This window comes from Salvia splendens, chromosome 15, assembly GCF_004379255.2.
Source record: "Salvia splendens isolate huo1 chromosome 15, SspV2, whole genome shotgun sequence".
NCBI classification, from domain to species: Eukaryota; Viridiplantae; Streptophyta; class Magnoliopsida; order Lamiales; family Lamiaceae; genus Salvia; species Salvia splendens.
Window position 1 is genome coordinate 16,996,990 of NC_056046.1, and position 70,371 is coordinate 17,067,360.

General features: G+C 40.2%; 7 protein-coding genes across 10 annotated transcripts; 5 read left to right on the plus strand and 2 right to left on the minus strand.

Annotated features, from left to right (window-relative positions):
• The first annotated feature begins 9,398 nt into the window (after positions 1-9,398).
• Positions 9,399-10,936, plus strand: LOC121767260 (molybdate transporter 1-like). Its single transcript, XM_042163495.1, has one exon. It carries the CDS (start codon positions 9,521-9,523, stop codon positions 10,775-10,777), a length of 1,257 nt encoding a protein of 418 aa, XP_042019429.1. The 5' UTR covers positions 9,399-9,520; the 3' UTR covers positions 10,778-10,936.
• Positions 10,937-12,245: 1,309 nt separating this feature from the next.
• On the minus strand, positions 12,246-15,199 carry LOC121769294 (protein cornichon homolog 1-like). Of its 2 annotated transcripts, none has more exons than XM_042166052.1 (4): positions 15,078-15,199; positions 13,623-13,804; positions 13,227-13,349; positions 12,246-12,938 (listed from the first exon to the last, which is right to left on the minus strand). In XM_042166052.1, exons 1-4 carry the CDS (start codon positions 15,150-15,152, stop codon positions 12,932-12,934), a joined length of 387 nt encoding a protein of 128 aa, XP_042021986.1. In that variant the 5' UTR covers positions 15,153-15,199; the 3' UTR covers positions 12,246-12,931. The 2 variants fall into 2 exon arrangements, with proteins under 2 accessions (XP_042021986.1, XP_042021985.1); XM_042166051.1 differs by lacking the exon at positions 12,246-12,938 and adding an exon at positions 12,949-13,138.
• A 15,959-nt stretch (positions 15,200-31,158) lies between these two features.
• LOC121767728 (receptor protein kinase-like protein ZAR1) lies at positions 31,159-33,266 on the plus strand. The gene is made up of 2 exons (XM_042164055.1): positions 31,159-32,648; positions 32,731-33,266. The coding sequence occupies exons 1-2, from the start codon at positions 31,448-31,450 to the stop codon at positions 33,237-33,239; spliced, it is 1,710 nt and encodes a 569-aa protein (XP_042019989.1). The 5' UTR covers positions 31,159-31,447; the 3' UTR covers positions 33,240-33,266.
• Positions 33,267-33,307: 41 nt separating this feature from the next.
• Positions 33,308-34,879, plus strand: LOC121767729 (ras-related protein RABA4d-like). Its single transcript, XM_042164057.1, has 2 exons — positions 33,308-33,960; positions 34,342-34,879. Exons 1-2 carry the CDS (start codon positions 33,734-33,736, stop codon positions 34,769-34,771), a joined length of 657 nt encoding a protein of 218 aa, XP_042019991.1. The 5' UTR covers positions 33,308-33,733; the 3' UTR covers positions 34,772-34,879.
• A 6,432-nt stretch (positions 34,880-41,311) lies between these two features.
• On the plus strand, positions 41,312-42,963 carry LOC121767704 (protein POLYCHOME-like). Its single transcript, XM_042164030.1, has 3 exons — positions 41,312-41,444; positions 41,774-42,175; positions 42,302-42,963. The coding sequence occupies exons 2-3, from the start codon at positions 41,786-41,788 to the stop codon at positions 42,650-42,652; spliced, it is 741 nt and encodes a 246-aa protein (XP_042019964.1). The 5' UTR covers positions 41,312-41,444; positions 41,774-41,785; the 3' UTR covers positions 42,653-42,963.
• Positions 42,964-45,671: 2,708 nt separating this feature from the next.
• LOC121767891 (protein ABHD18-like) lies at positions 45,672-48,696 on the plus strand. 3 transcript variants are annotated; one of them, XR_006043232.1, is made up of 4 exons: positions 45,672-46,228; positions 47,159-47,242; positions 47,323-47,657; positions 48,613-48,696. XR_006043232.1 is itself a non-coding variant. In XM_042164226.1 (4 exons), exons 1-4 carry the CDS (start codon positions 46,209-46,211, stop codon positions 47,561-47,563), a joined length of 225 nt encoding a protein of 74 aa, XP_042020160.1. In that variant the 5' UTR covers positions 45,672-46,208; the 3' UTR covers positions 47,564-47,845. The 3 variants fall into 3 exon arrangements, 2 of the variants coding, with proteins under 2 accessions (XP_042020160.1, XP_042020159.1); XM_042164226.1 differs by lacking the exon at positions 48,613-48,696 and having other exon boundaries at positions 47,323-47,439; positions 47,560-47,845; XM_042164225.1 differs by lacking the exon at positions 48,613-48,696 and having other exon boundaries at positions 47,323-47,845.
• LOC121767890 (bZIP transcription factor TGA10-like) lies at positions 47,959-52,620 on the minus strand. The gene is made up of 11 exons (XM_042164224.1): positions 52,254-52,620; positions 52,095-52,180; positions 51,645-51,724; positions 51,454-51,534; positions 51,214-51,282; positions 51,072-51,131; positions 50,909-50,986; positions 50,769-50,838; positions 50,403-50,674; positions 50,029-50,268; positions 47,959-48,788 (listed from the first exon to the last, which is right to left on the minus strand). Exons 1-11 carry the CDS (start codon positions 52,418-52,420, stop codon positions 48,639-48,641), a joined length of 1,353 nt encoding a protein of 450 aa, XP_042020158.1. The 5' UTR covers positions 52,421-52,620; the 3' UTR covers positions 47,959-48,638.
• Positions 52,621-70,371: the final 17,751 nt, after the last annotated feature.

A 70,371-nucleotide genomic window follows, 5' to 3' on the forward strand; every position in this document is an offset into this window, starting at 1 on the left:
ATGCTCTGCTTATACTATAGGATTTTATCATATAAAATATCATACATACACAGTTGACTATACTATATACTAAGAATATGTTGTATATCATATGTTAGCATCTCATATGTGCATTAATGCATGTTTCATGTCGTTTATTTTTTTTAATATAATTAGGAAGTATTTTTGTTATTTTATTTATTTATTTGAATTTATAGAGAAAACGAATAAATTAAATTTTGATTTTTATGAATTTTATAAGATTAAAAATACTATTGACATTTTTAGTGTATTAGTTAGAATCAAGTTAAATATTTTTTGTGATTTGTCTTATTATAAATGAACAATTTTCATTTTTGGCAAAAAAACAATACATTTACTCGCTCATATTTTATTCTCACTTCATTTAACTCAATAAACATCATTTTTCTTAAATTTCGTGTTTAAATCAATTACAATGGGACTAATGGAGTACTACTATTTGTTTACTACTAATATTCATAATATTTGTAATTACTAAAATGTCATTTTATGGCTAGTCTTATTGATTTATTTATCTTATACACCCCCGTGCATGAAAAATAGACAAGATTGTGAGTGATACGAGTTTTAATGTATAATTGTTAAAAGTGAGAGGGAGAGAGAGATAGGAAAAGTAAGAGAGATGGAGGAAAAGGGTAGTGAAATGAGTGTTAGTGGATTGTGGGGTCCACATTTAGAATGATGTAGGGTTAGTATTAGTTGAAAACTTTCTTTTTTGAACTTAGTCTATTTTTTGTGGATGGTGAGAGTATTTTTTATTTCCAAAAAATTGCAAAAAGTAGTAAAGTACTCCCTCCGTCCCAACTTAATTGTCACACTTGGAGCGGGCCGGGTTTTAAGAAATGTAAAGAAAAGTTAGTTGGAAAAATTATTGGAATGTGGGAGCCATTTTTTTATATTGGTTTTATAATTAAATGTGAGTTAAGTGAGTTAGTGGAATGTGAGACTTATTTACCATTTATGGTAAAAATGAAGTGTGACAATTAAATTGGGACAGACTGAAATGGAAAAGAGTGACAATTAAGTTGGGACGGAGGGAGTATTTAATACTCCCTCCGTTCTCTCATAGTTGAGTCATTTTTACATTTCGGAAAGTTCTCCCGTAGTTGAGTCATTTACAATATTATCCGTATGAAAAATGAGAGCAAAAGAAAAAATCATTTCAAATAAAAGAGTGAGAATAAACAGAAAAAGAAAATAAGTATTCACTTTATGAAAAAATTGGAGTTAATTTTGTTCAAATGCGTGAATTTGCAACAGTTTTGTGTTTTTCTATTTTTGTTTGGCATTTTTTCACTTTAGGATAACTTTTTTTTTATTTAAACCCTCACAATCACTATTAAATTCAATTTTACTATATATGAATTCTAATTGCAGTATTAGAAATCGTCCCTAAAATAATATGATCAGCTTTGATTATTTTAAAAATACAAAATAATTTTAAAAACAGAATAAAAATATTAAACAAATAAAGAAAGCATACAAACATTATATATATAGTAAATATAATTTATAAGTATTTTATTTTTTAAATTAGTTAGATTTATAGTATTTTTGAGTACACAGAAAAAATATTCAAAATAAATGTCAAACAGAAAACTACAAGAAAAACATTTATTCTCGCTATGATACTGCTAGTCTACTACATTCATTTTGTTGAATCATAGTCTACTACATCCATTTTATTGAATCATATAGGAGATGTTTTGATATGGTAGATATGGTTTAATAGTTAATTTCAGGACGATGCCATGTAAAAATTGGCATTCTTCTATAACAAAATTAATCTTAATTAAGTTATAAAATCTCGAATCATTTCAATTTCAAATAATCTAAGAATATGTTAATCTTGAGCAATCAAACCGTTAGAAGGAAAGATCCTACACGGTCAAGATTGGAAGAATAATTAGTAATTGATTGATATCTTTTCATACCATACCTTATGTATAGCATTAGTGGCTTACCATATATGGTGAATATTGAGGCCTATATATGAGGCGTGTAAATCAGTGTCTTTCAGCAACCAATAATGAAATCAATTCCCTCAAAACCTACTTTTATCATGGCTTCAAAGCAGGTTATGAATTATGGCTCAGAAAAATTTCATCACCGCTCATACCAATCCCGACCAGAAACAAAGAAACAAGTGAGAAAAATACAAATCCTAAATCAGTCCCAAATGGCCGATGAAAAACCAACCATAGAATCATCAAGCAGCAAGATACGAGCAAGCAAGAATGTGACTGTTGCATTCAAACTCAACGGAGGAAATTACCCACTATGATCGCGTCTGATGAAAGTCGCGATCGGGAGTAGGGGAGGCTACTCCCACATAACTGGAAAACCAACCCCGCCACTGCTAGAAAGCGAGGAGTACGAGGATTGGGAGGAGACGAGTCTCATCGTCTTCTCCTAGATCGTGGATAACATCGAAACAAATATCATCGCGGATTTCGCCCATCACCAAACATCCCAGGCACTATGGAGAGAGTCTAGTTGTCACATATGAGAGTGAGGCAGACCTTTATCTCGTGTACGACCTGGAGGACAAGGCAAACACGACTAAACAGGGAGATATGGACCTGGAAACATATTATCGAAAGATCCATGGAATGTGGATCAACATCTATCGGTGTCAAAAGCAACCGATCGACTGCTGTGACAAAGGGGTAAGCTAATTCCGAGCGTACCCAAACACCAAACGAGTACTTCGGTTCCTCGCGGGACTGAACAGAGAGTATGAAGGTGTTCGTCGTGACATTCTCAAGGAGGTGTCACCACCCCCAATAAAAACCGCCTACAGCTGGGTGAAGAAGGAGGCGGCTCGACGCAGGATCGGACCGCCAAGTTCCTCCAATAACACCACCAAAGGCAGCCACGGCGACACTGATTCCACATCTGGGGGAATCGACCACGGCCTCGCAGAGCAAGGACAGAGGCAACCCCATCAGAGCGGAAACCCACGACTGACAACCACCGCCCACCGCCCGGGAAGCAAACCGGCGAACAAATTGAGATTGTGGTGCTCCCACTGCGGAATGCAAAAGCACACGCGGGAGACATGCTTCCAACTGGTAGGATACCCCGATTGGTGGGAGGAGAGGCAGACGACGATGGCCAAGATGGCAATCGGGCCAAGAATTGGAACGAAGGAGGAGGCGGCGCAGCAAATGGAGGTAAATGGTTGGGGATTCACAACCCTAACCCTAGCTTTTGTTATACTTTTCAAAATGAACCCAAAAATTTTCAAATATTATATATAACACCCCATGCTTTGCTAAAAGACCCCCCACTTTTGATGACTTGCATGATGACCCCCAACTTATGGATTACTGTGAAAAACCCCCTGATATCTCTAGAACTGCCCAAATTAGTCCTATTGACCTTAAAAATCAGTTTGAGCCCTTAGACCGAATTTCTGCTGCATATATTGTGAAACATGGAATTGAGGGAGAGAAAAAGGGATGGATTTTTTTATTGTAGGGCCACCGACACCATGACCCCAAATAAGGATGATTTTATTAGTTTTAGTAATAATACTAAGACATATATACAGACTGCTAGTGGGGAATTGATTACTGTAGCCGGGGCGGACACTATTGAAATATCCCCGACTTTGATACTTTCAAATTGCTTTTATGTCCCTACCTTGTCCCAGAGATTGATGTCTATAAGTCATGTGACGAAGGAGTTAAATTGTACCTTACTGATGCATCCCGACTTTTGTATTTTGCAGAATATTCGGACGAGGAGGATATTTGGGCGTAGCCCTGAGAGCTAAGGACTCTACTACGAGGACGAGATAGCTCAACAAGGAAGTGTGATGCTGGCTCACGGGTCCAAGAAAAGGGAGATTTAGCTTTGGCACCAACGACTGAGACACCCCTCCCCTGGTTATTTTAGTTTACTTTTTCCTAAACTCTCTATTCCGAAAGATTTTGCTTGTGAGACTTGTGTTTTGGCCAAAAGCCACAGACAATCGTTTAAACCTACAAATACTCATATGAATTCCATTTTTCCCTTGTTCATGCTGATGTTTGGGGTTCTGCACCCATTGTTGGTGGGAATGGTTTTAGATACTTTGTAATATTTGTAGACGATTGCACTAGGATGACATGGATATATTTTCTAAAGCACATATCCGAGGTACTTGATAAATTCATTATATTCTTTAAACTTTTTCAAACTCAACTCCAGACCACTATAAAAACCCTTCGATCTGACAATGGGAGAGAATTTGTTAACCAAAAAATGACTTTTTTTTTTACCGAAAAAGGCCTTATCCACCAAACTTCCTGCCCATATACACCCAAACAAAATGGGGTAGCCAAGAGAAAAACCAAACCATCCTTGAGATCACCTGAGCCTTAATGATTGAGTCCAAAGTCCCTAAATCTTTCTGGCCCGAAGCTGTTGCCACCTCGATTTTCCTTATTAAACGACTCCCCACAAAAATTCTGAACAAAAAAACACCTCTTGATATTTTGACCAAGCTCATCAAAATTCCCGAACATTTGAACCTTTAGCCCAGAGTTTTTGGATGTGCAGTGTATGTCCATATCCTAAAGCACGAGAGAACCAAATTATCACCTTGTGTCACCAAATGCGTCTTTGTAGGTTATGGGATTAATCAAAAGGGTATAGATGCTATGACCCAAGTACCCGAAAAGTAGTAACCACAATGAACTGCAATTTTTTGGAAACAAAATTCTTTTACCACACCAACTTTAGCAGTCATGGGGAGAGTGAGTCAGATAAAACATTTGACTACCTAAGTTGGTTTGTGCCTCGGTCAAATCTCTCCAACGAGGACTCAACAGAAAAGGTTAGCACGGCCACCGAGCATGTCTCTACCATAGAGTCCTCTCAACCACCACCGCCTGATGATCCTCCTCAACCGGTATCCGAGGCACATGAGGTAACTTCTGATCCTCCTCAAGAAAATATTCTTCCTAACCCGATTGATACAGAGACTTCTCTAGATGAGAGCACCGGGAGGTATATACTTCCACCACGGAGCACTCGGGGAATTCCACCAAAAAGATACTCCCCGAAGAAGATAGGAAGAAGGAGTCAGTATGCTGTAGCGAATTTTGCACATGCAAACTTAACCAAGATGGCGAGGGCCTTTGAGACTGCCCTCTATGAGGAGGAAGAAATTCCTTATACAGCAGAAGAGGCTTGGTAGAAAAAACATTGGAGGGATGCAATGCTTGTGGAGATGGATGCACTATTGAAAAATAAAACTTGGGAAGTCAGCAAACTACTCAAAGGAGCAGCAACTGTGGGGTTTAGATGGGTGTTCACTATCAAGAGGAGACCAAATGAGTCTATTGATCGATACAAGGCCAAGCTAGTAGCAAAAGGGTATACCCAAACTTACGGCATGGATTATGCTAAAACCTTCTCACCAGTAGCCAAAATCAACACAGTGAGGGTGCTATTTTCAATTGCAGCTAACCGAGAATGGCCTCTTCATCAATTTGATGTAACAAATGCATTCCTACACTGCGAATTGACCAAGCCTGTCTACATGGAACCTCCCCCAGGCTTCGAATGAGATTTTTTGAATGGGGATGTTTGCAAACTCAAGAAGACCTTGTATGGTTTGAAGCAATCTCCGAGAGTTTGGTTTGGAAGATTTACTGAAGTGATGAAAAAGTATGCATACCAACAAAGCAACTCGGACCACACCTTATTCCTCAAGAAGAGAAATGGTAAGATTACTTGTCTTATTATTTATGTTGATGACATGATTATTACCGGTGATGACGAAGAGGAGATAAGTCAGTTGAAGAAGAATTTATTCAAAAAATTTGAGATGAAAGACCTTGGTGCCTTGAAATACTTCTTGGGCATTGAGGTGAAGAGATCAAAACATGGTATCTTCATCAATCAAAGGAAGTATGTACTTGATATCCTCGCAGAAATAGGAATGATAAACTGTAAACCAGCGGACACTCCAATAGTTCAGAATCACGGATTACAAATCTGAGAATGAGCTAAACGGGCTGATCGAGGAAAATGTCAAAGATTAGTGGGAAAGCTCATTTATCTATCCCACACCAGGCCAGATTTGGCATATGCCGTAGGAGTGGTAAGCCAGTTCATGCATGCACCTCAGGAAGAACATTGGGAGGCTGTTTTGAGAATAGTACGATACTTGAAGGGCACACCAGGACATGGAGTGTTATTCAAGAAGCATAACCACTTAGAGGTACATGGATATACAAATGCAGATTGGGCAAGAAACCCGAATGATCGGAAGTCAATAGCCGGGTATTTCACCTTTGTAGGGGGCAATCTTGTGACATGGAGGAGCAAAAAGCAGAAAGTAGTAGCTCTGTCTAGTGCTGAGGCAGAATTTCGGGGAATCAAGAGTGGATTAACTGAAGTACTATGGCTTAGGAGACTCATGACTGAGTTGGAACTCAATTCGACCCAGCCATGTCTATTACTGTGTGATAACAAGGCCGCCATTAATATCTCTGAGAATCCGGTTCAACATGATCAAACTAAACCTATAGAAGTTGACAGACACTTTATAAAAGATACAATTGATGCAAAGATCGTGGAGCTACCATACGTCAAATCAAAAGATCAACTGGCAGATATCTTCACGAAAGCTGTGAACTCTCAATCTTTTCACAGAGTATTAGACAAGTTAAGCATCGGTAATCCCGTCCCTTAACTTGAGGGGGTGTTGGAAGGAAAGATCCTACACAATCAAGGGAAGATCCTATACAATCAAGATTGGAAGAATAATTAGTAATTGATTAATATCTTTTCATACCTTGTATAGAATTAGGTATAACATTAGTGGCTTACCATATATGGGGAATATTGAGGCCTATATGAGACGTATAAATAAGTATAATTCAGCAACCAATAATGAATCAATTCCCTCAAAACCTACCTTTATCACAAACTATCATTTTAACACACAGAAACCTACTTTTATCACAAACTATCATTTGAACAGAATATATACGTGGTGATATTGGAGTTTGCTATCAGTGGCGTGTGGTTTTGAAGTATAAGCATGATCATCAATAGTGGGTTAATTGTTCCAAAGAAAACATTATGCTCTATGCCTCATTAAGAGGCTATTACTCAAAATCTTTTCTTAAACGGCCCCTCAAACTTTTTAGGGATACTATATATATATATATGGGTGTGATAAAATACAAACTTTCTAAAATACAAACTATACAAACTTTAATCATACTCACTTAATACAATTAATCAACGGTTAATATAAGAGATTTTTCTAATGTCAACATTTTGACATCGAAAAATCAGAATTTGGACACCCCGTCGACAGAATTTGTACACTCCGTACATCCCCCCCGGTGACATAATTTGTACATTCCGTTGACATCGACCCCCGGTGACAGAATTTGTACAGTCCGTTGACAGAATTTGTACACTCCGGTGACATAGTTTGTATAGTTTGTATTTTAGAGAGTTTGTAATTGATCACACCTCTATATATATATATATATATATAAAACTCACATGTTGATGGAAGAATGAATGAAACGAAGAAGAGTCCATGCATGCTTTATTTTTTCACTTCTCTGCATTCACCTATTAATAATAGTTTTGGTTGTAATGGGAAGTTGTTGTGCAAATCAACACCATTGGATTAAAAGATCTAACGACCTCCGTTTGGCATTTGTTCTACGTTTAAGAATGGTTCTATCTTTATCACAATCCTATATATATATATATATATATATATTCGGCCCCTCTTAATTTTTCTATGCTGATTCTCCTACTTGCTCATATTTTTATGTCGTATTATTAAAATAGAAGTCAAAATGCACTTTTTTTTATTAACCTACAAACTCAAATTTGAACTGGTTGAGTTTGAACTGGCGTATAAGCATTCTACTATCAGATTTTATCATATAAAATATCATACATACACAGTTGACTATACTATATACTAAGAATATGTTGTATATCATATGTTAGCATCTCATATGTGCGTTAATGCAAGTTTCATGTCGTTTATTTTTTTATATAATTAGGAAGTATTTTTATTATTTTATTTATTTATTTGAATTTATAGAGAAAACAAATAAATTAAATTTTGATTTTTATGAATTTTATAAGATTAAAAATATTATTGACATTTTTAGTGTATTAGTTAGAATCAAATTAAATATTTTTTGTGATTTGTCTTATTATAAATGAACAATTTTCATTTTTGGCAAAAAAACAATACATTTACTCGCTCATATTTTATTCTCACTTCATTTAACTGAATAAACATCATTTTTCTTAAATTTCGTGTTTAAATCAATTACAATGGGACTAATGGAGTACTACTATTTATTTATTATTAATATTCATAACATCTATAATTACTAAAATGTCATTTTATAGCTAGTCTTATTGATTTATTTATTTTATACTCCTCGTCCATAAAAAATAGATAAGATTGTGAATGATACGGGTTTTAATGTATAATTGTTAAAATTAAGAGAGAGATAGGAAAAGTAAGAGAAAGGGAGGGAAAAGGTAGTGAAATGAGTGTTAGTGGATTGTGGGGTCCACATTTAGAATGATGTGTAGGGTTATAGTATTAGTTAAAAACTTTCCTTTTTGAACTTAGTCTATTTTTTGTGGATGGTGAGAGCATTTTTTTATTTCCAAAAAATTGCAAAAAGTAGTAAAGTACTCCCTCCGTCCCAACTTAATTGTCACTCTTGGAGCGGGCCGGGTTTAAGAAATGTAAAGCAAAGTTAGTTGGAAAAATTAGTGGAATGTGGGACCCACTTTTTTATATTGGTTTTATAATTAAATGTGAGTGAAGTGAGTTAGTGGAATGTGAGACCTACTTACCATTTATGGTAAAAATAAAGTGTGACAATTAAGTTGGGACAGACTGAAATGGAAAAGAGTGACAATTAAGTTGGGTTGGAGGGAGTACTTACTAGTCATTTTTCTATTTCTTACTTTACTCTCTCTTACTTTATTCACTTTTTTACTTTATTATCTCTATTTTTTTCTCTTTCTTACTTTTTTATCTATTTATTTAATATACTCAACATTCATTTCTTAAACTCCGTGTTGAAAGTTTCGTCTGAATTATGAGGGAACAGAGGGAGTACTAAAACAGTTAACATAAATACATAAAAAAGCTAAGAGAATTTTCGTTATTTTTACTTCTAATAATCTCGTACATAGTGCAATCTAGAAATTTTTATATTTTGGAGGAAAAAGACTTCTCATTAATGTCATTTTCGTACTAGTAGACAGTAGTATTAATTAATTTGATTTATTTACTATTTTGATTTTGTATTAATTTTTGTTTGTGTATATATAGACATTCAAGATGTCTGCATTTTCACTACAACTCACAACAATGGAGTCGCAGCCCAACAACTCATCTCCATCACCATCAGCATCCTCATCCCCTTCTCACATCGCGCAGAAGATTCGCCGCAACTTGGCATTCCCATCAAAATGGGGCGAGCTCAACGGCGCCATGGGCGACCTCGGCACCTACATCCCCATCATCCTAGCCCTAACCCTCTCCCAAAACCTCGACCTCGGCACCACCCTCATCTTCACCGGCGTCTACAACTTCCTCACCGGCGCCCTCTACGGCGTCCCCATGCCCGTCCAGCCAATGAAATCCATCGCCGCCGTCGCCATCTCCAACCATTCCTTCGGCATCCCCGAAATCATGGCCTCCGGCATCCTCACCTCCGCCGCCCTCCTCCTCCTCGGCGCCACCGGCCTCATGCGCCTCGCCTACAACCTCATCCCCATCGCCGTCGTCCGCGGCATCCAGCTCGCCCAGGGCCTCTCCTTCGCCATCACCGCCGTCAAATACATAAAATCCGAGCAAAACTTCGCCAAATCCAAATCCGCCGGCGACCGACCCTGGCTCGGCCTCGACGGCCTCATCCTCGCCTTCGCCTGCGCCTCCTTCATCCTCCTCATCAACGGCTCCGGCGACGAAACCGAAACAGAAACCAACCAAATAGACGGAATCGAAATCGATCGACCAAATCCAAGGAGAAGTAGAAAAATCCTAAAATTCATCACATCGATTCCATCCGCATTCCTAATATTTTTATTAGGGCTAATCCTCGCCATCGCGAGAGGACCTCAAGCAATCAATCACTTCAAATTCGGGCCGTCGAAAATCAATGTGATCAAAATCTCGAAGCATTCATGGAAGGAAGGGTTCATAAAAGGCACAATTCCACAGCTGCCGTTATCGATCCTCAACTCCGTCATCGCCGTTTGCAAGCTCTCCACCGATCTCTTCCCGGAAAAGGACGTCTCGGCGACGTCAGTGTCGATCACCGTCGGCCTAATGAACCTGATCGGGTGCTGGTTCGGGGCAATGCCGTGCTGCCACGGGGCGGGGGGGTTGGCCGGGCAGTATAAATTCGGAGGGCGGTCAGGGGGGTGCGTGGCGATGTTAGGGGTGGCTAAGTTGGTGTTGGGGTTGGCTCTGGGGGGCTCGTTGGTGAAGGTTTTGGTGCAGTTTCCTGTGGGAGTGTTGGGGGTTTTGTTGCTCTTTGCCGGGATAGAGCTTGCCATGTGTGCTAGGGATATGAGCACCAAGACCGAGGCGCTGGTGATGCTCGTCTGCACCGCGGTGTCGTTGGTCGGGTCGAGTGCAGCGCTAGGGTTCTTGTGTGGAATGGTGGTGCATTTGCTGCTCCGGGTGAGGAAGGCGGGGGAGGTGAAGTCGTGCTCCGAGTTCTGGCTTGATACTAAAGTTTAGAGGGTCACGATGAATTAAACTTACTCTTGTTACTACTTTTTTTAATTCATTTTAAGTGTGTGCGTCGTCAATGAAAATACGTGTGTACACTCTTGTTCATTGTATGAGTAATTAGTTTGAGTGATTGTGTTGTGAATGGAAAAATCGACTGTTGGAAAATTGTGAGACCATCTTCAAAGAGATGCTATATCATCTATAATTCTATCTACATGCACTACAAATACAAAATTTTAAAAATAAACTAAATTAAAGACGCAAAATCAAGCATAGTTAAGTTAGAGACCGATAAAACTAATGCGTCCTTAAATACTTAAATTAACAAATGCTTTATCCCAACGTTCATCTTTCGCATCCAGTGCTCTCATAATCGCTATAGCCCCGCGAACAAGGATGTACTCGCGTCACCCAAAGCTTCATCGTGCGCATCATAGAGTCCGTGCCCGGCTTCACGTAAACCAGCCCCGTAGGTTCATGATGTTGAGTGCATGTCGAGGCTCATAGTGTTTTTGGTTGTTGTGCACTTTCGTATTTGCTAGTATATGAAGGAATTTTATAAAATGTTTTGTCTATAGATGATGCATCAAGTGGGTTAGGTGATGTTTAAGGCACAGGTTATGTCACGAGATGTAGTTTTAGCAATGTATTAGTCTATGTAATGGTAATTAATAAGTTTGAAGCTTCGGGAATGTAATAGATTTGATCTATGTTATCCATGACGAAATGGTTTGCAACATATACGTTTTCTCATTTGATAAAGTAAGAAGCTGCATAAAATAGTACATGGTACTCAACTATGAATGGGAGTCTGATCATATGGTTCAAAATAGAAGGGGGTTCACTGGAGAATCAGAGAACCAACCGTCTACAAGGAATTTGCTCGAGCTATTCATAGTGGAGCAAACGGATGACTTAGCAGCACGACAAGATGTACTGACATCATGATCCGCGCGAGTGCTGATCATCCAACTCCGATCAACAATGTCAATTAGGTATCCACTTCCATCACTACTGCTAGTAACTAAAATTAGGATTACTATCATCTCCACACTCATGGCCAGTGGCCCCTGATTCTTCAAATTTGAAACCACCCAAACTCACCCCATGAATGTATATTCAATAAAATTCCCCCAAACTACTCATATGGGTAGTCAAGCAATCCAAAAAGAATAAATCTTCAAGGCGAGTGATAACTGGAAAACTACATGTAAGTATCCAAATTGAGCAAAAGGGAAGAAGCAACAATTAAAATTTGTGATTCCCAAAAAAAATTCAATAAAATATTCACAAAATAGCAGCTCAATTAGTGCGTAAGATATGATATGATACAAGACAACAGCAAAGGTGAAGCAGAGGGTGTGAAGAGGAAGAAGCCTTGAAAAATATGAGAGTTTAGCATACCTCAGAAAAAGTAAACTCTATTGATTGGTGAGAAAGGGAGGAAACATAGGAATGCATAGGAATAGGAGAGTGACTGATACTGGATAGAGTATTATAAATGATGGGTTGCCAATAAAAGTTTGGGGGGTTAGAGCATATCATACACATTCACCTAATACATAAGGTTCGAATGGTTTTAATAGATACAAAAAATTATACTAAAGAAAAGAGTTGTGGTCAAACATATACCATCACCATGTGTAAATGCTTCGACAACTCTTCAGTAGTATCATTGACAAAAAAACTCCCATGTAGTTATCCAAAATACAGTACCCCGAACGAAACCTTCATGCCTTCTTCGACTAAAGCATCCCAACAATCTCTAGTAGGTCAAAGACAAAGGCCCCACGAGCAATCTCTGGCAATCCCCGAAAGAGATCCATAAGCTCCGGCTCCTTCACTAGTTTCTCTGATACATAGAATTGTTGTTTCAAAGTTAGGCCAGGGATGTCTTCCAGTTGATCACAAACTTCAGTCCGCTTAGTACTAAGATCGAAGTCATAACCAATCCTAGTTGAAATTTCATTAAAGCGGTCATTTGTGTCGGTGTGGATCTGACTCATCAGTGAAAGGACTCCATCAATCTTATCCTCCATCTTCCTTTTTCTAACAACTTTCTTCGGCACCTTCGGAGCTGCCACAGTAGCAGCACGTGCCCCTGAACCCGAGCCAGCGCCAGTACCAGCCCCTGACCCAGAACCAGCCCCAACCCCAGCCTCAGCTCCTGAGTTGGATCAAGAATTAAAGATCAAAATTAGCCAACCATGTAGAAGATGCAAATATCAACTTCAAAAGACCGCCTCAATGTTTTTACTCGAACCAACTGATTTCTAACATTCAAGTACTTGGAATCGAAAATCTACTTCTTTATCGTTGGAGCAGAGGACTGAGAGGACAGAAAATAATGCCCCCATAGCAATAGTTCTATGTCCAAACAACATAGATTTAATGAGTAGACACACATTTGTTCATCAAAAGCGAAGAATTTGAAGGGCAGGCGTCGGTTGCTAACCTTGTGATGACCAAACCAAAGAAGATGACATAAAACGCCAGCTTTATAAGATGGGCTTTTTTCCCAGTATTCACTACTTTGAAGACTTCAGTGACATCGACAAGATGTTTGTTTGATAGGTACCTGAAATGTGAAATAGAGATGGATAAGACGGAACCAAGACGAGCAATCTGGTGCATGCTAACACAATGACACATGATATCCGTTTCCAAGGGCGGACGGGGCAGGTCTAGACATCATGATTCAGAAAAGTACATAAATAATATTGATATAACTCTAGAATATGTGATGAATAATGACACAAAATATAGTTCTATTTAAATAGTACTCCTAATAGCAATAGTAATAGTTATATGTAGGAAAATAATTGGAAAAAAATCAACAAGAGAAACTTACTGCTTGAGATTATAGTATGCAGTAGGCAGCGAGAGCAAGAACATGATCCAGTGCCCCGTCATGAGAAAGAGAATGCACAACGCGCCATGCAACAAATACTCGGGCACAATCACGTAGTTGATAAGAGATGATAATTCATAGGGATTCAAATAGTCTGCCTCCAAATCTGAGAACCCTAGGAACTACAGAAAAAAATTATACTTCTAGAACCATCTAGTTGTTCGGTCATGGTTAAGATTCTTTAAACACGAGGAACAAATACGCATAAAGTGGAACCTGAGCACAGGCAAGCAACAACGATATCAAGCAAAGAAGCATAGGTCCTCAAAGAGGTCACATAGTATCATAGACTGCGAGATAAGTTATCAACTAAGACAATAGAGTGATGCAAGAAGTCAAGGTGGGAAAGCAAAGAGCGGTTCGTTATAAATATTAAACAATTAACGATTCATTGTAGGAACCAACATAGAACATAGTTTTGACATTCCTAGATTTGAATCCAAGTTCACAATCTTCATTTGAAAGCATATGCATCCACAAAAGCATCCGTCATTACGGAATTGAAAACGAACTTTATAGTGGACACGAAACAGCCTACAGAAGACAAATTTCACATACACTCTGTAAAACTTATGGCCAAATACAGACAACTATGAAGAGAAAATTACTCCTCGACTAATTCATTTAATCCCATCATTAGTTACATTCTCTAACTTGCTTCATTGGGTGTATAATTGAAATCTCTTAGTCAAACTAACACAGATCGCTGGCCTATGGAGTTTGGTTGCTACTTCATAAGGAGCGAAGCTCAATGTTAAAAAATTCATCCGACAGACTAACAATCTTGCAATAGCGAAGCTTTCCAGTCGCCTATTTACTCATAAACGCGCCCACAATTCTCTCTTTCCCATAGCAGTTTTCCATACAAGGAAGATATAAGAAATTAAAAAAATTCAGATGGATCCTAATTAGCATGTAAGCAAGAACCCTCAAATATATATCAAACCTTTATTCTTAAAGCAACTAAACAAGTACTCAAAATCAAGGGGGCTTTTCCTATCTAGAGACATCAAGCATAGCTATCAAAAATTTTATTTTTTTTCAAGCTTAAAAATATTATACATCAAGCTGAAAATTTAATTCAAACTTCACAAAATGGAAATTGCAGAAGACAAGAACCCTAAACCATCTATCTTTTACACATAAATTTGTTATACATTGGCATATAAACAAGAACCCTCCAACAAAATGAAATCTTTATGCTTCCAGTAATAAAACAACAGCTTAAATATGAAATCTAAACACAAAATTCTGCCCTCTGCCTCACAGCTACAAAAAGATGCAAGAAAATCACGTGGAAATGAGTATTATGATATTATCATAAACAACAAAAGAGGACTCTGATACATCGCGAGAAAGGAACAATAGAAATGGAGGAAAGGGAGAGAAAAATACCTCATAAAAATTTAATCCCAATAGAGTGAGGTTAAGGAGTGTGAAAATTATCCAGAGAAATGACACCCAATCCATAATTTTCAAGAAGTAATTAACAATGGAATTTGCTGCCCATTGCAAGATTCTTTCTTTGGATCCAATTTCCTCGACTTAATTGGGGATTAGACCATCCACACTAGGCGCCTAGCGATCGCCCAGCCGAGAGCCGGTGCTGGGCGGTCTATTGCAGCCGCCCAGCGACTGAGTGGAGAGAGAAACCGCGCAGCGCTGGGCGGTTATGTGGCGCTGGGCGGTCGGCTGGGCGGTCCGTTCGGCGCTATTGCAGCGCCCGGATCGCCCAGCGCACCGCCTAGCGCGAAAAAATAAAAAAAAAAATTTCGAAACACTATATATACGCGCTTTGTTCGTCATTTTCATTCGCACGACTTGTTTTAACGAGTACTCTCTCTATCTTAATTTCTGTTCAAGATCAACAACGCAAAATGAGTAATGCTGGTGGTAGTAGTGGTGGTAGCGGAGGGGATGCTGAGGAGTACGAACGTCGAATGGCCGAGGCGTTGGACGCCTATACGACCAACGCGATAAACCAATGGATGGAAAGGGCCTTGCAGCCGGCGATACCTCGACCTCCCCCAGTGGTCCACCGCCGCAGTGTGATTGATCGGGATCACGTAGCTGCACATCAGCGCCTATACGAAGACTACTTCGCACAGGAGCCTCGGTTCAACGCCAACCTTTTCAGGCGTCGTTTTAGGATGACCAGGAACCTGTTTATGCGTATTGTCAACGCTTTGGAGTCTCGATATCTGTATTTCCGCTTCAGACACGATGCGTCTGGCAGACCCGGCCACACACCTATTCAAAAGTGCACTGCGGCAATCCGGCAGTTGGCCTACGGAGGCGCGGCAGACATGTGGGACGAGTATCTCCACATCGGTGAGACGACTGCCTTGCAATGTCTGAAGAATTTCTGTCTGGGAGTGATAGAAGTATTCGGTGATCAGTATCTGCGAAAGCCTACCCCCGAAGACTGCCAAGATCTGTTGCGGATGCACGGGAGTCAGCATGGGTTCCCGAGTATGTTAGGCAGCATAGATTGTATGCATTGGGACTGGAAGAACTGTCCCGCAGCCTGGAAGGGGTTCTACACGTTCGGCTACAAGGGAAAGAATCCCACGATGATCCTGGAGGCCGTAGCTGATTACCGGCTTTGGATTTGGCACGCGTATTTTGGGATAGCTGGTTCGAACAACGACCTCAACGTCCTCAACTCGTCGCCACTTTTCAACGAGCAGTGTCAGGGCGTCGGTCCGGCCATCAGTTTTGTCGCCAACGGCAACCAACATGATATGGGCTACTACTTGGCGGATGAGATATACCCTAGGTGGCCCGTCTTTGTGAAGACGATCCGATGCCCAAGAGATGCGAAGAAGGCCTACTTTGCGGCACGGCAGGAGTCGGCGCGCAAGGACGTGGAGCGCGCATTTGGTGTGCTCCAGTCTCGATGGGCGGCAATTAAGGGTCCAACGCGTTTGTGGGATGTCCAATGCATTGCTGATATCATGTACGCATGTATTATCATGCACAACATGATTGTCGAAGATGAAGGTGGCGAACTGACCAATTGGGTCAACGACGATAATGAAGCCGGTCCAAGCCACGGCGTGGCCGCCCCCAACGTACGGAGTGGGGTACCTCACGATGAAGCCGGCCTCTTACAAGCACACGCCGACATGCGCCAAACGGCGGCTCATATTCGACTCCAAAATGATTTAATTGAAGAGTTATGGGCACGGAGGATTGACCGCCATTAGTTTTTTTTAATTATGTAATTTTTTTTAATTAATGTACTTTTTATATTTTATTAATATTAGTGAATTTTCTCGTTTTTGTGTCGTAAATTTAATTCCGTATATTGTGTGATTTTTAATTATTTCATTTTGTATATATTTTTTAATAATGATGTGGATAGTATGTGGCTGGGCTATGGCTGGGCTATTGCTGGGCTATTTGCTTGTTTTGATGATGTGGCATGAGGATTTTTAGTGCTGATGATGTGACAGTGATTGGGCTATGGCTGGGCTATTGCTGGGCTATTCCTATCTTGGATGGCCTTATGAAAATGAAAAAATAATTAATGATTGTCTCCGTAACACGCTTTAATAAGTTATGATTTGCTGTCTGAAATGTTCCGGCAAAGTTGTGAGTGACACTGCCATCTTTTAAAGTTAGGAATAGACGAAAATTTGATTATATTGGCCATATTCCTTTTATTCCGTTTTTATTTTACCAGTATTAAAACTAGTATCGTCTTAAAATTGATCTAATTTTCAGTCATAATTCATTTTCAGTCATAATTCATTTTTCTCATGTCAGGTCAACATTTTCAATTTTAGCCACAACAACTATAATAAGACATCCTAATTTCCAATCTCATTTTCAGACACAACTTAAATAACCAATATTCATGTTTTTTCTTTTTATTTTAGAATGGGAAAATAGGTAACATAGATCAAAATGCCAATAAAATTTAAATAAACCATTAAAATGAAAGTAACATTACTTAATTAAAATGCCTACATTAAACTTCAATGATTACAGTTCCAAATTCTCTCGATCAAATATCGTTGGAGTTGAATATAGCCTTGTTCCTCGTGCGTTGTTTGAAGTGTTTAAGGTCATCCGCAACGCGTCTCGTTGTCATCTCTATCTCGTCTCGGCGAGACGAGACGGCGTTGCAGCCCCGCGTCTCGTCCCGGTCTCGGTGAGCGTCTCGTCCCAAGGAGACGGTTGGCGCGCACTGGCGCTAGGCGTGACGCCCACTCGCCGGCCCGCGAGTGGATGTCGTCACGCTGACGCAATAAATTATTTTTTTAAAAAAATTCGATTTTAATAAAAAAATTTAAATTAATAAAAAATTAAAAAACGGTAATATGACCGTTCAACAGTTATTTTTTTTAAAAAATTACTCTATAAATACTTATCTTTCATCCTCATTATACACACAAACACACATCTATTCTTCTCAAATCATCTCAATTTCCTCTCTAATTTTCATCTCACCTCTCCAATTTTCATCACAAAATGTTCGGCGACGGAAACTCTAGCGGCTCCGGCGGCTTTGACATAAACGCGTTTGGCGACTGGGGGGCATGTACAATGTCTTGGGTGGTTCCGGTTCCGGTTCATCGACGCCGGCGGCGTACCAACCATCCCATTTTGATTAGGGCTGGCAAATCGTGCGGATTGGGTCGTTATCGGGTCAACCTGATAATTACCCAACCCAATAAGGCCTAACCTGAACCCGACCTGTTAAGGAAACTGTAAATCCGAACACGAACCCGACCTGCTACCTTCAAATCCGAACACGACCCGCACCCGACAAGAACCCGTTATCGACACGATATAATATGGGTTGACACGACACGATAACAACCTGAACCTGATATTACACGATTAAACCTTAATTTTTAACCTAATTTACACAATTAAAATTTATTTTATACTATTTAAACCTAATTTATAAGAAATTAAAAAATTAAAGTAATATATATATTTTTAAATAATAATAAAAATAATAATATTATTTCTTAATGGGTTACCCGTATCCGACCCGCATCCGATCCGAACCCAACCCGAAATTATCGGGTTCTTACTAGGTCAACCCGATAAGGACACGGATCTAATAAGACTTGACCCCAACCCGATAATTTCGTGCGGATTCGTGTCAGATTATCGTGTCGTGTCGAAAATTGTCAGCCCTAATTTTGATGTGGATGCATACGCTCGTCCCTCCGCCCCGAGGTATTCGCATGGATTATCCCAAATTAGGGAGGATTATCCGGATGAACCCAATCCGGAAGGAGGACGAGGCGGTGGAAGCTCCAGGGCTCGCGCATTCGACGCCGTGGAGGAAGAGGAGGAGGCGGTCGAGGAGGAGGAGGAGGAGGATGTAAGTCGTCATCCATACAGCTGCAAGGACACGATGGCTCTGTACAACACCTGGGTCAGCGTCTCGTATGATCCCATCGTCGGGAATCAACAAACCCGGAAGTGTTTTTGGAAAAAGGTCACCGACGCCTACAACGAGATTAAGCCAAAGGGATCCCGCCGCCGCACATTGAAGATGCTCCGCAGTCATTTTGACCGAGTCGATAGAGAAGTCAAAAAAATTTGCGGGATCTACAAGAATGAAGTGGCGAATTACCAAAGCGGAGCCAGTGGAACCGACATTCTGAGAGCGGCTTTGCGAGTCTTTTTTGACGACAACGGCAAAGAATTCAAACATGTCGATGTTTGGGAGGTGGTCAGAGACGAGGAAAGGTGGGCTGGCGGTGTCCAGTACAACACAGGCTCGACCTCGAAACGCACGAAGCACACGGCGGGTGGCCAATACTCGTCTAGTGAGAGTGGTTCAGGCAGCGCCGCACAAGAGTTTGCCTCACAGGAGGTTGAGGGCACGGCCACCGATGCGGGGGGTCCTCCCGTGGCGCCATCGGCCGCAAGGGACCAAGGTGGCGAAGGTGGCTAGAGGGAGGAGGGGCCGAGGCGAATCAAGCCAGGCGGGCTCCCAAGGGCCGCCCTCTTCCCTCATGTCCATGTACTTCACCGCCACGATGGCGGACACTTCCCGCATGACGTCTGCCTAATATCAAGCCCATCATGCCGGCATTGTGTATCTGGCGGGACAACTTGGTATTCCGCCTCCATTCGGTGCACCGCCACCGACTTCGGGGGATGATTCGCTGGCGGAGTAGTTTTTATAATTCTATAAAATTGTATTTTAAATTATGTCTTTTTTTATTTATTTTGCCATGAATTTAATTATGTATTTTTTTAGGATTTTAAGTTGTAATTTTATTTTATTTAATGAAGTGTGTTTTTATTAATTAAATTTGTTGGAAATAAAAATAAAAAATGAAATTGAATGAATATTTAAGGGATGAGATTGTTAAGAGACGGATAAGAGATGAAGGGTTGCAGGTGCTGTCTCTTAGTTAAGAGATGGAGTGAAAAATACAGTGGGCCCATGAATAGTTAAGAGATGAGACGGTTAAGAGACGGATAAGAGACAGTGTTGCGGATGGCCTAAGGTTCATCTCGCTAGTTTGTTTGGGAACTTAGTTTAGGTTCCAAATTTCAGTTTTATTTGTCTCATTTCTTGTTTCTAGTCTAGTAGTTGAGTTTTACCCAACTCAAAGCGTGATGTCATGGCCAAAATTCCTTCCAAAATGTCTAGAACATGCGTGAACAACCATTCCTTGTGGATCGATCCTCACTTCCATATTTTTGGGTTAAGGTTTTGAGCTAAGGTTTAAGGGCAATGATATGTTTGTGTGTTATCCCATAGCTCATCACACGGACATTTACATGTGTTAAACATAATCGAATTTCAATAAAATTGATGCCTCTGTAACTTCTCTTGGTTGGCTGATATATAAATTCAACGTACTTTTAGACTTCTTTCTTTTTTAGATATAATAGTAGTATATACAATTTTTTTTTTATCAAATTTTGATTTTGCACATCAACGCAAATCTTAATTAGAGTACTTATTTCACTTTTAATTTTACTTGAGCAGTCTAATTTAATATTGATATAGCCAAGATGACTAAGTTAGTTGTATCGTCATGTTTGGTTTGAAACCAATTCGAATAATGAGATATGTTCGGTAATTTTCTCACATCTTGATGGATGACTTCCATCCAGGTTTTGCACATGTGTCAACGTGTACATCATTTCACACTGATGTGCACGTAGTCCATGTGTGACCAGAGTGACGTATGCTCGATGCAATGTTGACGTGCTCATCGTATCTCAGCCAGCGAGAGGAGAGAATGTAATGTTGGCGTGGACCACCATCCATAACACTTTGTATGAAATATGCATTTGGTGTCTCTTTTGCATATTCTTTTGTGAATAAAGTCATTTTCCTATGTTTGAGATTCAATAAAAAGATTATACGCTGTTTGTTACATTGGTCCACTAAGAGGGCAGAATTGGGATTTTCCGTTCTGTTTTTATCACTTTGTTCCTGTTTTTTTTATTTATAGGATTGAGATTTGGATCTTTAGCTTGATGGATTTACCAAAAAAACCCTATGAGTGGATTTTTGATTCTCTGATTCAGAGGATATTGAGCATGTGAGTTTGGCTGCATGATTTTCTGACACTGCACTTGTCTCAAAAATTAACACATTTGTCTAGCATACTTATGCTCGATTCAAATTTCATTGAATATTACTTTTCACGAAAAGTAAATGCTCATGCCACCCACAACGCGTTACGTGGGTGGCTCGAATCCCGTCTCTCCGTGACGAGACGGGCGCGGGACGCGTTGCTGCGTCCCGTCTCGTCCCCAGCCCGCCGAGACAGCCCGCGAGCTGTCTCGCCACGAGCGCGCGCGACATGGCGCCATGCGGCGCGATGCGTGATGATGATTCCGCGAATTTTTGATGTTAGTAAAAGCACGTAAAAATAAATTACGACACAGAGAATTTTACGTGGTTCGATTTACTGAGGTAAATCTACGTCCACGGGGAGAAATGGGGGCAGGTTTGTATTGCTTGATCTGCGAATTACAGCTTACAACACAGACTTGCTATATGATTATTTCTCTAGAGAGATTCTAACCTCTTCTATCAGATCTAAGTTCTATTTATATAATGAACTCAGATCATGGCTTGCGTCACCACCCTAAGTCGTGGATGTCGTGTAGGTTATGGCCTAAGATCGTGGGTGAAGCGTAGGTCATGGCCTACGATCGTGGCCTGAACTGACATCACGTGGTAGTGGGTGTGTTGGACATCCGGTATGGGTCCACTAACTCCTTGTTCGGTCGAATACCGAGACCGAACTGCTTTGGTTGCCGATCTGAGAGTAGAGCTTGATGCCGACCTGAGAGCAGAGCTTGATTGGTTGGCTTTTACCGAGCTGTAGGCTGAGGCCGAACTCTTTGGTAATGCCGAACTGAACTCTTGGGCTTTGGGCTGGCCGAGCTGTCACTGCTATTGGGCTTGTTTAGTACGTACCCCATCACTACCCCCCCCCGAAAAGCGAAGTGATTCACTTCGGCGAAGCGAGTCACTTCGGCCTTCTGGAAAAGGGTACGGGGGAGGCTGACGTCAGGGGACGTGCCCTGCGCGTGACTGCATTAAATGCGGCATTAAATGCGACAGTAAAATCCGGCCGTTGAATCCTGAAAAGGTGGGATATGAAACGGTGCGATGATTTGAAATCTTTTCCAAATCTGATAAATACCGTCTTTCTTCATCATTTGAACACCTTTGCTATTGGCTTCTTCTGCACTCTCTATCTTCTGCGTGAAAAATTTCCTTCCGCTTTCAAAAATTTCTTCAGACTACCTTCACCTTCAAAAAGTAAGAAAAATGTCTTCTTCTTCTTCTTCGGAGTCGGGTAGCGTTAGGAAAGGGGGTAAGGGGTCTTCTAGCCGGAAAGAATCCGGGGAGAAGACCGTAGAGTATTTTCACAGTATCTTGAGTAAGGATACTGTGATATCCCTTTACGAAAAATACTCTTTTCCTGGGGGGAAGGCGGTGGTACCTGACGGTGATCACAGGGCTGACTCCCCGCCGGAGGGTTACGTCACCGTGTACGAGGCCTGCTTAGAATGCGGGCTTCGTTTCCCCCTCCCTTCTGCCTTTATAGATTTACTAGATTTTTTTCAGCTTCCTTTAGGCCAGGTGACTCCGAACTCTTGGAGGCACTTGTCGGCCTTCGCTGCCGAACTCCGTAGGTTAGGAAGGGATTTGTCTTTGAAGGCGATCCTTAAATTCTTTCAATTTAAGAGGAAGGGGTCTTGGTTTTACTTGATCCCTTTACAGCCCTTTAGGGCCTTTTGTAAAACGAAGTGGCCGAAGTGGCAAAATCGCTTCTTCTACTATGATAGGACCGCGGCTCCTAGTTTTCCCTGGAGAGGGCCGGAGTCCGTTATCCGTCACCCTCGGCCTGAACCGTTGGACGAGCTCGATGGCGAGCTCAACAAGATTCCCATAGTTAGGAAACAATACACGGAGTCTGAGCTCGTCAAGGGCGACGTCGTGTTCGACATCTCGTCTTCGGACGAAGAGGCCGAGGGTGAGGATTTCTCTTTATCTTTATGCTCTACTGCTTTAACGAAGAAAATCTGACTTTGCTTTCTTGCTTTTTGGCAGTGTTCATGTTGAATAAGGCTATCAGAAAGTCCTCCGAGCTTGTGGAGCCGGAGAGAGAGAAGGGTACCAGCTCGGCGCCTGATGCCGAGAAGAATCCGAAGAGGCAAAAGACCTCTTCGGATCCAAAGAAGCCGGAGTCGACTTCGGCAAGCAAGAAGGGGAAGACCCAGAAGCCCCCAAGGGCGCCAGAGAAAGACGTGGTCTTGGCGCCTCCTTCGGAGCATATCTGTGAGCCATTTTTATGGCCCACGGACTTCGCCGAGGTGAATTGTCTTCTTGATTCCTTGGCTTGGCTTCTGTCTTGTATTTTTGGTGCCCTCTGTTAACTTTTTTCCTTATCCATTTTCAGAGGAATGATATGCTCTCCAAGCTCGTCGCCGTCGAACTCTCCAAAGCGTCCAACGACTATGCCGAGATGCAGAGGAAATTGGCGGCTGCTTGTCACCGGGCCGAGCAGGCTGAGGCAAACTTTGAGAAAGCCAGGGCTGCTAGGATTTCGGCCCAGGATGAAGCTCAGTTTGCCAAAAACCAGCTCGTCATCCAGCGAGAGCAGACGAAACGGAGGGATGCTGCCGCCGTGGTTGCCCAAGGAGAGGGTCTCCGTGCCTACACGGAGAGACTCTTTTTGAGCAGCCAGTTCTCGGCCTTTGTCGGTAGTCTGGTAAGGCTAATTGCCGATAAGGGCGAGCAGGGGCCCGACGTCGTGCTGCCTCTGTACAGCCGAGAGATAGCTGCTCGGCTTCAGAATCTGCCGCTCCTTGAGGAGCTCGCTTCATCCTCGGTCCTGCTTTCTGCAGACCGAGTCCGGAGTTGTCGAGCTGATCGGGACGAGAACCTGGAGGCTATCTTTGCCTCCGTGGGACCCGTTTCACCCGCTTCGACTTACAACGGAGAGGGTGAGGCCGAGCCGCCGGAGCTGGAGGCCGAAGTCGAGCGGGCCGGGCATCCGGAGAAGGAAGCCGATCAGGAGGCGGAGGCGAGGCCGGCAGGAGGCGAGGCCGAGGCTGAGGTAGCCCAGGAGAAGGAAGCTGTACCAGACCGAGGAGCCGGAGACGAAGCTGGCGGAGTATGATTTCGTCTCCCTTCTCTTAGTCTAGTTTCTTCCTTGTAAAATGGCCTTGAAGCCCTAGTGTAAAAAATTTTCCTTGTGAATGAAAAATTCTCTACATTTGTCTTCGTATAGCTTTTCGTACTCGCCTTTATTCCTGTTGTATTTTACTATCTGCTCGGTACAGCTGCCGAACTAATATAGCTGCTTTGTACTCAAGGAGATGGAGATACTTCACTGGAAACGGCTGTACTCTTCGGCTTTAGACGAAGCTGAGAGAAGAGCTATAGCCGATCAGACGAAGAATGACGAGCTTCTGGCTCGTTCAGTGAAGCTGGAGGCCGATAATAAGGACTTAGAGTCCGATAAGAAGGATCTGGAGGCCGAGCTGAATACGACCATTGCTGAGAGGACTGCGTACGAGGATTACATCCGTGTGCGCGGGGGATTGACCATCTCAGATGTTCAGAGTCGAGTCGACGAACTGTGGGAGGAATATCTTGTACTCCGGAGGAACAATGCGCTGGAGAGCTCGGCTTGCCAACAAGTTGTGAAATCATTACGGCGCTGGGCTTCTCGGTACGACATTGTTCTTTCTCGGCGCCCCTCCATAGAAAGATTCCTTCGGCATATCGTGCCAACAGATGCTCGCACTCCAGATCAAACCTCTGGTTCCCTTGTTCAAAATCCTACTCCCAGCCAACAACGAACTCCGGAACAGCCGGAAATGTCAAGACGAGAACGGGCTCAGGAGCAACCGGAATCGTCAAGACGGGGACGGACTGAAATTCGCCGAGGAGTTGTGACTATGAGCGAGCAAGATCAGCAGATGCTTATTGCAGAGACTCTTCATCGCCGAGGTGTTAGGACTTCTCGGGCTCGGGGAAGAGGCGTTGGGTCGAGGATAGCATCTCGTCGACCTGCTTATTCTTCATCTGCTCGGAACAACCGAACTCGGCTTCCAGAGGATTTTGCAGATAGGTGGCTTAACTTCAGCAACCCTGGACAGTAGAATAGTCCTTTGTAATAGCGTAACGCCATTTTGTAGGGTAGCGGAGTTGTATGCCGAACAAGATTTGATAAATGAAATTTTGTTTTCGCTTCTAACACTGTATTTACAGCTTAGCGAAAAATTTCATCGTACTTGTCCTCGGTCTTATGAAGTAAACTTCTTTGACCGGACTTGGTCCTTGGTCTGATGAAATAAACATCTTTGACCGGACTCGTCTTTGGTCTGATGAAATAAACATCTTAGACCGGACTCGTCTTTGTGTCTGATGAAATAAACATCTTAGACCGGACTCGTCTTTGGTCTGATGAAATAAACATCTTTGACCGGACTCGTCTTTGGTCTGATGAAATAAACATCTTTGACCGGACTCGTCTTTGTGTTCTAATTTGGCGATTTTCGTCGCCGGGATCGAACTTTCCCTTGTCCTAATTCGGCGAGTTTTATCGCGTGGATCGGACTTTCCCAGTTAACCGAAGTGGTCTTATGCAGTAAACCTCTTTGACTAGACATGGTCGTCCTCGGTCTTATGAGGTAAACTGCTTTGACCGAACTTGGTCGTCCTAATTCGGCGAGTTTTATCGCGTGGATTGGACTTTCCCTTGTCCTAATTCAGGCAAGTTTTATCGCGAGAATCGGACTTTTGTTGCAGTTCGTTTCAGACGAAGTGCTTGATTCTTAAGCAGAATTGTGGTCTTGTATCCTCTTTAGAAGCTTTGACACACAATCGTGGGCTTGTTGCAGCTCGTTTCAGACGAACTGCTTGTTTAAGCTGAATTGTGGTCTTGTATCCTCTTTAGAAGCTTTGACACACAATCGTGGGCTTGTTGCAGCTCGTTTCAGACGAACTGCTTGTTTAAGCTGAATTGTGGTCTTGTATCCTCTTTAGAAGCTTTGACACACAATCGTGGGCTTGTTGCAGCTCGTTTCAGACGAACTGCTTGTTTAAGCTGAATTGTGGTCTTGTATCCTCTTTAGAAGCTTTGACGCACAATCGTTGGCTTGTATGTTCTAAAAAGGGGATCAGCCTTTGAAGAACGAGATACCTCAGTTTTATTTGTAAGAGACGACACTCACATAGACAGACACAACGCACGTAGAGACAAGAACAAGTAAAAAACAAAGAAAACACATAAGACTGACTGACCGGACTGTCTCTTACAAATGGAACTTTTTGAGGTTGGAAACGTACCATGTTCGGGGTACTTGTGCTCCTGACGCGTGAGTCAATTTGTAAGACCCTTTGCCGAGGACTTCTGACACCCGATATGGACCTTCCTATGTGGGTTCGAGTTCGCCCAGCTTTTCTGCTCGGCTTACTTCGTTGTTTCTCAAGACGAGATCTCCCACTTGAAATTGCAGCTTCTTCACCCTTTGGTTGTAATACCGGGCTACTTGCTCCTTGTACTTGGCTGCTTTTAGGCAGGCCAATTCTCTTCTTTCTTCGGCAAGATCTAGTTCGGCTCTCAGTCCGTCACCATTCATTTCTGAGGAGAAATTGAGTTCGGGGACTGGATATGCCGATCTCAACCGAATCACGGCTTCAGTGCCGTACACCATCGAGTTCGGCTCCGGTGTGACTTCGGTCATTTCGCCGGCCTCTGATTCCGGCTGCTGTGATTGCTATGCTTGATGGTGCCGAACTGATTGCTCGGCACTTTTAAGCGCAATCTGCGAACACACTTGCTCTTTTTCGATCACCTCGGATGACCGCTATCTCTCCTTTAGTGGAGAAGGTGTTCGGCGAGGATGCCTCTGATCGCTATGACCGGGCTTCTTTTTGTCTTCTCTAGATGAGCTGTCTAAAGACCGTTTTCGACGGTCTGCCTCATCGGCACGAGAAAACTTGTCCGCAATGTCCCACATCTCTTGAGCTGTTTGCGGACCGCACTCCACGAGCTTTCTGTAGAGAGCTCCGGGCAGGATTCCATTTTGGAATGCCGAAATGATAAGTAGATCATTGAGATTATCTACTTGTAGGCATTCCTTATGGAATCTCGTCAGGAAGTCGCTGATCTTTTCGTCGCGACCTTGACGTATAGAAAGCAGCTGAGCCGAAGTAATCCGGGCTTCCGCTTTCTGAAAGAACCTCCTGTGGAAAGCATCCATTAGATCTCGGTAGGATCTAATGCTGCCTTGGGGGAGGCTATCGAACCACCTTCTTGCGTTCCCGATAAGCAGCTCGGGAAACAGCTTGCACATGTGGACCTCGTTGAGACCCTGGTTCGCCATGTTATATTGATAGCGTCCCAAGAAATCATGAGGATCCACGAGTCCGTCATAGGTTATCGACGGAGTTCGGTAGTTCTGTGGTAAGGAAGTTCGGGTAATATCGTCCGAGAACGGAGTCCTCAATGCTCCGTACATGGCGAACCCGACATCTCTTCGGTATGGAGGAGTTGGAGTTCTCCTGTGATTCCGGTACCGAGGATTCTCTCTCCTGGAAGACATGACACTACTGCGGTAGTGACTGTCTCGTATGGAGGGAGAGGGAGAATCCGCCGTTTTCGCCTCCGGCTGCTTTTGGCTTTTTTGCAGGAAGGTTAAGAATTCCTCCTGCTTTTCAGCCAAAAACAGCTTGACAGCCTCGTTCAAATCGGGCTGCTGGGAAGACTCGGTGTGACGGCTTTTGGAGCGGCTTGTTCCTCCGCCATGAGAACGGGTGGTAGATTTATCCCTAGGCCGTTTTCCAGACCTATGGGATGGATTGGCTTCCTCCTGGTTCTCCCGGGCAGGAATGCGGGTACTCTGCGATCTGGTATGCATTTTTTGGGTGGAAAAAATGGATCAAAAATTCGCTTTATCACAAATTTTGTTCTCTGGTTCCCACAGACGGCGCCAGTGATGATTCCGCGAATTTTTGATGTTAGTAAAAGCACGTAAAAATAAATTACGACACAGAGAATTTTACGTGGTTCGATTTACTGAGGTAAATCTACGTCCACGGGGAGAAATGGGGGCAGGTTTGTATTGCTTGATCTGCGAATTACAGCTTACAACACAGACTTGCTATATGATTATTTCTCTAGAGAGATTCTAACCTCTTCTATCAGATCTAAGTTCTATTTATATAATGAACTCAGATCATGGCTTGCGTCACCACCCTAAGTCGTGGATGTCGTGTAGGTTATGGCCTAAGATCGTGGGTGAAGCGTAGGTCATGGCCTACGATCGTGGCCTGAACTGACATCACGTGGTAGTGGGTGTGTTGGACATCCGGTATGGGTCCACTAACTCCTTGTTCGGTCGAATACCGAGACCGAACTGCTTTGGTTGCCGATCTGAGAGTAGAGCTTGATGCCGACCTGAGAGCAGAGCTTGATTGGTTGGCTTTTACCGAGCTGTAGGCTGAGGCCGAACTCTTTGGTAATGCCGAACTGAACTCTTGGGCTTTGGGCTGGCCGAGCTGTCACTGCTATTGGGCTTGTTTAGTACGTACCCCATCACGTGACGCCCACTCGACGGCCCGCGAGTGGGTTTCGTCACGCTGACGCAATAAATTATTTTTTAAAAATGATTTATTTAATAAAAAATTTAAAATTCGAAAACGGTAATATTACCAATTTTCGACCGTTTTCCCATTTTTTTACTCTATAAATACTCATATTTCATCCTCATTTTACACACAAACACACATCTATTCTTCTCAAATCATCTCTCTTTCCACTCCAATTTTCATCTCAAATCAACTCTTTTATTCTTCCCCCAAAGTTAATCGATCTAATGAATCTATATGAGCAACTGCGTCGAATAATGGAAGAATCACTTGAAGAAGATCGACGCCGGAAGGCGGAGGAAGCCGCGCCGCCCCAAAGACGCTCCCGAACTTACATCCATCGTAACCGGGAGGAAGTTGCCGCAAGGTTAGTACGCGACTACTTCTGCGATAACCCGGTTTGGGGAGATACCTACTTCCGTCGCCGGTTCCGCATGCGGAAACCGCTATTTCTCCACATTGCAAATACATTGGCAGCTCGGGAAGAGTTCTTCCAAGAAAGGTTCGACGCCGTCGGCCGTCCCAGCCACACGACGCTGCAGATATGTACTACAGCAATCCGTCAGCTTGCGACTGGACAAACGGCGGATGTGTTCGATGAATACCTTCACATTGGAGAAAGCACTGGGAGAATGTGTTTGATCCAATTCTGCAAAGGCATCCGGGCAGCCTTTACCGACGAATTTCTCCGGAAGCCAAGCACGACAAATTGCCAGTTTCTCCTCAACCTTCACGAAGAAGTGCACGGATTCCCCGAGATGCTTGGCAGCGTCGATTTGCATGCACTGGCAATGGAAGAATTGTCTTGTGACGTGGAGGGGGTCGTACACGAGCGGCCACAAAGGCACCTACCCCACCGTTATACTCGAGGTCGTTGCCGACTACCGACTATGGATCTGGCATGCGTACTTCGGGGCCCCGGATCAAACAATGACGTAAACGTGCTCCACCAATCCGACCTTTTCGCCGAAGTTTTAAAGCGTCGGCCATCAACTTCATCGCTAACAACCGGCGGTATAAAATGGAGTACTATCTTGCCGACAGCATCTACCCGAAGTGGCCAACCTTCGTGAAGACATGCAGCAGGCCTGTGAACGCAAAGCAGGCTCTTTTTGCGCAGAAGTATGAGGCTGCTCTCAAGGATGTGGAGAGGGCGTTCAGGGTTCTCCAAGCGCGCTTCAACATTATCAAAGCCCCGGCTCATACGTGGTTTATGTAGAGTATGGTCGACATCATGTATACATGCATAATCTTGCACAACATGATTGTTCAAGACGAAGGACCTGAGGCGGGAAACTGGTTCGACCCTGAAGCCCCCGGAAGCTCTACCGCAAGTAGTCCGTCTCTCAGTAGAGTGCATCCGTCTATATAAGAACGATTGTCTATTTGAGCAAGGACACGTGACTCTACCGCCCACGCCCAACTCCAAGATGATCTAATTGAGCACATTTGGGCAACATTTGGCAACCGGTAGACGCACATCATCGCCGTTCTTCTGCTTCTTTGAGCTTTAAAGATTTTGAATTTAGTGAGAGTGAGCGGAAGAAATTAAATTAAGTATTTTTCATTTTTTAGGATTTTTAATTATGTTTTTTTTATTTTTTAAAGAATTTTATGTTGTAAATTTATTTTATTTAATGAAATGTGTTTTTATTAATTAAATTTGTTGGAAATAAAAATAAAAAATGAAAATGAATGAATAGTAATTTAAGAGATGGTTAAGAGACGGATAAGAGATGGAGGGTTGCAGGTTCTGTCTCTTAGTTAAGAGATGGAGTAAAAAGTACAGTGAGACCCAAGAATAGTAATTTAAGAGACAGTTAAGGTACGGATAAGAGACAGCGTTGCAGATGGTTTTACAGGAAGTGATTGGTAAAGTGGTAATTTAAGTTTACTCACGAGATGGTAAGAGCATCCCATCCATGCTCTTTGGCTCCTCATGCATGCTCTTGCCAAATAGCATGGATGTGGACACAGACCCACTTTTATTCATTTTTTACTTTCTGTTCTTTGGCAAGAGCACAACACCACATTCATGCTCTTCTGTAAGAACATGTTAAAGGGTCCCACCATTCTATTATTCAATTTAAATAAAAAAATTTCCACAATATTAAAATGCATTAAAAATACCCAAAATACTATTATTAATTACTAAAAAATTAAAAATTACATAATTAAAATTCTAAAAATTAAAAATTACATAATTAAATTCATAAAATTAAAAAAAACCCACTACTCGTGGCCAAATTTCGCCCAAATGTGTTTTATAAAGTGAGCAAACTATATTAATATATTATTCATAATAATGTATTCGTTCTTGTAAAACATATGGTTTAAGCTTTGTTGGATACAATACTACTAGAAGTAGTAATAACATTTTTAATATTCAATTCATTTTTTTTAAATAATTTTAAGCTTTTTAGGCTTGGTCAACAAAATTCAAATTTAGCATCTATATTGCCTCGAAAATATCCATACAAATCCCAATTCCTTTCTATCCAAACATCTCTCTCTGCAAGCTCCTTCGCCGAAACATATCACGATCAGTATCCCATTATCTCCACCACACTCGTTAAAAAGATTGAATCTTTCACCACCCCACAACAAAAAAATTGAATCTTTACGTCTTCACACACTAGAAAAAATGAGCATTGAAACCTTGCTGAGGCTCATTTGCTGCTTCACTATCTCTGTCTGCATCTCTCTCACTTCCTCATTGAGCTCAGACGCCCTCGCGCTTCTAGCGCTGAAATCCGCAATCTCAGAAGACCCCAGAAACGCTGTCGTTTCATGGTCCTACTCCGATTTATCCCCTTGCAAATGGGCTGGGATCATCTGCGACGAAACCCACGACAGAGTCACCTCCATTTCACTCTCCGGCAACTATCTCAAGGGCTACGTTCCATCAGAAATCGGCGCGCTTGCATTTCTCTCTTCTCTCGATCTCTCGCAGAACAATTTCAGCGGACCTCTGCCGCAACAGATAACCAATCTTCAAAGCCTTGTTCACCTCGACATTTCGTCGAACAATTTCAGTGGCTCCCTCCCTGAAGGGCTGAGCAACTTGGGGAATTTGAGGGGGACGTTGAATTTATCGTGCAATTCATTTTCCGGTTCGATTCCGGCGAGTTTGGGGCGGCTTCCGATGACGGTAAGCCTCGATTTGCGGCGGAATAATCTCACCGGAGAGATTCCTCAGGTTGGGTCGCTGCTGAATCAGGGCCCAACCGCGTTTTCTGGAAACCCTCTTCTTTGCGGATTTCCGTCGACCACGTTGTGTGCAGAGAGGCAAAATCGGAATCCAATCAAACCTGGCGTTTCCTCAAACGGGTTGCCTGCAAGTGAGAAGGCGAAGATGAAAAGCGGGATGGCGACGACGGTTTCTGTAATCTGTGGTGTTTCCGTGGCGGCGATGGGGATGGTGTTTGTTTCAGTGTGGTTGATGAAGAAGAGGAGGAAGATGGAGGAGGAGAAAATGGTGAGAGAGAAAGCGGAGAGAGAGAAGGGGCAAAAGGGTAAATTCGTGGTTGTGGATGAAGGTTTTGGTTTGGAGTTGGAGGATTTGTTGAGGGCTTCGGCTTATGTTTTGGGGAAGGGTAGGAATGGGATAGTGTATAAAGTTGTGGTCCCGGGCGGGTCGGGTCGGGAGCCGGTCGTGGCTGCAGTGAGGCGGCTGGGCGAGGGGTCGGGCGAGACCAGGGCGTGGCGGATGAAGGATTTCGAGGCGATTGCGAAGGTGAAGCATCCCAACATTGTGAGGCTCAAGGCCTATTACTATGCGAGTGATGAGAAATTGCTTGTTTCTCAATTTGTTGGGAATGGAAGCTTACACAATGCTTTACATGGTGAGAATTGAATCTCTCTCTTTCAATTTTCAAATTATAAACATTTTCATTTGTGAAAATATTGGATAATTTTTTTATGTAGGAAGTGGCATCACTCCATTGTCATGGGCTGCAAGGCTCGGGATAGCCCAGGGGGCAGCCAGAGGCCTAATGCACATCCACGAAAGCCGAAAACACGTCCACGGCAGCATCAAGACATCGAAGATCCTCCTCGACCGCGACCTCAAGCCCTACATCTCCGGGTTCGGCCTACCTCGCCTCGTTGCAACTTCATTGGCAGGCGGAAAGTCCACTCAGAAATGCGACGTTTACTCCTTTGGGGTCGTGCTGCTGGAGATTCTAACGGGGCGGCTGCAAGAGAGCGAAGGTGGGGGGGTTGAGGGCCTCGTGAGGAGGGTCTTTCGCGAGGAGAGGCCGTTGTCGGAGATCATAGACCCGTCTCTCATGCATGAGATCCGGGCCAAGCCACAGATCGTCGCAATGTTTCACATTGCGCTGAGCTGCAGTGAGATAGATCCTGAGTTGAGACCAAAGATGAGAATGGTTTCTTTTAGCCTTGATTGCATCAAATTGGATGATAAAATTAGTTGATCTCTCCTTTTTTTCCCTATATGCTAACAAATTCGTATGCACGTAAAAAAATTGCATATTCAATAGTATTTCAAGGCTAATTCAAACTAAGCATTTGATTGCCTATAAATGAGATTTAATGTGAAACTGAACATATTGTGTATAAGAAGGGTAAAAGAGTAAAATCGTATGCTAAAGAAAACCGTTTAGTGGGCCCCGCAGTTGCCGTTGGTTCATAGCTAGCTCACAAATTTTCACACAAAAACTAAACGATTCATCAATTGAAATCTCTGTCGAACCCTAATCTCAAATCATTGATCCACTCAATTTCGCACCAAACTCACTCCAGTCAGCCGGAGAATTATACAAATTTTACGGTCCGGATGAGAACGGTTGATTTTCGCATATGAGAATGATCCATTGGAAGGGGAGATTATTGTTGATCTTCGTCGAATTTCAAAGTTTCCGCAGTGAAAAATCGTGATGATCTGATCGGAAGAGAGGATCGAAAGGCAATGTCAAATTTTGGAGGGGATTTTAATCAGAAGATTGATTATGTGTTCAAGGTCGTGTTGATAGGGGATTCCGCGGTGGGGAAATCGCAGTTGCTGTCTAGGTTTGCGAGGAATGAATTTAACTTGGAATCGAAGGCCACAATTGGGGTTGAATTCCAAACCAAGTCACTTCTCATCGATCAGAAAACTGTAAAGGCACAGATTTGGGATACTGCGGGTCAAGAGAGGTTAAATTCTTCCCCTAATTTTTTTACCAAAAGATTGATTGAGTGGATCTTGATTTTATTCTGTTATTAGTTGTTTTGTGCAATAATTCACTGTTTTAGCTGAAATTTGAATGAAGAATTGTGGATATGCTTACTGTTAATTTGTGAGGGATTGGATATAGGAGTATATGTTAAAATTCAATTTTCAAAATGTTAAGGTTCTGTTCTTTGAATGGAATGAAATTTGTTTGATGAATCAGGGCTCTGCATATACAGATAGATGCTTAGAGAATCAAATCACTAGTTCTTAGACAAGTATATTTATAGTTTCTGCAAAATATGCTACTTGATATGATATTCTTGGACCTTAAAACTTAAAAGGCTCTGCAACGATGATCGTAGGTATCGAGCAGTGACGAGTGCATACTACAGAGGCGCGGTTGGTGCAATGCTGGTATACGACATAGCAAAACGCCAATCCTTCGATCACATGGCGAGATGGCTGGAGGAGCTAAGAGGGCACGCTGACAAGAACATCGTGATAATGCTGATCGGGAACAAATCCGACTTAGGGACACTCCGAGCAGTCCCCACAGAGGACGCGCAGGAGTTTGCTGAGAGGGAGAATCTGTACTTCATGGAGACGTCAGCCCTTCAAGCAACGAATGTGGAGGGTGCGTTCATGACCATTCTCACGGAGATATATCGGATTGTGAGCAAGAAAGCTCTGGCTGCCAATGGCGAATATTCGAAGTCTTCATCTTTGAAGGGGACTGCCATCATTGTCAGTGGTCAAGGAGAGACACAGTCTAAGTCTGGTTGTTGCACATGACCAAGTTTTCTTGTTTCTTCATCTTTACTCAGTGATTGTACACATCTTTTTTGGTTTAGATTAGTCTATTTTTTTGTGGTTCAATTTCACAGAACTGGTGTTGCATGATTGAGCATATTTTGATGTAGGCAGTTTCTTCTGTCTCAAACCATCTGTTCTTAGTTTTGCAACTGATGAGAGAGAGCGAAAGACATGACTAAAACGAAATTACGAATTCTCTTTATGTTGAAGAAAAACACAAGTTCATTTAAAAAATTATCTACATCAAAATATATCAAACCTCGTATTAAAAGGCTTAAGGCCATCCACAATAGGCGCCCAGCGACCGCCCAGCCGAGCGCCGGCGCTGGGCGGTTCGCTGGGCGATCTATTGCAGCCGCCCAGCGGGCGATTGGAGAGAGAAACCGCGCAGCGCTGGACGGTCGCGTGGCGCTGGGCGGTCGGCTGGGCGGTCGGCTAGGCGGTCCGTTCGGCGCTATTGCAGCGCCCGGATTGCCCAGCGCACCGCCTAGCGCGAAAATTATTTTTTTTTTCCGAAACACTATATATACGCGCTTTGCTCGTCATTTTCATTCGCACCACTTGTTTTAACGAGTACTCTCTCTATCTTAATTTCTGTTCAAGATCAACAACGGGAAATGGATCTCAACAACGAGCCTAGTTCCGGGAGTAGCGGGTCACAAACTCCGACGATCCCTGTGGGAAGTGGATGGGGTCAGGTACAGCGGAGGTTCCCACGACCTCCCCGAGACGACGCAGGAGTTCCCCACGCCGCGTTCGGTCGGTGGCCGACCTCGCCCGATTGGGCGCAAGCGCGCTCAGCAGGCGGCGAGAGGGAACGCCGGGGCTTCCCAGGAGGTCCAGTCGGCATCCCCCCTTGGCCAATCCACCCAGGAGCTCAAATTCTTCGCTCGCGCCCAAACGCGCGCTCAGTTGATCAAGACGATGGCCGAATGGCGGGTGGCGACGGATCCCGTGGAGAAGAGCGTGCTTCAAACCTTGCTCATGAGCCTGCAGGACGAGTTGGAGGCTATACGGAGGGAGACCGGTGGCGGCGGCAGCGGCGTAGGCGGCGGAGGCGACGGCGATGGTGGCGACGGAGGCGACAGCGACGGAGGCGAAGACGACGGAGACGAGGAGTGAATTGTCACTCTTTTTTATTAATGTATTTTTTTTAAAAATTAATGTACTTTTTTTAAATTATTGTACTTTTTTAAATTTTAATAGTATTATTAAACTTTTCCCGTATATGTCTCGTAATTTAAATTCCGTATATTGTGTGATTGTTAATTATGTCATTTTATATAATTGTTATTAGTGATGTGGCTATTGATGTGGCTGGGCTATTTATGATGTGGCTAGGCTATGGCTAGGCTATTTATGATGTGGTAGGAGGATTTTTAGTGCTGATGATGTGGCAGTGGCTGGGCTATGGCTGGGTTATTGCTGGGCTATTCCTATTGTGGATGGCCTAACAAAATTTAAAGACATATCAGGACGAAAATGAGGATATTTGGGTGTAGGCAGTGCGCATCAGTGATTAGTAGACTATCTTCATTCATTCATAATCTTCGTTGAAGCCAACACCAACAGAACTTTTTAATAAAATAGTGTTTCTGTCATCCATATACATAACGGGAACCTAATCAAATCAAATATTTCCCTTTCCATATGTTTTAAATCAGTATAATATTTATATTTAATTAATACATATTAAATAATCTCTGAAAATTATATAAATTATTTTATAATTCAAATTCAAATTATATAAATTAGTTTATTATTTTATCATCTCTGAAAATTTATTGATATTTAAAAATTAAAATTTAAAATTTAATTTTATAAAATTAAATATAATATTGAAATAAATAAACAAAGTGAAGGATAGTAAAGGGAATGAAGAATGACAATTTTGAAATAATATCAGATTTAGTACATCACTGAAATAATATCAAATTTACAATGTTAAAAGTGTAAAAAGACCAAATTGTCTAAATGCTTAAAAGGGTATTTTCGACCCAAAATAGTGAAAAGGACCATTTTCAAGAAAAATGCTTTGTCCGGGGTTGTCTTGGGATATTTTGAAAGTCCAGGATCTAAGGGTGAGATAAACGCATAGTCTATGGACTGTTTTTGTAGTTCACTCTTATATTTTATTCGTTGCTCTTAGCTAAGGAACAACACCCACAACCATACTCTTGCCCAAGTGTGCAGGTTCATTCACCATTCATGAATCCCAATATTTTATTATTCAATTTAAAACTACCATTACTAAAAACTTTTCATTAATAATAAAAATTATTTTAAAAAAATCCAAAATGACATTACAAATTTCTGAAAAATTAAAAATTATACAATTTTAATCCTAAGAATTTAAAATTGCACAATTTAAATACTGAAAATAAAAAATACAAGCCAATACAATTTAATTTTATTCGAACCGACTACTCGTTGCCGAATTTTGCCCAAATGTGTAAAAAAATGGGTATTGAATGCCAGTATTAATAGATGATTTGGGGATTAAAAAATTGACAAAAATTGAAAAACAGTCATAAAAAGGCTCTATTTTGTGAAGTGGGATTTTGTTTTTGAATTTTTTTTTATTTTTTTAAATAATAAAACTGCATAAAAATAACACCTACTCACAGGGGTGGGGGGCAAGTGGGTGCGTCTGTCCGTTCCGGCGAGCGGTGCTCGCGTGCAAGAAGCAAGAGCGAGCTCGTGTCGCGGCTGTCCTGCACGGCAGCGTTGTACTTGCTTCAAAATAACTAGTGCGAAAACACTTTCATTCTTATAACTTATATTATTCCATTTATTTTTTTGTAGTACCCATATCTTATACCTTTTTTATTTTTATAAATTATGATTAAATATTTTAATATGAAAAATAGTAATAAATTTATATTGTTAAAAGCTTAAACTACATACCCACTCCGTTCCACAATAGAAGTTACATTTGGTGTAGAAACAAGTTTTAAGAAATGTAAAGAATAGTGGATTGAAAAAGTTGGTAGAATATAATCTCCAATTTTTGTATTGGTTTATAATAAAATGTAACTGAAGTAGGTTAGTAGTATGTGAGACCTACTTACCAATTATGATAAAGTAAATAAGACTCATATTATGAAATGAACCAAAATGAAAAAATGTGACTCTTATTGTGAGATAAAGGGAATAATTTAAACTTTGAAAAATTAAAATTACACATTTTAAATCATAAAAAAAGAGAAGTTGACTCTATATGGGCCGACTCAAAATTAACATGGAATATAATTCTCAAATTGTTTTCAAAATACATGGGAGGGTTTGGGATTATTTCTTGAATAAAGGTGGATAATATTTTGTGAAGTTTTGTGTATTTGTAAGGAAAAAAGGTATACAAAAATTTAATGAAAAAAGAATAAGTGTGCTATTAAAATGAGAGTAGTAGCAATTTTTTTTATCTAAATTTAAAAAGCGTAATGCAATATGATACGTTGTCATTTGCAAGTCAATCAACATGCTTAGGCCATCCACAACGGTGTCACTATACCGTCCCTTAACTGTCTCTTAAAACACTATTTGCGGGCCCCACTGTATTTTTTTACTCCATCCCTTAACTAAGGGACGGAACCTGCAACCCTCCGTCCCTTAACCGTCCCTTAAATTACTATTCATTCAATTTCATTTTTTTATTTTTTTTCCAACAAATTCAATTAATAAAAAACACACTTCATTAACAATAAAATAAAATTACAACATAAAATAAAAATACAACTTAAAAGTTAAAAAATAAAAAAAAACACACAATTAAAATCCTAAAAAAATAAACGTGGCATAATTTAAAATACAATTTTATAGAAAATAAAAAACTACTCCGCCGGCGAATCATCCCCCGAAGGTGGTGGAGGTGCACTAAAGCCGGTAGGAGGCTGAAGGCCAAGTTGGGCTGCCATAAAGACAATTCCGTTCCACCAGGCTTGGTACTGGGCGGGCGTAAAGCGGAAAGTGTCCGCCATTGTGGCGGTCATGTACATGGTCATAAGGGATTTCGAGCCTCCCCCCAGCCCGAGCCGTAGCCAGCCTGGCTTGATTAGCCTCGGCCCTTCCTCGCTCTAGCCGCCTTCGCCGCCTTGGTCCCTTGTGGCCGACAGCGCCCATGGGAGGATCCCCCGGCATCCCCGGCCATGCCCTCAACCTCCTGTGAGGCACCCTCTTGTGCGCCGCTGCCCTCACCGGCGTCACCAGACGAGTATTGGCCACTCGCCGTGTGCTTCGTGCGCTTGGAGGTTGAGCTCGAGCTGGAGCGGACACCGCCGGCCCACCTTTCCTCGTCCTTGACGACCTGCCAAACATCAACAAATTTGAATTGTTTGCCGGTGTCGTCGTGGTAGACGCGCAAAGCCGACCTCAGAATGTCGGCGCCCGTGGATCCGCTTTGGTACTGAGCCGTTTCGTTCGTGTAGATGCCGCAGAATCTTTTAACCTCTCTGTCGACTCGGTCAAAGTAAGCGCGAAGCATCTTATATGTGCGGCGGCGGGACCCTTTCGGCTTAATATGGTGGTAGGCCTCGGAGACCTTTTCCCAGAAACACTTCCGGCTTTGTTGATTCCCGACGATGGGATCGTAAGAAACACGGATCCAGGCATTGTACACCGTCATCGTTTCTTTGCTGCTGTACGGATGCCTGCCTAGATCCTCCTCCTCCTCGCCCGCCTCCGCCTCTGCCCTGGAGCTTCCACCGTCTCGGCCTCCTCCCGGAGTGGGTTCAACGGAATAATCCTCCCGAATCTGGGATAATCCCTGCGAATACCGCGGGGCTGAGGAACGGGCGTATGCATCCAAGTCAAAATTGGGTGGTTGGTACCCCCGGCGTCGACGAACCCTGGGTGCCCGGCGTTGACGAACCGGAACCACCCAATGTGTTGTATATGCTCCCCAGTAGTCGAACGCGTTGAGATCCCACGCGCCGGAGCCGCCACCGCCGGACATTTTGTGATGTGGTATGTTAGATGAAAATTGGAAAGGAAATGAAGATGATTTGGGGAGAGAAGTGTGTGAAATGAGGATGGATTAGGAGTATTTATAGAGTAAAAAAAATAAAAAAAAAATAAAAAAATGGATAATTAAACGTTAATATTACCGTTTACAATTTTTATTTTTTATTTTTTAAATTCAAATTTATAAAAAAATGATTTATTGCGTCAGCGTGACGATGACCACTCGTGGGCCGGCGAGTGGGCGTCACACATGGCGCCTGAGCGAGCCACATCGCCTCGGCGCGTGGCGAGACGGCTCGTCACTCGTCACGCCGTGACGGGACACGGGACGAGATCGGGACGGGCTGGGGATGAGACGGGGCGCCGCAACGCGTGGCGCCGCCGTCCCGTCCCCCGTGACGGAACACTGGACACCCGCGTAATGCGTTGCGGGTGCCCTTAGGCACGCGTATATGAGAAAACGTATGAGTATGTTATTAAGATGAGAGTCAATTAACATCTAAGAGCATGCCCATCGATGCTCTTGCGCAAGGACGACGTCCGTGCTGTCGGCAAGAACAGACCCCTGCTCGCCGTTGTGCTCTTGGCAACGATACGACCCTGCTCGATGCATAGAGCACGTCCGTGCCAACGGCAAGAGCACGAGTAGCCGACGTGACATGCTCTGGTTGGCCGTTGGTTTATCATTTTATAAAAAAAAAATTTTAAAAATTTGAAAAATTCAGATTTAATAAAAAAAAATTTTCACACTTCCTAATAAAATATATCCGTTTTTCCACACTTTTAATTTATTTTTTCATTATTTTTACCCCAAAATTCATACTTTCATCTATAAATACTCTCATTTCAAACACAAAAAATGACACTATACCAAACAACTCTCCCAATCTCAATTTTTAGGATTTTAATTATGTAATGTTTAATTTTTAGGATGTTAATTATGTAACTTTTAATTTATTAGTAATTTGTAAAAGTATTTTGCGTATTATTAATGCATTTAATATTGTGGAAATGTTTTTTGTAATTGAAGTATTTAAATTAAATAATAGAATGGTGAGACTTTTGAACATGCTCTTACGGAAGAGTAGGGAGTAAAAAATTAATAAAAGTGGGCCCAAGCCCACATTCATGCTCTTTGGCTAGGATGCTCTAAGTACACACGTACATGGCTACATGCTAGTACTATTGTCTATTTATTAGAAGTCCATTCGATGGATATTTTATAAAATTGAATATAAAATCACACAAAAAAATTTGTCTTAGACTTCTAATATTCAACAGTTTTTAAACCAGATTAGAATAAAATGGACTATTAATGTGTCCAGCGTAGCATAGTTAGTGTAGATTTACTGTTTCTCAATTAAATTCACTCTCTACTCACTATGATTAAGTTACTAATTGTATATGAAACTATAATTAAAGCAGAAGTAATATAAGGTGGATGGATAAAATGGTAATTATAATAAAGTTGACCTACCGCTTCTGAACCAATTTGAATTTCAACGGAAAAATATCGGCATCGCCATTTCTAAATTTCAAATTTCACTTCATTTTCGACTTTACTGTATAAATTGCCGCCCCTCTTTCATTTCTCATACTCACCATTTCACCTCTTTCACAAAATCAATTCCCGTTGATTTTGCTCGTTACTATCCCGAAATCTCGTCGATTTCACCCGATCTTTCCTTCGAAGGTACTAACATGCTAATTTCTTTTTGATAAATTTTCATGCTCGGAAATTGACAGTTTTAGGTTGGAAATGAAGTAGTTGAAATAGTCACTGAAAAATTAATGTAGTTTTTGTGCATCCTGTAGCAGAGATGGTTGATTCATAGTGTTAATTTTAGTTCATTGTTGTTGTGGAAAGGGTTTGAATTTACTTGAGAAGTTTGATGCGGTTTTGATTTAAGTAGGTATACTCGGATTTGTGAATTTGATTGGGTATAAGATGTGATTTCCCATTGTTGTGAATTGATCTTGATATTTTTGCATCTAATTATACGAATTGATTTGGCGTTGAAGGTATTTGACAAAATGGCTGTGTCACGAGATCGGCTATCGAGGGAAGATAGCATCATAGCATCTTACAGCCAAAGGCGAGTTTCAAGGAATATTGGAAGGGGGAATCCGATACCTTTTGTTCTTGTGGATGATAATGAGGAAGGGATGAATGCAAGGACTCCATTCCGGTGGAGAGATACGACGATGGCTGGCAATGCTGGATCCCCGAGATTTACGCCTCAGAACTTGTCATATTTGGTGGGGAGTGGTCGTAGCCGTGTGGGTGGTTTTGGTACTACGAGTATAAGGCGCTTTGGAAGGCTGGCAGGGCCGGAGAACTTGGGAAGTAGCCGTGGCCGTGGAGGTGCATTGCCAGCTTGGTATCCCAGAAAGCCTCTCAATGACATCACTGCTGTAGTGAAGGTAGAATGAATGAATGAATTTCCATTTCGCCTTCTTTTTTAAGTTGATTGTTATTGTGAATGTGGTTTCAAATGCTGGATTACTTTACTTATGATTTAAACTCTCTCTCCCTCTCTCCCTGTGTAGGCATTTGAAAGAAGAAGAAGAGAGCAACGAGGAGGTGGCGAAGGCTTACAAACAGCAGCTCGTGTTCAACCTAGCACGCCAAGTGCTCATCTTGAGCAAAACAAAGCTATGATTTCGCCGGTTTTGTATAGGCCAAGAAGCATAGGCAAAGTTCCCAAGATATTGCTCGATATCACGCATCAAGAGGGGGGAGATGCAGCAGCTTGTTTGACGCCGCAGAAGAAGCTATTGAACAGTATTGATGTAGTTGAGAGGGTGGTGATGGAGGAGCTCCAGAAGATGAAGAGGACTCCATCTGCCAAGAGGGCAGAGAGGGAGAGAAGGGTCCGGACTTTGATGTCTATGCGCTGAGCCTGAGAGGGAAAGCTCGTTTGGAATCGATTAAAGCTCGTTCGGTCTCTCAACCAAGGTTGAGATCAAATGATTTTGATCATAAACTGATGATCCAATTCTTGAGAGATTTTTTCGTAGGGTCATTTCTTGATGACAGGATACTAGTTGTGTTGATATGTTTGTAGCTTTTCTCATGCTACAAAAATCACATTTCATATTTATTTCTGATTAGGTTCAGTTTGAGAGAAGCATAGATCATATGAATTCTATTCTAAAGAGATGTAAATAAAGGCTTCGTGCCTATTTTGTAGAACATGAATGTTTACACATATAGATGTTTCTAAATTTGAACTTCAAAAGGTTTAAACATTATGCCTTTTTTATAGTCATTGAAAAGTTTGAGTTCGGATCTGTTTTTTAATTTAGTCATTAAACATTATGTTTCTAAGATGTTTAATAATTTAGACCAATTCATTTTCATGCATTCTCTTTTGATTATCTTTTTTTTTACTTAAAGAAGGAAGGGAACGAATTAGCGATTTTTTGAATGCAAAATTTATTATTTTGAATTGCAATTATAGCCACAAAAATTAACGTAATTTCCTTTTTATACTTCTGATCTAATTAATAGGTTTAGAGTTTGAGTAATCACACTCACTTTAATAAATACAGAATTTATTGATCCTCTGAAAAATAGGTAATGATAAAATCTATTACTACAACTTTTATTGATCTATCAATTATATTTTCAAAATAGTTCATAAAAAATGAAAAAAAAATATAGTTAAACTTATCAAATTAGTATACGATAGCACATATAAAGTCTATTCATTAATATTTTAAATAAAAGGTACCAATATTTACTATTTTGTCCTTTAACAATATTAATTTAATTAGTGATTTCTATTTCTTAATACTCCTATAATATTAATGACAAAATCTATTACTACAACTTTTATTGATCTATAATTGGGTCCTCTCCTAATGCTTATAAACACCCTAGTCCAAAACTAAAACTAAATTTACACCCTTAAATTTTGAAATGAGTGGATGAGATTAAAGCTCACAAATTTCAATAAATAGTAGACAAAATATCAATAAAATGGTAATATCATCATTATGTTATCATATGATAATTTTCGTGGGTGTTTTTTTATATCACCATAGTGTATTACAAATATCAACAATATGACATCAGAATATCAACACAAGTACAAGAAAATATCAACACAGTTTTATTGATATTTTACCTACATTATATTGAGATTTTGCATACACTATATTCACATTTTTTTGCATTTATTGATAAAATATGCTTATCAACATGTACGAAAATTAAAATATAATTGATCAAATTTCATCCCCCAAACATCGTCGAAACATATGCAATTGAGAGATCGTTGGAATCCTTATAAAATTATCTTTAATTTGATATATTTTTTACGAAAAAGTAATTTAAATCGAGAGAGTTACATAAATTTAAAGTTTTAAGATGATTTTGATGAGAGAGAATTGATATTAATACCCTTTATATTTATTTAATAATTTTTTAATTTAAAATATAATTCAATGTGATATTATTTCAACCACTAGATCTCCTAATCTAATATCTATGATTTGGCCTTAATTTGTGATTGCTAATTAGTTAGCAATTGATCACTCCCTATATTTTCATATTTGAAATCCAAAAAATTGTTTTCCAATTTTAGCGATTATATAATTTTTGTTATGACCTTTAAAACCTATAAACTTTAATTATATCTTTTCAATTATATCTTCTTGAATATAATTTTAAATGGTTAAGTCATGACATGATCAGAAGAAAATAGTAATTTGTATATGTAAGATATTAATATTTCAATGGACCCAAGAGCTAACCTATTATTTATGAAATAACCATATAAGGGCATTCACAATAGGACGGATGTCGCGGACATCCCGACGGACTTTCCAAAAACACCACCTGCCACGTCATAAGGACATCTCACTGCACTGTCACGTCATAAGGATATCCCACTACACAATGGCGGACATCCCCAAGGACATCCAAACGGACATCCACAAAAAATAATAAAAAAAGCAGGACGTCCGCCGGGACGTCCGTCGTGTCAACGCAATGGCGGACGTCCCGGAAAGTCGCGGAACTCCGGTGTCCGCAGCGGACGTCCGTATCCGTATGCATGCTGCCTAATGGCGGACGTCCCGAGCGGACGTTCGGCACGCCGGTCCGACGTCCGCCGGAACATCCGCCATTGTGGATGCTCTGAATATAACAAAAAGTTGTAGGTAAGATAATATATTTCATTAAAATAAAAATTAATAGGGGAGTATTATATTGCTAACTCAATACTTAATTACTAACTATAATTAAATAATAGCCATTAGATATTCAAATCAAGGGCTTAGATCAATAGCACCGGAATATCAATACTATAAAAAAAGTCAATAGGGGTATTAAAGTCAATTTACAACAAATTAGTTGTAATTAACTTTTGAAAAATATATCATAATTTTAAAACGTATATAACTTTTTCGATTTACATTATTTTTTCGCACAACATATATCAAATTAAAGATAATTTCGTAAGGATTCTAACGAGATCTCACTTGCATATGTTCCGATGCCAAAATTTGAAATTTTTTTTTGAAAATTTTCATAAATTTCATTAACAGCTTTATATCAACACCCAACACATAATATGTCAATACAATGATTAGACAATGTCAATATGAAATTATATTTACATTGTCATGTCTTTGCATTGATGTATTTCATATAATGTATTGACATTGTGTTTCTAAACCCTAAATTTGATAGTTGCTATTATCTTTTTAATATTAAAAAATGAAAAATGAAATTACACATGATAAATTGTAGACCAAGATTTTGAAAATCCTATGATCTTAAATTAATTGTAGTTGTAATTAGCAATTAAATCATGATTTAGCAATTGATCACTCCCCTACTCTACTAGTATAATTTAACTTTTTAGATATCTAAAATTAAATATAATTCCGTTTCCTCTCTCGCGCATAATCCCCCTTTTCTTTGGATTGGTCCGAGGGCGGTATTGTTGTTGTTGGAGTACAGAATCGTCTCTCTCTCGATGCAGGTTGCAGCAATATTGATATTGTTGTATTGGAAATTGGAAAGTTTAGCTCGCTAGATCTGAATTTCAACTTCTTGTAATTCTTGATATATAGAACCCCTTCCCATTTGGTTTTCTTGTACCAATTAGATCCCTTTTGATGTGGGATTCTCTCATACAGCCCAAAATTGACGGAAAAATCAAGCCTTTTTGTCCTAAAAAAAAGGAAATGGCGGCTGTTAATATGTGGTGGATTATGTGTATGGTGCATTGCTGCACAGAACAAGGATTAGCCCTCCATTTTTCTGGAGGGGATGGCTTGGAGAGGATGGTAAATCAAATGTTTCCTGCTTTGGAAATATAAGACTGCTTGTTTGAGAGAAGGGGTGTTTAAGACCCCTTGTGACGAGCTGCTTCTCAATGCATTGCCACACTGCAAGAGTTGCCTTTCTGTCTCCCAAATCTTGTCAGCCGCAGAGGATGGCATGTGTTGTTCATCTTGCTGGTATTTTCATTTCTTTGCATTGTGATGTTACTTATTGGATTTTGGAATTGGTTGTGTTGTTTTTAGTATTGTGTTGCTAGTCCTGCCCTCTCTGTGTGTTTGTGTGTGTGTATTTGACTTGGTAATTGTCATTAAACGAAGCCTTTGAATTTAGAGCTGTGTCATAGTTCATTAAGGGGGCGTATATTTTTTAGGATTAGCCTAGATAGATTGCAATAGGTCAATCCATTGTTTATTAATGTGGATTGGAACTTTGGGATATTCTGAGGCCTTTGATCATTTGAGCTAATTTTGCTTATTGATTTGGAAATGGTTGTGTGTGTTTTGAGTATTGGTGATTTCTTTACCAGTGGAAACCTCTGAATTGAATGATGGAGCTGGACTTAAAATTATGTCATACTTGATTAAATGAATGCAGCTATTGAAGGATCGATGGTGGTGATTGTCTTGATGAAGATGTTAATAAGATTTGAGAAGGGAACTAAGTGGTGGCAGCCTTGTTTTTCTGCTATATCGTTTTGCATTTGTTAGATCTGAATTGGTTATGAGTGTGTCCACGACATGATATGCAGACACTTGCATATGTGTAGGTGATCTCAAATATAGAAACACAAGAGAAGGTTACAGAGGAAGAGATTTTTTCTTTTCTTCGTTTCTATTTTCAGCGAAACTAACTTGTGTGATCATTGATATATATATATGCAATTGGTCTGATTGTGATAAAAGAATGAGGGGGCATTTACTCTGAGCAATAAGATGGTTAGATAAAGCTACGGCTTAATGCAATGGATTGATTGATTTTGAACTCATTTGACTATCCGATCCTTCATATATCCAATCTTATGTTTTATCAATATATCCTAAGATTATATGGATTGGATACATTGGAAAAATGACGATAATGCGGGGGCATATGTCCTTTCGTTTCAGGCACAGGGGCCATTCGTTTGAGCGGAGGTTACGTCTTGGTGGGCCCCTACTGAAGGAAAACATAGCAACTATGGTGCTTGAGAGGTGAAGTTGAACTGTCATTTTACCTAAATCCACAGGTTTTCATCAGATTACTGAGTTTTACTGAAGCAATGCATTTACAGCCTTTTCTATGGAAGAAGGTGCCCTTTGCAGCAGTATGGTGCAAAGCTGTTGTGTGTTAGTGATTTGCTCCTATTAGGAAGAGCCACCATCGAAGAGGCTCGTAGCTTTCTGCATTGGTTAGACTACGAAGCTGGTTTTGGTAAAATGGGTGTCTGTGGCCATAACTTTCTCCACAGAAAGTTGCCTTGACAATTGAGGATGAGTTTGATATGAGTTTTGAAAATCATTGTGTGTAGTTGAGTTGAACGGCAGGCTATTATTGGCAGGACGATGGGTATATCCCGAAACACTCTGTGTTGGAGCTTCAGAAGGCATGGCCAGGGTCTGAAGTAAGGTGGGTTTCTTGCGTCTTTCCTTCATGATACCATACACGATTAGGATAAACGGTACGTAAAGTCTTCTTCAGTGCTAACTCACATTTGTACTACAACTCAAAGGTTGGTTTATCTTTTCAGTCTGATTTGTGTTATTAAAGGATAATACCTTGTTGAGAAACTGAATAAAATTGTGAAATGTGTTTGTTCATTTTGCCATATGATATGAAAATCTCCTTCATTTTTAGAGACTTCCAGGTAGACAAAGGAGAAGATTTCGGTCCCCCTTTTTTTTTCCATTGGCAATAAACTTAAATTTTGAAGGCGCATGGTGGATCACAAGACGTGGTCTATCTTTTTTTTAACTTTTTTTTAATAGTTAAATGAACATAAATTTAAAGGCCGCGCCACGGAAGAGTCGAACCTGAGACCTCTGGTCTCAGGCGTTATTAACTTCTCTATCGCTTGGCCAATTCACTCACACAAAGACGTGGTCTATCTTTGTTGCTATGAAGGGGAGAGAGAGAATGAAAGAGAGAGTGGTTGTAAAAGAAGAAAGAAACAAATAAAATGCAACAAATGCAGTTGAACTAGTCTATCTACACCAACCTCACACCAAAGAATTTTCCACAAATCAAATTATTCATAAATAATCAAGATACCTTTGACAACTTAAGTTGTAACTCCCCCATATCATGAACCCTACCTACTAATGATAAAGTTTTACACAAAAATTAAAATAAAAATTGGTCTTAACTATATTCCATTTTCTCAGTGTTCAAAAATCCTTTCCTATTTCTCTTCTTTGAATCACCATTTTCCTTAATAGGCTTCCACCTTTCTGCATGTAATTAATATTTCAACTACATCTTTATAATATATCCAACAAAATTGTCAAGCAGAAAAACTAAAATAGAGAAAGTTTGAACTACTTCTAGATATATTTATGCCTTAAACTAAACTAGGGTTTTTCAGGACACTGCATTTCTCCGGTGCCGGCTTTAGTCATGGCGGGGACGGGTGAGCCAGAGGGAGCTGAGGGCCCGGAGGCGGTGGAAGTATTCTCCGATGGCTAGAATGCACCGCGCTGCTTGGCGGGTCGTCAGAAGTTGATGCAGCCGGTGAAGGGTTTGCTGCCTCAAGCTATCAGCCTATAATTAATTCAACATTTTTTTTCTTAATTAATTATACTTATACAAAAAAAAACCAAGAACAATTGCAAAATTAAACCAACTACAGCAATAATAGTAATTAACATTATTGTTGATGAATGTTGACTATAGAAGTTTTAGGTAGCATTAAAACATGGAAAAGATATAAAAGCATTTTTCAGTGGATAAAGTTATATTTACATATAGTCGTCCATTTGATTTATATGCACATAAAAGGTTGTTCTTGATTGATTTGATCATTTGATGTCTAGAGACGAGGGATAGTACTTGTGTTTGGTGTATGAGTACATATATAATATTTTGAGGGTGTAGTGTAATTTCTTTCTTATTTTATTTCCTGGCATGCTTCTATTAAGATTGTTGACTAGAAAATGTATACAAGAGAAAAGTATTATTCGACTCAACTAACTATACACTATTTTATCACCGCTAACGCGTGTATAACATGCAGAGGCGTAACCTTTAGTAAAGTTATTCAACAAATTCAGTTATTTTATACGTACAATAAATTAATAAAAGAGGACTCACATACTCACGATAAAAAAACTAGTAATTTCCACTAAATATCAAGAAATTAAGGCATATGCAACAAGAATTTAACGTGTATTATATGTAATGTACATGGATAATTGATAGAAAATCAATATTGTATGTATGCGCATGCTCATTTATCCATCAAGAATTAACTCCCATATTATTAAGAAATCAAATCTAAAAAAATGAAGATCAAAGAATTTATGGTGGATGGTCTTTTTCATGGTATTTCCAAGTCAAAGAGTTATGACAGTGACATCATGAAAAATATGGCTCATATATCTTTATATAATACTAAGTATAGCATCATCACACTATGTTGAATTTCTCTCCCTAAGGATCTTGGGTTAATTAGCATATGATCATTTAAAGCACAAACACATATTACTCTTTTCGTCCTTAAAAATAGTCCACTTTTGCTATTTTGGTCTGTCCTTTTTAATTAGTCAACTTCTATTTTTGTTTTATTTCTAACAAGACGGATCCTATTTTTCACTAATAATATTTGAATCACTTTCATTCGATCTCTCTCCTACTTTATCAGTTTCGCATTAAACTCGTACGGTTGCGAATTTCTTTATTTTTTTGGTTCATTGATAACCTAATTAATTAAGCCACACATTGATCAACAACATTTCAAGAAACATTAATAGAATAAAAGCTTATAAATTGAGATGAATAATACCTGTCTAACAAAGCCCTCGAGAGTTGAGAGTTTGCTAATGGCGACAGCCATTTGCGCCATGTATGTGTTCATGTTTGGAGGAAGAGTGAGAGTGTCGCAAACTATGGTTTCCGTGAGAGATTGGTTCAATGCCTCAAGCCCTTGAGAGAGAGCTTCTTCTGCTTCCTGCGTCGATTGCTGCAGCCCGTAAATCCCCACCATTTGCTGCTCCGTCAACGGCTCCACCTGATTCATTATTATCTAGAGACACAGAGAATTCAATTCCACATTTCAATTTAGGGTTTTCGTTTTTTTTTTCTGAATTTAGTTATTTTTTGAAATTTAGGGTTTTTAAAAATTGAATATAGGGTTTTTACTTACGTAAACAAACAAACCTTAATGAGCTCCGACGGCCGGACGCCACCCATCCACAAGAAGCAGCGCTCGGCCGGGGTCCGCCACATACCGGAGAAGATGTGGAAGACGTCGGACTTGACAAGCACGCTCTTGAGGGCGATCATCTGGTCGTAGTGGGCCAACGAGTTATCGATCAGGATCTGGAGCTCGGTCTCGGGCCGGTGCTCGTGGATGGCACTCCTCAGCTCCACCATCAGGTGGTGGTGCTCCTCCAGCCACCGAGCATACTCCATGTCGAACAACGCCGCATCTTGGAACACGCAAAATTAAATCAATTAATTAAATAATCAATAATTAAATTGATTCACATGCGGGGTACGTTTTTATTGCGAAAAAGTTTGTACCTGAAGATATATTGGTACAAGAAAGGCCTTGTTCTCCACCTGCATTAGCATTTCCTCCTAAAAAAACTCCCTAAAGGAAGAAAAACAGTACTATAAACTTTTTAATTATGGCATTGAGATTAAATTAAATATGACTATACTTGTGCTCTAGCTCTTTGAATATCATGTTCTAATTGAGTAAGCTTCATTCTGCTTGACTCCAACTGCTGAACATAAGCCTACATCAATCAACTTTGATTATGGAAATTATTAATATTGTATAAATCACAAATTAATCAAATTCTTGCTTAAATTAAAACTTGCCTTTTTCCTAAGCCTGCTTTTCCTGGCTGCTTCTCTATTTTGTGCAAGCCTCCTCAAAGTCTACATACATACATATATTAGTAAAAAAACCAAAGATAATTATTCAATTCGTGAAAAAATAAAATAAAATAAAATGGAAAACCTTTGGATCAGGTGTTTTTGGACCATCTTGCTCTGAGCTTGAGGTAGGCCCTTTGCGATTTCCCTCACGCTGCAATTAAGTGATTTAAAAATCAATAAAGGAATTAATTAACTAATCCAAGTACAAAATCTTAGTTACATGAATCTCATCAATTAATTAATGGGATATCACTGGATTTGTTACAAACGGGCATTTGTTTATTACTAGTATTTAATTATTGCAATAATTTAATATCATAACCTTAACTACTTTGGCCGGTTCTTGAACATAATTTCTGTGATTAGATGGCTCAGATGATTTCTTCGAACCGCTGCTTATTCCCTACCAAAAACACAAAATTAATTTAATTCAACAAACCCACCATCATAATTTAAACAAGAAAATGAAATCAATAAAATAGTGATTTTTTTTTCTTGTTGAAGTTTGATTGCCTTGATGATTGATGGTTTTTGTGATGGCTCTACATGCATGGGCTCAGAGGGGAAAATATTGAGAGTGTGTGGCCTCATCTCTGCAGAAATTCAGACACAAATTTAAGAGAATTTTAATTTGCTCAATTAAATTAATTACAATCAGGCAATAACTTTTATTCAAAAAGAGGTCAAATAAATTAAATTCGTACATGACTAAGTTAGCAGCAAATTCACGTTTCAGAAGTTTGTTACATGTCTGTCCAAATTTTGAGTAAACAAGAATCCTTAAAAAAAGAGCACATATTCTTTTTTTTCCCTAGTAAAATATGAAAAATCTTTTTGAGGATTTGGTCAAAGAGAGTACAAATTCTAACTTACTTCTCTCTAGAAAGCTGAAGAAAAATTTGTAAATTTAAAATTTTTTTTTTTACTACAAGTATATAGTTAAAGGTATATATAAATGTTTACGTCGTTGGTCTTGATCTTGGCCATCGAGGTAGAGAAATAGAGCTTGATCTAAGTCTCCCAAGTCGTAAGCGCCGGATTCTTTGCTTCTGATGAAACAATCATACTTAATTAAGAAAAAAAATTGAAGTTGAAGAAAAAAGGGAGGCAAAAATTGCTTACATATTGAAGGGTGTGGATGATTGCATCATCCCGAACGAAAACATGTGATTGTTATTTTGATTTTGATGATGATTGATTTGATCACCGTGCTGCATATGATGATGTTGAGCTATTTGTGTAGAGTGATGATGCTCTTTGTTGTTGCTGCTGACCTTGTTTGAAGCCATGAGAGAGAGAGATGAAAACCTAGAATCTTGATCTCATTTTCAGTGGCTTTATAGAGAAATTTGAGATCAACATAGTATAGATAGAGACAAATTGTGAAATCAATTCAAGGAGAGAGAGGGGTTGAGGCGGTTATGGAGTAATTGAAGGAGATGGGATGATACAAAGAAATGGAGAGAAGAATTGAATGCAAAAGAGGGAAAAGACAAACCCTATTTTAAGCTTTGTCTTCCAAAACAAGAAGACTTTCTCTACCCAAATTCAACTATATCATACAATTATCTTTAATTTCTCTCTCTCAATAAAAAAAATTGGTTTTAAGTTTATTTATATATGGGGTGAGTGAGTTTGGAGATAAACAAGTCCGAGAAGCACAAGCAACATTTGGTGTGGTTTACTAGCTTAACACGATGATCTCTACTACTAACTTTGTTTAAATAATTTCATATTTTTGTGTTAATTAATAATGCGTATTAAGGCTATTGAATGTATTATGGTCAATTTTTCGATTTTTTAAGGTTTGATTGCGTATTATAATATAAAATATTAATAATCCGGGCGCTCCAAATTAAATGAAGGAATTGCTTATGTGGAGCCTCCTTAAAGGCCTAATTAATCTTTTTCTACTAGCTTCAAAAGATAAACGAAGGTAACCTGCTATTTTATTTTATTCCGGAAGGGAGCTGATAATCTCTCCGTATAATTAGTTAGCTTATTTTATGTTTTAGCAGTATTATTTAGTTATTATGTTTTGATTTACTTTCTCCCGTGGTTAGGATTTTATTTGTTTTCCTAGTTTATAGAGATCTTTTTGTATCCCACATATTATAAATATGTGTGAAGTCTTTTATTATTATTAAGCAGAATGAAGAATTAAATTATTAATCTCGTTCTCTCCTTTGGATCTTCCTCTTGGAGAAACCGCCAATCTATTTTCCTCCATTTGTGCTTTCTTTTCATATATTATAGTATTCAATAGGAATTAATCTCATATTAATTCCTATCAAATTGGTGCTTTCTCATCCTCCAAATGATTTACTTTCTACCACCATATCCGTCTTGCTGTCAAACTCTCCTCCTCGGTTTTCTGGTGTTAACCCCGTGAGATGGATTTTGGATATTCAGGAATATTTTGACTATCAATTGTTCTCTGGTGCTGATCGTTTGTTTTATGTGAGGTTAATTTTTGACCATCCAGCATCTGTATGGCTCCACGAGTATTGACGCTCGAATCATGATTGCTCATGGCAAGAATTTTTGGATGTTGTTTGTCATACCTTTGATGATGACTAATAAACTTCTCAACAAAATAATGGAGCAGTTACATATTTAGCAAAAAAAGGTTATGGCTAAAAAGGATGCCACATCTGATTCTATCGTCGAGACTGTTGCAAAAAACGACGATGAGTCAACAACAAATGTCAAGTTTGATCCCATCATCGAAGAGATGGTAAAAATTGATGACGAATCACCTCAAAAGCTGGATGAGCCGATGGTTTTGGTTGAAACCAAGTTTCCTGCAAAATCCAATAGCCCAAAAATCATTGTTGTCATCAATGGTTATGTCACTGAAGTCGCGGAAGAGATCTCATGTTTGTTGGTTATTATGGGCTGTTATTTGGTGGACATCATTTGGGCTTTAGTTAATTAGGCCCAGGTGATTTTTTGGGCTTATGCTTGCCCTAGCCCAATTACTGTGAAACCCTTTATCTCTCCATCTCTCCCTTGCGCCGTTTTATTCTAACTACTCTCTCTCTCTCTACACTCTCTGGCGATTTAGCTTCTCTGAGTGATCCCTTCATCCTTGTGATGATTTTCAGTGTTCTTCTCTAAGATCTTTCATGTTGTAGTAGTGTTTGATCTTTGGTGAGAAAAGTGTGGAAGGTAACCAGTTCGGTTTCCTGAGTTCTGAAATCTAGGGTTTCTTTGTGTGAGAGTTTCTGTGAGATTTCTTCGGTTGGAATGGTAGATCTGGTGCGTGGGAGAGATCAGAGGCTGGTTTCTGGTTCGTGAGGTTGTTCACGGTTGAAACCTTCGGTGCTCCCTTGGATCTGTGTTCCTGTGAATAGATCTCTGTTATTGGCGGGTGTCTGAGCCAATTTCATCGATCTATTGTTCCTTACTTTGTGTCTCTCTTTTTTCCCTCTTTGTTTTGCACTTGATCCGTTTGGATCAGTTTACTTGTGGTTCTAACGAGTTTATTAAGTGTGCAGGTATATTGAAGCTAATCTTGTGTTACTTAGTCCAAGACTTACTTCTGTAATAGCTATTGTGATCTTATCTGTAATAGCTCTTGTTTTAAAATCAGTCGCGTGGTTGATGGTTTGACTGAGCCATCTTGTAACAAGACCAAAGAGGTCTCGGTAATTAGTGAACCCGGAATTGTCTGATCCCTACAGTGGTATCAGAGCCACGGGGGGACGATTCCGACACGCCGAGTCACTATAAGGAGGTGGGCAAGTTGAACCCTCCCTCGAGTGGGGGTTTGCTCTGGTAAATTGGCTGTGACTCACTCTGTTTGTTGATTTTCTTTTTTTTTGGGCCACCCTAGGATTGGGCTTTTGCTGCTGGTAGTAAACCTTGGCAAGGTTTTAGGCTTATCTGTGTTGTTTTCTCTGTGTTTACCTGCTTCCGTGTTTGATTGTTGTTTTTTCTGTCTCTCTAACCCCTTATTACCTGGCCACCAAGCACATATACTGCCTAAGTGACCCCCTGCGCACTCCAAGAGTGAGTGCTTGCGATCTGGGATAGCCTTAGCCAGTGCTGCTCGTGACAGTCAGGGATTTGGGCTTGACCTGTGTGTTTGGTGTGTTTCTTTGTGTTCTTGAGAAAATTTTCTGTTCTGATAGTTGTTACTGCCCTCTGGGTACTTGTCTTTGTGTTCTTCTGTGCTCTTTCTGTGAAAATCTGTGTTATGCCCTTGCCTGCATGTCTCTGTCCTTTATTGTGTGCAAAGTTGTGTGTTCTTACCTTGCTCACTGTGTTCTTGCTGAACTTGTCTAAAAAATGTCACAACTTGTTGGATTGGTTCCCTTTAATGGGAAAAATGATTTTATGATTTGGAAACAAAAATTGAAGTGTATTTTGATTCAACAAAAGGTTTTCAAAGCTGTTGATGGTACTTTACCCACTGATGTTTCTCCTGAAAAACAATCTGAAATGAATGAGTTGGCTAGAGCTACTATTATTCTCAATCTGTCTGATTCAGTGATAAGAAAAGTTGACCAAGTTGAATCTGCCTCTGAAATGTGGAAATTACTTGACACTCTTTACACAGAAACTTCTATGTCTTCAAGAATGTACTTGCTTGAAAAGTTATTTAAATTTAAGCTGGATTTGACTAAGGATATAGATGATAATGTGGATAGGTTTCAGAAGCTAGTTCAAAAAATTAAAAGGTCTGGGGATAAGACCATTGATGAATACACTAGTATTGCTCTAATGAATGCCATTCCTGATACTTATAGTGATGTAAAGGCTGCTATTAAGTATGGTAGAGATACAGCTCCTCTAGATTTGATTATAAGCTCTCTTAAGTCTAAGGAACTTGAGTTAAGGGAAAGGGCTGGGGAAAAAGCTGCTGCTAACAAAGTTTTCAATGTCAGGGGCAGACCTAATTCTAGAGGGGGTTCTGAGTCTAATGGGGGTTCAAATACTAGATCTAATTCTAAAAAGAAGTATAACAGGTCTAGGTCTAACAGTAGGGACCCTAAATCTTTCAGAAAATGTTATAATTGTGGAGAAACTGGACATTATAAAAAGGAATGTACCAAGCCTAAGAAGAATAAGCCTCCTCACCATAATAATAACAGTTCTCAGATTGAAAACATTGCCAGTATGGTTAAGTATGAAACAACTGACAATGAATCTGTGTTTATGGTGCATGATTTGTTGAATATCAATGCTTCCCCTATGTGTCCTTACACTTCAAATGACTGGTTATGTGATTCTGGTTGTACTTTTCATGTAAGTCCCTTCAAGGAGGTGTTTTCTGACATGAAGCCTGTCTCTAGCACTTATGTGTCAATGGCTGATGACAAGAAATGTGAAATTCTTGGTATTGGCACAGTGTGTTTAAAATTTAGTAATGGCTATGTGCTTAATTTGAAGGGTGTTAGATATGTTCCAGATCTGTGTTATAACTTGATGTCATGTAATGCTCTTGAAAGTTCTGGTCTGAGTGGGAAGTGGGGGGAAGGCTGTATGAAAATCTGTAAAGGTTCTATGTGCTTATTTAAAGCTAAAAAAAGGTGTGGTTTGTATGTCTGCAATGTTGTGCCTCTTACTTGTGATAAAGCATCTGCTAATGTTGTAAAGTCTGACAAAATTTTGCTTTGGCATAATAGGCTAGGACACATTAGTGAGAAGGGTATGAATATTCTGAAAAAACATGACATTCTATCTGATTCTGATGTATGTGGTGAATTACCTTTCTGTGATACTTGTGTGTTTGGTAAACAACATAGAGTGACCTTTCCTACACCTGTTCCTACTAATGTGAGTAAGAATGTGCTTGAATATCTACATATGGATGTTTAGGGACCTGCTCCTGTGTCATCTCACTCTGGTTCTGTCTATTTCCTTTCTGTTATTGATGATTTCTCAAGAAAAGTGTGGTGTTTTATGATAAAACATAAGTATGATGTGTTTGAAAAATTTACTACTTGGAAAACCTTGATTGAAAATCAAACTGGAAAGAAAATTAAAGGAATCAAAACTGACAATGGTCTTGAATTTTGCAATCAACAAATGGATGACTTATGTGCTGGGCATGGTATTAAAAGGCATAAAACTGTCCCATATTCTCCTCAACAAAATGGAGTTGCTGAGAGAATGAATAGGACTTTACTTGAAAAAGTTAGATGCATGCTTTCAAAATCTGGTTTATCAAAGAAGTTTTGGGGTGAAGCTTTATTGACTGCTACTTATCTGATAAATAGATCACCCTCTGTTCTTTTATTGGGGCAGTGCCCTGAATGTGTTTTTACTGGAAAATCCTTGAATCTTTCTCACCTAAGGGTGTTTGGCTGATCTGCTTTTGTGCATACTAAAACTGACAAGCTTGAACCTAGGTCTAGGAAGGGTGTTTTCTTGGGTTATCCTGAGGGTGTTAAAGGATATAGGATCTGGCTTAGAGATAAGCCTGGTTTTAAAGTCATAATCAGCAGGGATGTAATCTTTAATGAAAATGAATTCCCATGTCTGAGAATGACTGGTAGCTCAGCTCTAGAGAAAGTGGACAGTGACCCTCCTAGTGAGGTGGAGTCCACAACTATACCCAATGTTGTGGAGCATCCAGTGGATGCTTCAAGTGAGGTGGAGCCACCATTTTGGAACTCTATACCAGTTTCTACTCCTAGTGATACACCCCTTGAGGGAAATTTACCTGATAATGATGTTAATAATGTGGCTTTACCTCATGATGATATGCATGCTAGTCCTAATAGGGGGAATGCTGCTGTGCCTGCTCAGAACTTGTTGAACAGTCCTTCTGGAGTCCAAAATGCTATTGATGCCTCTACTTTGAACAATTATGTGCTAGCTAGGGATAGATCCAGAAGGGTGAATGTGAATAAACCTGTTAGGTATGTAGGATTGATTGCTCTAATAAACTTGGCTTTCAATGTACATGAATCTGATGGGGATGAGCCTCAAACTTATAAGCAGGCTACAAAGTCTAAGTTTTGGGATAAGTGGCATCATTCAATGATTGAGGAAATGAATTCTCTGAAAGTTAATATGACCTGGATCCTTGTACCTCTGCCTCTTGGTGCCTCTGTTGTTGACTGTAGATGGTTGTATAAGCTAAAAAATGAGGTGGAGGGCTGAGGTATAAGGCCAGATTGGTGGCTAAAGGTTTTACTCAACAAGAGAGGGTAGATTACACTGAAATATTTGCTCCTGTTGTTAAATTTACCACTGTGAGGTTAATGCTTTCATTGTGTGCTCATTTTGATTGGGAATTAAAGCAAATGGATGTTAAAACTGCCTTCTTGCATGGTGATCTTGACAAACCCATATTCATGAGACAGCCTGAAGGTTTTGTAGATCCAAAGTTTCCTAATCATGTTTGTTTGCTGAAAAAGGCCCTATATGGTTTAAAACAGTCTCCTAGACAGTGGAACATTAAGTTTAATACTTGTATGCATAATTTGGGCTTTGTGAGGAGTACTTTTGATGCATGCTTGTATGTGAAGAACCTTGGTACTGTTCCTGTTTTTCTGTTGTTGTATGTTGATGACATGCTAATCATGGGTCCTTGTTTGAAAACCATAAGTGCTGTGCAAGCTGCTTTGAGCAAGAATTTTGACATGAAAGACTTAGGGGATGCTCAGAAAATTCTGGGAATTAATATTGTCAGGGATAGAAAGAATTATACTCTTGTTTTGCATCAAGAACCCTATGTGTACAAAATTCTGAAAAAATTTAACATGTATGATGCTAAGCCTGCTTCAGTGCCCTTAGCTGCTCATTTTGTGTTAAGTAAAGACCTTTGTCCTCAAACTGATCTTGAAATCAATTCCATGAAGAAAGTTCCCTATGCTAATGCTATTGGATCTGTTATGTACTTAATGGTCAGTACTAGACCTGATATTGCTTATGTTGTTTCATGCTTGAGTAGATATATGTCTAATCCTGGTCCTGTGCATTGGGAAGCTTTGAAATGGTTGTTGAGATACCTGAAGCATACTGCAAAGTATGGTTTATGCTATTCTAAGTGTGAAGAATGTGTTAAACTTGCTGGATATGTTGATTCTAACTATGCTAATGACAGAGATAAGAGGAAGTCCACCACTTCCTATGTTTTTACTGTGTGTAGGTCCTGCATTAGTTGGAAGTCACAATTGCAACACATTGTTGCCTTGTCTACCACTGAGTCTGAGTACATTGCTATCACTGAAGCTATGAAAGAAGTTGTGTGGTTAAAGGGAGTACTTTCTGAACTTAACTTTGTGAAAACTCCTCCTGTGGTATTCTCTGACTCTCAATCTGCTATTCAACTGTGCAAGAATCCTGTTTTTCATGATAGAACTAAGCATATTGATGTAAGATTTCATTACATTAGGGATATTGTAGAAAAATGTGAAGTTTTTCTTTCTAAAGTTCACACAGATAAGAACCCAACTGACATGGGTACTAAATGCTTACCTCTTGAAAAACTAATTTTCTGCATTAAGTTTTTGCATTTTGATGTTGGTTAAGTGCATGTCCCGGGGTAAAAAGACCTCAATCACTTAGTCTACTGTGGTAAGGGTGACTAGTGATTGTAGGCACTAAGTCCTATAGGCTAATGGGTGTCAGCCCCTCTGGAGTCTATTAGGCAGACCTGGTGGTTTTCCTATGCTTGTGAACTTTGTTCTTTGGTGCTGTGGGAACCACCTTATAGGCTGTGATGAATTTAAGCCTTAGCTAATAGTGAGATTGGTTTCCTTGAATGATGTCCAAGGTGGAGCATGTTGGTTATTATGGGTTGTTATTTGATGGACATCATTTGGGCTTTAGTTAATTAGGCCGAGGTGATTTTTTGGGCTTATGCTTGCCCTAGCCCAATTACTGTGAAACCTTTATCTCTCCCTCTCTCCCTTGCGCCGTTTTATTCTAACTACTCTCTCTCTCTCTACACTCTCTGGCGATTTAGCTTCTCTGAGTGATCCCTTCATCCTTGTAATGATTTTCAGTGTTCTTCTCTAAGATCTTTCATGTTGTAGTAGTGTTTGATCTTTGGTGAGAAAAGTGTGGAAGGTATCCAGTTCGGTTTCCTGAGTTCTGAAATCTAGGGTTTCTTTGTGTGATAGTTTCTGTGAGATTTCTTCGGTTGGAAGGGTAGATCTGGTGCGTGGGAGAGATCAGAGGCTGGTTTCTGGTTCGTGAGGTTGTTCACGGTTGAAACCTTCGGTGCTTCCTTGGATCTGTGTTTCCTGTGAATAGATCTCTGTTATTGGCGGGTGTCTGAGCCAATTTCTTCGATCTATTGTTCCTTACTTTCTGTCTCTCTTTTTTCCCTCTTTGTTTTGCACTTGATCCGTTTGGATCAGTTTACTTGTGGTTCTAACGAGTTTATTAAGTGTGCAGGTATATTGAAGCTAATCTTGGTGTTACTTAGTCCAAGACTTACTTCTGTAATAGGTATTGTGATCTTATCTGTAATAGCTGGTTTCTTGTTTTAAAATCAGTCGCGTGGTTGATGGTTTGACTGAGCCATCTTGTAACAAGACCAAAGAGGTCTCGGTAATTAGTGAACCCGGAATTGTCTGATCCCTACAATGTTCAAAGACTGCTTCGCCATCACTCGTTGCGGTCCCAAACGATACAATTTTGTTTGCAGACGACGATCCAAACAAAGACAGCAACAATAAAATGGAAGATTATTTTTCTAACTTCCACCTTGAGGGCAAGGTGGTTTTCAACGGGGAGTTGATAGGGACAACGTATTTTATTTTATTCGGGACATGATATTTTATTTTATTCCGGAAGGGAGCTGATAATCTCTCCGTATAATTAGTTAGCTTATTTTATGTTTTAGGAGTATTATTTAGTTATTATGTTTTGATTTATTTTCCCTAGTGGTTAGGATTTTATTTGTTTTCCTAATTTATAGAGATCTTTTTGTATCTCACATATTATAAATATGTGTGAAGTCTTTTATTATTATTAAGCAGAATGAAAAATTAAATTATTAATCCTTCTCTTCATCCTCTTGAAGAAAAGAAACAGCAAATAACGAAAAGATAAAGGAAAGATATGAATTTATATAATAAAATTTTATACAGCAAATATATATGGAGAGATAATTTGCTTTATGCTGCAATTAATTTTTTGTTTCCGAAATTTAATAAATGGCATAAAAATATAAAACTTCATATTGTTTTAAGTAAGTGACCTCAATTGGGTAACTATAACATTTTTTTTTTGAAATAAATAGTTCAATTCGTCAATTAACTGCTTTAGTCAAATTCTGATGTGATTTTGATTGATATATAGATTCATCAATTATGGGAACGGTAATCATTACATCAAAACTTATAATGATCAAAAGATTAAAGAAATGCAATTTTATTTAATTACAATGTCTTATGTCTGTGTACTTCGGGTTATTTATTTCGTATCGCAAACAATTCCATTACCAAAATGATAAGACAGACAACTAATTAAATTATTTGTTCGAGGAAACTTCGAAAGAGGCCGAAATGAAATATGTTGAAGAAGATCACGAAGATAACGAAGGATATCCTCCTAATTACCGAAGATATGGGGGATCATTCTCTACTAAACATAGAAGATACCAAATCAATGTAATTAATTGTCTTCTTCCTTGTATAGATTTCCCTAATCCTATATATGAGTGCTAATGTATAATGAACATATAGATGAATAAGAGGAACCCTTCTTTACCGATCCAATTTACCGTTTAACGTGGTATCAGAGCAGTGTCGATCTGGTGGATCGGTCACTAGCTTGACACCTTCAGCAGAAAATTTCACAGATACAAAAATTATGAACACAATCCAAATACCCCAGATTCTCGATTCTGAAACACTCCTTGAATACATATCAAAGCTGATTGCTCAATACAAAGAACAACATACCACCGCTGCTGGGCAAGAACCAACCGCCGGGAGAGAATCGGCCCCTCCAGCCACCGAAAGAAGACAAGCAGCCGCCGCCGCCGCCGCTAGGAGAGAGCCAGCGGTTGCCTACGCCGGGAAGGAACTTACCACCGCTGTCACGCGTCACCAACCGCCGTCTTATGCCGAAGTAGTATCCAATTCCGGCACCGGAGAGCCGGCAATTTCGCCGGAAGGGAAGAAACGACAGCCGAACAGAGCAACAGAAGGGGACAGAGAGAGAGAGAGAGAGTCATGGCTACTCCAACCGCAACCGAGTCCGTGCAGAGCTTCGGCAGGAAGAAGACGGCAGTAGCGGCCACCCACTGCAAGCGTGGCTGCGGTCTGATCAAAATCAACGGCAAGCCGATCGAGCTAGTGGAGCCAGAGATCCTCCGATACAAGGCGTTCAAGCCGATCCTCCACCGCCTCGCCGGAGTGGACATGCGCATCCGCCGACCTCGGGAGGTAACGGGTTTGGTTTTAAACCAAACCCAAGGATTTCTCCTAAATTATGCCAGCCCCCCCCCCCCTCCCCCAAATTATGCCAAATTAGGAAATCGACCCCATGCTTTGAAGGGAAGACCCCCAGACTACTTGAAATTAGATTTTGACCCCTTTTTGATGGAAATTCTGATATTAGCCCTCATATAGGTGAGTTTGTGTCAAAAAACCCTTTTGCTCCCTTAGAAAAGATTTCCGATGCATTTTATGTAAATAAAAGGGCTAATATGACGAAGGGTTGGATTTTTGATTGTGGGGCCACAGATACTATGACCCCAGATAGGAATGACTTTATTAATATGGGTAAGATTACCAAGACTTATATTAAGACAGCTAGTGGGGAATTGATCACTGTTGAAGGATATGGCACTGTAGAAATATCTCCTACGTTGCGCCTCAAGAACTGTTTATATGTTCCAACTTTGTCTCAACGATTGATGTCTATCAGTCACGTTACAAGAGAATTGAATTGTACTCTCCTGATGCACCCAAATTTCTGCATTTTACAGGATATTCGGACGAAGAGGAAACTTGGGCGTGGCACTGAGAATTGTGGACTCTACTACGTGGACGAGATAGCTCAAACAGGTAGTGCAATGCTGGCTCACGGGTCCACAAAACAAGAGGTTTGGCTGTGGCACCGAAGACTAGGACATCCTTCCCCTGGGTACTTTAAACTACTTTTTCCAAACTTGCTTGTTCCTACTGATTTTTTTTGTGAAACTTGTGTTTTGGTTAAAAGCCACCGACAGTCGTTTAAACCCTCAAACACTCGTGTGCAATCTATTTTTTCTTTGGTACATTCTGATGTGTGGGGTCCTGCACCGTTTACTGGGGGGAATGGTTTTCGATACTTCGTTATATTTGTTAATGATTGCACTATGATGACATGGATCTATTTCATGAAACATAAGTCTGAAGTTATGAATAAGTTTGTCTTGTTTGTTAAAATGGTTCAAACCCAATTTCATATTTCAATCAAAACTCTTCGATCCGATAATGTGAGGGAATTTATTAATGGTACTATGATGAAATTTTTCCAAGAAAAGAGAATGGTCCATCAAACTTCTTGTGCTTATACACTTGAACAAAATGGGGTAGCCGAACGGAAAAATAGGACAATTCTAGAAATAGCCTGAGCCCTAATGATTGAATCCAAAGTCCCTCAACATTTTTGGCCAGAAGCCATAGCTACATCCGTCTACCTCATGAATCGCCTACCCACGAAAATCCTAAACAAAAAGACCCCACTTGATATCCTATCCTCTCTGTCTAAAATTCCCCAACACTTGAACCTTCAACCCAAGATCTTCGGCTGCACTGTCTATGTTCATATTGCCAAACACGAGAGAACCAAATTATCCCCATGTGCTACCAAATGTGTCTTCGTTGGGTACGGGGTAAACCAAAAGGGCTATCGATGCTTTGACCCCAGCACCAAAAAGATCACCACTACCATGAATTGTAATTTCTTAGAGACCAAACTTTTCTACCACACCCATCTTAGTAGTCAGGGGGAGAATGAGTCCGATAGTTCTGTGGACTATCTAAGTTGGGTTGTGCCACTTCCAAATTCTTCGATTGAGGACCTAACAGAACCAGTTGTCACTACCGCCGAGCATGTCTCGTCAAGCGAGTCTTCTCAACCACGATCCCTCGATCCTTCTCCACCGATATCCGAGGTAATTACTGAACCGAACATCCATACGGTTGATACTGACCCGGCAAATGCAGAAACATCGGAAGAAGACAACACAGTTGACAGTGACACTGGGAGATATGTCATTCCTCCCCGTAGCACAAGAGGAATTCCACCAAAGAGATATTCTCCGGAAAAGATTGGGAAGAAAAGCAGATACGGAGTGGAAAATTTTGTGCAAGGAAATCTGGCAAAAATGGCAAGAGCATTCGAAGCTGCCCTATATGACGAAGAAGAGATTCCACAGTCAGCCGAGGAAGCAATGAAGCATAAACACTGGAGAGAGGCCATGCTTACTGAGATGCAGGCACTAAAGAGGAATAACACGTGGGTCAAAGATAAGTTGCCCAATAGAGTCAGAACTGTTGGTTGTAGATGGGTGTTTACGATAAAGAGAAGGCCAGACGACACAATAGAGAGATATAAAGCCAGACTCATGGCAAAGGGATACACCCAAACCTATGGCGTCGACTACGCTGAAACTTTTTCACCCGTGGCAAAAATTAACACTGTAAAGCTTCTATTCTCGATCGCTGCCAATAAGGATTGGCCACTTCATCAATTTGATGTGACAAATGCCTTTCTACATGGGGAATTGCCGAAACCAGTCTTTATGGAGCCCCCGCCTAGGTTCACTGACGAGTTCCAGGGAGGAGAAGTGTGTAGACTACAGAAGACCCTATATGGACTGAAACAGTCCCCGAGAGCCTGGTTTGGGAGGTTCACATAGGTGATGATAAAGTATGGGTACAAACAAAGCAATTCCGACCATACGTTGTTTATAAAGCGAAGAGGGGATAAAATCACGTGTCTGATCATATATGTGGATGACATGATTCTTATCGGGGATGACACCAAAGAAATGGCGGAATTGAGGAAAAATCTATTCAGCGAATTCGATATGAAAGATTTGGGGCCGTTGAAGTATTTTTTGGGGATAGAAGTACTGCGATCGAGGAAGGGAATCTTTATAAATCAGAAGAAATATGTGCTGGATTTACTTGCTGAAGTTGGGATGATAGATTGTAAACCCGCAGATACTCCAATGGTTCAAAACCACGGACTACAGATAAAGGAAAAGGCAAATCAGACTGACAGAGGAAGATACCAACGATTGGTCGGTAAGTTGATCTATCTGTCACATACAAGACCAGATATTGCTTATGCTGTGGGTGTTGTAAGCCAATTCATGCACGCACCCCAAGAGGATGACTGGGAGGCAGTTTTGCGGATTATTCGGTACTTGAAGGGGACAACCGAACACGGGATCCTTTTTGAGAAGCATGGACACCTCCAGATACATGGGTTCACTGATGCTGATTGGACCGGAAACCCAAACGATAGGAAGTCTACAGCAGGGTACTTTACTTTTGTAGGAGGTAACCTTGTGACGTGGAGGAGTAAGAAACAGAAGGTGGTGGCACTATCTAGCGCAGAAGCAGAATTTAGGGGCATTAAGAGTGGACTGACCGAGCTACTATGGCTACGGAAGCTTATGAAGGAGTTGGAACTTTTTTCATCCCAAACGTGCAAACTGTTCTGTGATAATAAGGCGGCGATAAGCATTTTGGAAAATCCAGTCCAACATGATCGTACAAAACATGTGGAAGTTGATAGGCACTTCATAAAAGACAACATTGAAGCTAAGATCGTTGAGATGCCTTATGTCAAATCCGAAGATCAGCTGGCGGACATATTGACAAAGGCAGTGAACTCGAAGTCCTTTCGAGAAGTATTGTGCAAGTTAAGTATCGGGAATCCCATTACTTAACTTGAGGGGAGTGTTGGAGAAGATCACGAAGATCACAGAGGATATCCTCCTAATTACCGAAGATATGGGGGATCATTCTCTACTAAACATAGAAGATACCAAATCAATGTAATTAATTGTCTTCTTCCCTGTATAGTTTTCCCTAATCCTATATATGAGTGCTAATGTATAATGAACATATAGATGAATAAGAGGAACCCTTCTTTACCGATCCACTTTACCGTTTAACAAAATGGTTAATTATGTGCTCTATTTTTAAAATTTGGATTTATTTAGAATGATAGTATAAACTGCAGAAATTAACATTTAACTAATTAATTATCACATAATTACCGAGCATCAATGTGCGAGGGCTAAAGAATTTTGTGCAAAAATCGTGCTCGCTAAATTTATTGGCAAATTCTTAGCACCATGATGTCGCTCATTGGTATAACGAGCAAATTTGTTTTTGCAAAATATTTTGGTAGGAAAAATTATGCCAAATTTTTTTAATGTTTTTTGGTCTTGACAGATCGAATTATTTTTCAATTGAGCACCAATTTGTAAGCACAAAAATAACATTTGCTTTTTAGTAATAGCATTTTTCAATTTTTAATATTCTCGTAACTCTTTTTTTTTCTTAAGATGATGGTTACTATAATTTGCTTTTTGTCTTCTTTTATGGTATTTGTGTATGTAAAAATCACAAATAAAAAGTACTGATATAAATCTTAAATTGATTTCATACATGTAATTTATCTAAATTTTAATATAATAGACTTAAATTCTGTTGGAACAATTTGGATTAGGTAAATCAGCAACCATCTTCCATTACAAATCAGTATTTTTTTAAATTTTTTAATGATTTAGGGAAATTGCGCAGCTAATACTTTCCAACTACTCCAATACCATATGCACTTTAATTCTATTTTATCACAATAAATAGGACGATGGAAATTAGTAATCATAACAGTTTCATTCTTTTTTTAATCACAATAAATAGGAGGGTGGAAGTTAGTAATCATTGACTGAGGACGTTGGGTTTAGAGCTTTAGCAACCGTTCTATCCGGGGCGAGCTGCTCTTAGGGCATCCGCAGTGGTGCGGATGTCCCCGCGGAATTCTCACTGCCACGTCATAAGAACTTGCCACTGCTCTACCACGTCATAAGGACTTTTCACTGCACAGTAACGGAGTGAAATTCCCACATTAAAAAAATTCACAAATTCACAAATTTCCGGAAGTAAATAATGTACAAAATTTAAATTTCAACGCGAAAACGGAGAAAACGAACACACTTTATTTTTAAAAAAACATACTTTGTTAAAAAAAATACATAATTAATAAAAAAAATTAAATGCAAAAATCGGAATTCCGTGCGGAATTCCGTGACCGTCCACGCTGTGACATACATGACCCAAAACATGCTTTATTTTATATATTAGCATTTATATTCATAGGAATTATAGATATATAAATGGATTGCTATCAAATATGATATTATTTATGAAAGGTTGAATTAGTTATATAATCATGTATCTAGATGTATACAATTAAAATGATAAAATAATAGTATAATACTATATGTTTATGTATATGTCCGTACGAGACTAGGAATAGTCTTCCATTTACTATATGAGCCATATTGTGGAGCATTAATTTTAGTCACATATGTGTGTTTATTTGTGTGCATGTAATGGCATGTAGTTCTAAACAATAAAATGCTATTCTTTATAATATTGTTACATAGGATTTTAGATAATTGCCATTATTATAATATTTTTATTTGATGCCTTTATTTTCTCTTATTTCAAATGACGTGTAAGAAATTTAGAGTAAGCATAAGCTGAAGAAGTGGATAGGTGTGAATCTCATTTCCATGACCGACTAAAAATTACTATAAATAGGTCTTGAAGCATAATTTTGAAAGAAGGAGACTTTGGAGTCGAGAGGCAGAAAGTGAAAGTCCGAAGATGAAGAGGTTAGGGACGTAACTAAATTCTTAAATTATCTCTTAAACACACTCATCTTACTACATATTTAGGATCAAGGTTTGAAAGGTACGAGGAGTCAGGGGCTCGATTAGATTATCTATCTTAATCAGGTGTGTATAAATCACACTTTTAGTTTTACATGTGTTATGTGGTTGATTGTTATATGTTGAATTGGAATGAATTATTGGATTATATGGTGTGAAATTAATATGATTATGTGTTATTTGATATAGATGGTGGAATATGATATGGATATGGGATCGGTGCAATGGATATGATGTTGTAAATGAATTATATGATAGAAATATGTAATTGATGTTTTACATATGATTTTGAAAGTACATGAATTATGTGATTAAAGAGGATCTGTGACAGCCTTGTACTGGATCTGGAATTTTAGAGGGACCTATGAGTCCAATTACAGAGAGGCCTTCAGGTCAAATACAGAGGGACCTTCGGGTCAAATACAGAGGGACCTATGAGTCCAATTATAGAGAGACCTTCGGGTCATAGAGGAATCCCGGGCAGATACCAGGCTTGACTATTACATAATAATAAACTGAATAGAGTGACATATGCATATGAGTATGAAATGGTTTGTTTTTAAATTATGTTATATATATTGTTTCTAATTATATGTATTGATAAAAGAATATGTTTGATGTTTGTATCATGTGAGATTAAAAGTGGAAATTTATATATACTGAGTTGTGGCTCAAATAAACCACTAAATTTTTCAGGAATAAGATAACAGTAAAGTTTTGACTGACATGGGTCATAGGAACTCCACGTGTTATCAGGTTCGGCGGCTGACGCATATTGGCAACCTTCTCCTCCTCGTCATTTTGCATGTAGATAAATGTATAGTATATAGAGTGGTGAGAGGGTTCCACTACTTTACAGGATATTTTGAAATATGTATCGGATAAGTGTTGGTTTGAACTTATATAATATGGGTGTTCTATGAATTAGACACGTGTATTGATTGCTTTTATGATAAGGGATTTATTTATTAAAAGAGTATACGTCAGAGAGGGGTTGAGGTGTGACACACGCAATGGCGGACGTCAGGACGGAATTCCGCGTGGAATTTCGTGGAATGGCGCGGACCTGCGACGTCCTCATGTGAATTCCATATCCGCGCGTGTGTGGCCTAATGACGGACGCCCGCCACGGAATTCCGCCAAATCCGTGGGAATTCCGCGTCGAAGTCCGCCATTGCGGATGCTCTTAAGAGCATCCCCATCCGTGCTCTTGCCAAAGAGTACGGATGTGGGTCCGAACACACTTTTATTACTTTTTTACTCCCTGCACTTAGACAAGAACACAACACTCACATCCATGCTCGTCCGCAAGGACATTCTCAAGGGTTCTACCATTCTATTATTCAATTTAAATAAAAACATTTCCACAATATTAAAATGCTTTAAAAATATCCAGAATACTATTACAAATTACAAAAAAATAAAAATTACATAATTAAATTACTAAAAATTTAAAATTACATAATTAAAGGCTAAAAATACCCTCGTGGAAGACTATTCCTCTGGCCCTATCCCTAATGTACTTCGGAGACCCCGTATCATTGCCAAATGTGAATCAAGTTGCTCGGGGGTCATATTTGACCTATCGGCCAAATTGAGTTGGGCCAAAAGGGTCCACAATGAATTGGTGGGGGGTTGAGGTGGCACAAAGGGAGCGGGGGCGGATGGAGTCGCGGCGCAACGACAGTTGGTCCTCGCCTTTTTCCTTCCTTGCGGCCGGCGTTGGGAACTGCTCGAGCCGGCATCGGGGCTACCCAAATTAGCTCCGGCGAGCTGGCTAGCCACCTCATCCTCGCCGGCGTCGGATAGGGATACTGACCTCGACCGTTTGCTGGAGGAGCTGGAGGAGGATGATACGCCTCCCCTATACTTCGGATGCACACACACCTCCTGTCAAGTGCTGAGGTACTTGAACGATTTGTAATTTATGGATTGGTCGGACGCCAAGGCGGCACTGATGATGTCGAGCTCGCTCCTACCGCTCCCCGCTCTTCCTGGAGGTAATACCCTTGGAACTTTTGGATTTATTCGTTGGCTCGGAATATGGCATTGCGCACCATACTCTTATTGCGCTCAATGGTTCCAGCCGGGCGGTTTTCATTGTACCGGCGAGAGACGCGCCATCAAAACCTATTCCCGCTTTGGTTCATGCCTATCTCCGGATCTTCGGAGATAATCAAATAGGCTTTGAATAATTGATCCATCTCCGCCGGAGTGTACATGGTACGTACACCACGAGGAGTAGGAGTACGAGTAAGAAGAGGAGGAGTTTGAGAGCCGCCACCGCCGCTGCCTCCCGATCTGGGTTCGGGTGCCCACCCGTATCGCCCATCGGGGGTATCTTGGCCGTCCACTGGG

Excerpts from the sequence above, each read along its gene's own strand:
- LOC121767728 (XM_042164055.1), top strand. The coding sequence starts at position 31,448 with ATGAGCATTGAAACCTTGCTGAGGCTCATTTGCTGCTTCACTATCTCT. Across the intron at positions 32,649-32,730 it reads CTTACACAATGCTTTACATG|GAAGTGGCATCACTCCATTG; the intron begins GTGAGAATTGAA and ends TTTTTTATGTAG.
- LOC121767729 (XM_042164057.1), top strand. The coding sequence starts at position 33,734 with ATGTCAAATTTTGGAGGGGATTTTAATCAGAAGATTGATTATGTGTTC. Across the intron at positions 33,961-34,341 it reads GATACTGCGGGTCAAGAGAG|GTATCGAGCAGTGACGAGTG; the intron begins GTTAAATTCTTC and ends CGATGATCGTAG.
- LOC121767260 (XM_042163495.1), top strand. The coding sequence starts at position 9,521 with ATGGGCGACCTCGGCACCTACATCCCCATCATCCTAGCCCTAACCCTC.
- LOC121767891 (XM_042164225.1), top strand. The coding sequence starts at position 46,209 with ATGTGTTGTTCATCTTGCTG. Across the intron at positions 46,229-47,158 it reads ATGTGTTGTTCATCTTGCTG|GCACAGGGGCCATTCGTTTG; the intron begins GTATTTTCATTT and ends CTTTCGTTTCAG. Across the intron at positions 47,243-47,322 it reads GCAACTATGGTGCTTGAGAG|CCTTTTCTATGGAAGAAGGT; the intron begins GTGAAGTTGAAC and ends ATGCATTTACAG.
- LOC121767890 (XM_042164224.1), bottom strand. The coding sequence starts at position 52,420 with ATGGCTTCAAACAAGGTCAGCAGCAACAACAAAGAGCATCATCACTCT. Across the intron at positions 51,283-51,453 it reads AACCGGCCAAAGTAGTTAAG|CGTGAGGGAAATCGCAAAGG; the intron begins GTTATGATATTA and ends ACTTAATTGCAG. Across the intron at positions 50,269-50,402 it reads GGCCGTCGGAGCTCATTAAG|ATAATAATGAATCAGGTGGA; the intron begins GTTTGTTTGTTT and ends CTGTGTCTCTAG.
- LOC121767704 (XM_042164030.1), top strand. The coding sequence starts at position 41,786 with ATGGCTGTGTCACGAGATCGGCTATCGAGGGAAGATAGCATCATAGCA. Across the intron at positions 42,176-42,301 it reads ACATCACTGCTGTAGTGAAG|GCATTTGAAAGAAGAAGAAG; the intron begins GTAGAATGAATG and ends CTCCCTGTGTAG.
- LOC121769294 (XM_042166051.1), bottom strand. The coding sequence starts at position 15,152 with ATGGATTGGGTGTCATTTCTCTGGATAATTTTCACACTCCTTAACCTC. Across the intron at positions 13,805-15,077 it reads TGGGATTAAATTTTTATGAG|TTCCTAGGGTTCTCAGATTT; the intron begins GTATTTTTCTCT and ends TTTTTTCTGTAG. Across the intron at positions 13,350-13,622 it reads GCATACTATAATCTCAAGCA|GTACCTATCAAACAAACATC; the intron begins GTAAGTTTCTCT and ends TTCACATTTCAG.